Source organism: Arachis hypogaea, chromosome 19 (genome assembly GCF_003086295.3).
Source record: "Arachis hypogaea cultivar Tifrunner chromosome 19, arahy.Tifrunner.gnm2.J5K5, whole genome shotgun sequence".
In the NCBI taxonomy this organism is placed as follows: Eukaryota; Viridiplantae; Streptophyta; class Magnoliopsida; order Fabales; family Fabaceae; genus Arachis; species Arachis hypogaea.
The window spans coordinates 117953881-118025969 of record NC_092054.1 but is presented as its reverse complement, the minus strand read 5'-3'; the positions used below and the strand labels follow the sequence as shown (position 1 = coordinate 118025969).

The following is a 72089-nucleotide window of genomic DNA, read 5'->3' as shown; positions in this document are numbered from 1 at the left end:
AGAAACCCATTGAATTATTACTTGCTCCAGTTGTCGAATGGTTGTTTGAAATTTATTTACTGTTTCCTTTAGGCGAACCTCTGCTTCTCGGGTTGCCGGACTTGGACATGATACGAAGGAAAGTGGTAGTGATTGGGAGTGATTGGATTGGTACCGGGGTAAGGAAGGATCATATGGTGGCAAATGGTGAAGAGAAACTTGTGAGTGTGGTGGTTCGAGGTTATGTTAAAAGGATGGTTTGTATGCACGGGGTGGGGCTTGTTGGTAGTTACAAGGTTGTCCACCATATCTTTCAGCTGGGTATGTACGGTAGAATGGTCTTTGTCCAGGATATCTCGGAGGGTGTTGCTGCCTAAAGGGTTGATTAGATCCTCTTGGCTCCATCCATCCTTGATTTGTCCGACCTTGATGCATATTCCTGCTGTAACTTCTATTTCCTTCAACAAAGTTAGAACCAAACTCAAAGCGAGAGGGGTGAGAGTTTATGGTAGCAAATAAAGATAAAAAGGAAAAACAAAAATAAAGAAACAAGCAAAAGAAAAATATTTACAATAACCAATAATAAGGCACACGTTAGTAGTTTCCCGGCAACGGCGCCATTTTGATGAGAGAACTTTTGCGTGGTCTAGAAATTTGCGGATAAATCCTCGTTGCAAGTATAGTCTCTAAACCAACAAAAGTCCTTTCATACAAACGTTTTGGTTGTCACAAGTAACAAACCCTTAAAAATTGTTAACCGAGTATTCAAACCTCGGGTCGTCTTCTCAAGGAACTGCAAGGAAGTATGTTCTTATTATTGGCTATAAAGGTTGTAATCGGGGTTTAGAAGGTAATAAGCTAGTGATTTAAATGACAAGTAAAGTAAATGGCAATTAAAATAAATAAAACTGTAAAGCAAACTTCTGGCAAGGTAAGAGAAATTGGAAGTCCAACTTAGTTATCTCTCTCAACAATAATGAAAGTTAAATCTAAATTCCACTTAGTTAACCTTTACTAAAGTGAAGGAAAGTCAAGGGACTAATTAGTTTGACCTTCGAATCCTATTTATTTCCTAAGAAAAAGTTGGGATTATTGAAGTTCAGTTCAATTAGCAAGATAGGGATTATCAGTTATGTTGAGTTTGATAATGTTGAGTTACTGATTTCTTAACCAAGACCAAAAAGGGAAAAAGTAAAATTGCTGGAACAAAAATGTCCTTAGATGGAAAGCAATGGTAACACGAATTAAAGAGAAAGCAATCAATAACTGAAATACCTCAAATAATCATTAATTCAAATCATAACATGGAAAGGGTTCATAAGTCAAGTTGGCAACATTTATAGGTACGATTAAAGCATTAAAGTAAAAGTAGCATAGAAACATAAATTCAAGTAAATACTAAACCTGGATCGAGAGTCACTCTTACAAGCTAAGAGAAGTCCTAAATCCTAATCCTAATCCTAAAAGAGAGAGGAGAGAATCTCCCTCTCAAACTAAATCTAAATCATAGAAAGTGAAAATTGGCGAGCTCACCCTGAATGGATGCATTCCCCCACTTTATAGCCTCCAATCTGTACTTTCTAGGCCGAAAAATGGGTCAGAAATAGCCCAAAAATTGCCCCCTGCGTATTCTGGTACGTTCAGGTCGCGGACAAGTGACGCGGAGGCGTCGTCCACGCGGCCGCGCGGATTGAAGTTCGCAGATGCGACGCGTCCGCGTGGGTCACACGTTCGCATCGCCTAGCGTCAGGGCAACTATGGGATATTATATATCAAATCGAAGCCCCAGACGTTAGCTTTCCAACGCAACTGAAAACGTGTCATTTGGACCTCTGTAGCTAAAGTTATAGCCGTTTGAGTATGATGAGGTCAAGCTGGACAGCTTAGCAATTTCTCCAACTTCTTGTATTCTTTCCACTTTTGCATGCTTCCTTTCCATCCTCTGAGCCATTCCTGCCCTGTAATCTCTGAAATCACTTAACACACATATCAAGGCGTCTAATGGTGATAAGAGAGGATTAATATTAGCAATATAAAGGCCAAAGAAGCATGTTTTCAATCAAAGCACATAATTAGGAAGGCAAATGTAAAACCATGCAAATAGTATGAATAAGTGGGTAAAGAGTAGATAAAAACCACTCAAATGAGCACAAGATAAACCATGAAATAGAGGTTTATCAAGGATTCTTCCAACCAACTCAGTTTTCTACAGGATGCATTTCATGGGTTGATTGTTCCGTATTCTGATGGTGTGGGCTTGAAAATATGGTCGAAGCCGCAGGGAGGTAAGTATGAGGGCTGGGATGCGAAATTGTTACTCTGAGGTTGTAAAATTTGTTGTTCGTTCTCTCCCTGGCAATGGCACCAATAACTAGTGCACAATACCATGGTCCAAACATAACTTCACAACTTCGCACAACTAACTAGCAAGTGCACTGGGTCGTCCAAGTAATAAAACCTTACGTGAGTAAGGGTCGATCCCACGGAGATTGTTGGTATGAAGCAAGCTATGGTCACCTTGTAAATCTCAGTCAGACGGATATCAAATGGTTATAGTATTTTCGAATAATAATAATAAATAAACAAAAAATAAAGATAGAAATACTTATGTAATTCATTGGTGAGAATTTCAGATAAGTGTATAGAGATGCTTTCGTTCCTCTGAACCTCTACTTTCCTGCTGTCTTCATCCAATCCTTCCTACTCCTTTCTATGGCAAGCTTTCTGTAAGGGCATCACCGTTGTCAATGGCTACATCCCATCCTCTCTGTGAAAATGGTCCAAATGCTCTGTCACGGCATGGCTTATCATTTGGAGGTTCTCGATCATACTGGAATAGGATTTACTATCCTTTTGCGTCTGTCACTACGCCCAGCACTCGCGAGTTTGAAGTTTGTCACAGCCATCCCTTCCCAGATCCTACTCGGAATACCACAGACAAGGTTTAGACTTTCCAGATCTCAGGAATGGCCATCCATGGGTTCTAACTTATACCACGAAGATACTAATAACTCGGACTCGGTCCCCTGTATTAGATATCTAGATATACTCATTCTAGCTTGGTTGCATGTAGAACGGAAGTGTTTCTCAAGCATGCGTTCATAAGTGAGAATGATGATGAGCGTCACATAATCATCACATTCATCATGTTCTTGGGTGCGAATGGATATCTTAGAAGCGAAATAAGTTGAATTGAATAGAAAATAGTAGTACTTTGCATTAAATCATGAGGAACAGCAGAGCTCCACACCTTAATCTATGGACTGCAGAAACTCTACCATTTGAAAATACATAAGTGATAATGGTTCAGGCATGGCCGAATGGCCAGCCCCCATGAAAGTCTAAGATAGCACAAAACTGATCAAAGGTCCCCCTTATACAATAGTAAAAAGTCCTATTTATACTAAACTAGTTACTAGGGTTTACAGAAGTAAGTAATTGATGCATAAATCCACTTCCGGGGCCCACTTGGTGTGTGCTTGGGCTGAGCTTGAAGTTTACACGTGGAGAGGTCATTCTTGGAGTTGAACGCCAGTTTGTAACGTGTTTCTGGCGTTCAACTCTGGTTTGTGACGTGTTTCTGTCGTTTAACTCCAGACTGCATCGTAGAACTGGCGTTCAACGCCCTTTTGCGTCATCTAAACTCGGCCAAATTATGGACTATTATATATTTCTAGAAAGCCCTGGATGTCTACTTTCCAACGCAATTGGAAACGCGCCATTTTAAGTTTTGTAGCTCCAGAAAATCTACTTTGAGTGCAGGGAGGTCAGAATCCAACAGCATCAGCAGTCCTTCTTCTACCTCTGAATCTGATTTTTGCTCAAGTCCCTCAATTTCAGATAGAAAATACCTGAAATCACAGAAAAACACACAAACTCATAGTAAAGTCTAGAAATGTGAATTTAACATAAAAACTAATAAAAATATCCCTAAAAGTAATTAGATCCTACTAAAAACATACTAAAAACAATGCCAAAAAGCGTATAAATTATCCGCTCATCACAACACCAAACTTAAATTGTTGCTTGTCCCCAAGCAACTGAAAATCAAATAGGATAAAAAGAAGAGAATATACTATAAATTCCAAACTATCAATGAAACATAGCTCCAATCAGATTAGCGGGACTTGTAGCTTTTTGCCTCTTGAATAGTTTTGGCATCCCACTTTATCCATTGAAGTTCAGAATGATTGGCATCTATAGGAACTCAGAGTTCAGATAGTGTTATTGATTCTCCTAGTTCAGTATGTTGATTCTTGAACACAGCTACTTTATGAGTCTTGGCCGTGGCCCTAAGCACTTTGTTTTCCAGTATTACCACCGGATACATAAATGCCACAGACACATAACTGGGTGAACCTTTTCAGATTGTGACTCAGCTTTGCTAAAGTCCCCAATTAGAGGTGTCCAGGGTTCTTAAGCACACTCTGTTTTTGCTTTGGACATTGACTTTAACCGCTCAGTCTCAAGTTTTCACTTGACACCTTCACGCCACAAGCACATGGTTAGGGACAGCTTGGTTTAGCCGCTTAGGCCAGGATTTTATTCCTTTAGGCCCTACTATCCACTGATGCTCAAAGCCTTGGGATCCTTTTTATTTACCCTTACGTTTTGGTTTTAAGGGTTATTGGCTTTTTACTCTTGCCTTTTGGTTTTAAGAGCTTTTGGCTTTTTCAGCTTTTTTTTTGTTTTTCTTTCTATTTTTTTCGCCATTTTTTTTCTGCAAGCTTTGTATTCACTGCTTTTTCTTGCTTCAAGAATCATTTTTATGATTTTTCAGATTATCAAATAACATGTCTCTTTGTAATCATTCTTTCAAGAGCCAACATATTTAACATTCTTAAACAACAACTTCAAAAGACATATGCACTGTTCAAGCATTCATTCAGAAAACAAAAAGTATTGTCACCACATCAATATAATTAAACTAAGTTCAAGGATAAATTCGAAACTCATGTACTTCTTGTTCTTTTGAATTAAAACATTTTTATTTAAGAGAGGTGATGGATTCATAGGACATTCATAACTTTAAGACAAAGTTACTAAATACTAATGATCATGTAATAAGACACTAACATAGATAAGCACTTAACATAAAGAAAACGAAAAACAGAAAATTTGAGAACAAGGAATGAGTCCACCTTAGTGATGGTGGCGTTTTCTTCTTGAGGAACCAATGATGTCCTTGAGCTCTTCTATGTCTCTTCCTTGTCTTTGTTGCTCCTCCCTCATAGCTCTTTGATCTTCTCTAATTTCATGAAGGATGATGGAGTGCTCTTGATGTTCCACCCTTAGTTGTCCCATCTTAGAACTTAGTTCTCCTAGGGAGGTGTTGATTTGCTCCCAATAGTTCTGTGGAGGAAAGTGCATCCCTTGAGGTATCTCAGGGATCTCTTGATTTGCAGTCAAATGTTCTACCACTGAGCTATAGACCCTTGAGATCAATCTCTCCATCTCCTATGACTTGGAGGTGGAAGCTTTTGTCTTCTCTTTTCTCTTTCTAGAGGTTTCTCTGGCCTTAGGTGCCATTAATGGTTATGGAAAAACAAAAAAGCTATGCTTTTACCACACAAAACTTAGAATATTGCTCGCCCTCGAGCAAAAGAAGAAAGAATAGTAGAAGAAGAAGAAGATATGAAGGTGAGTTGATGGTTTGCATTTGAGTGGGTGGGTATAGGTGGGTTGTATGATGGTTTTAGGGGAGTAATGGATGTGAGTGGTGAAGGGTTCTTGGGAAAGGGTGATATAGAATTATGAGGAGGTAAGGTGAGTGGAGGTATGTGGGGATCCTGTGGGGTCCACAGATCCTGAGGTGTCAAGGATTTGCATCCCTGCACCAATTAGGCATGTAAAACACCTTTGCATGCAATTCTGGCGTTTAAACGCCGAACTGATGCTTGTTCTGGGCGTTCAACGCCCAGATGTAGCATGTTTCTGGCGTTGAACGCCAGTTCTATGCTTGTTTCTGGCGTTCAGAGCCAGCTTTCCTCAGTGTGCATTTCTGGCGTCTGAACACTAGGATGCTGCTTGTTTTGGGCGTTCAACACCAGATCCATGCTCTGTTCTGGCGTTGAACGCCAGCTAGATGCTCCTTACTGGCATTTAAACGCCAGTAAGTCCTTCCTCCAGGGTGTGATTTTTCTTCTGCTGTTTTTTATTCTGTTTTTAATTTTTGTATTTATTTTGTGACTCCACATGATCATGAACCTAATAAAACATGAAAGAACAATGAAAATAAAAATAAAATTAGATAAATAAAAATTGGGTTGCCTCCCAACAAGCGCTTCTTTAATGTCAATAGCTTGACAGTGGGCTCTCATGGAGCCACACAGGTGATCAGGTCAATTTTGTAGACTCCCAACACCAAACTTAGAGTTTGGATATGGGAGTTCAACACCAAACTTAGAGTTTGGCTGAGGCCTCCCAACACCAAACTTAGAGTTTGACTGAGGGGCTTTAGTTGACTCTGTACTGAGAGAAGCTTACTGTGCCTCTTTTCCATGTTTACAGAAGGATGTCCTTGAGTTTAAACACAAGGGAGTCCTCATTCAATTGAAGGACTAATTCACCTCTGTCTACATCAATCACAGCTCTTGCTATGGCTAGGAAGGGTCTCCCAAGAATGATGGATTCATCCTCATCCTTCCCAGTATCCAGGATTATGAAATCAGTAGGGATGTAAAGGCCTTCAACCTTTACTAACACGTCCTCTACTTGTCCATAAGCCTCTTTTCTTGAGTTGTCTGCCATCTCTAATGAGATTTTAGCAGCTTGCACCTCAAAGATTCCCAGTTTCTCCATTACAGAGAGTGGCATGATGTTTATTCCTGACCCAAGGTCACATAGAGCCTTCTCAAAGGTTATGGTGCCTATGGTACAAGGTATTAGGAACTTTCCAGGATCTTGTTTCTTCTGAGGTAATCTCAGTTGATCCAATGTATTTAGTTCATTGGTGAATAGGGGAGGTTCATCTCCCCAAGTCTCACTACCAAATAAATTAGCATTCAGCTTCATGATTGCACCAAGGAACTTGGCAACTTGCTCTTCAGTAACATCCTCATTCTCTTCTGAAGAGGAATACTCATCAGAGCTCATGAAGGACGTAAGGAGGTTTAATGGAATCTCTATGGTCTCTAGATGAGCCTCAGATTCCTTTGGTTCCTCAGAGGGAAACTCCTTATTGATCACTGGACGTCCCAGGAGGTCTTCCCCCTGGGGATTCACGTCCTCCCCTTCTCTTGTGGGTTCGGCCATGATGGTCAATTCAATGGCCTTACACTCTCCTTTTGGATTTTCTTCTGTATTGCTTGGGAGAGCACTAGGAGGGGTATCAGTGATCTTCTTACTCAGCTGGCCCACTTGTGCTTCCAAATTTCTAATGGAGGACCTTGTTTCATTCATGAAACTCACAGTGGCCTTAGATAGATCAGAGACTAAGTTTGCTAAATTAGAGGTACTTTGTTCAGAGTTCTCTGTCTGTTGCTGAGTGGATGATGGAAAAGGCTTGCTATTGCTAAACCTATTACTTCCACCATTATTAAAGCCTTGTTGAGGCTTTTGTTGATCCTTCCATGAGAGATTTGGGTGATTTCTCCATGAGGGGTTATAGGTGTTTCCATAGGGTTCACCCATGTAATTCACCTCTGCTATTGCAGGGTTCTCAGGATCATAAGCTTCTTTTTCAGAAGATGCCTCGTGAGTACTGTTGGATGCAACTTGCATTCCATTCAGACTCTGAGAAATCATATTGACTTGCTGAGTCAATATTTTATTTTGAGCCAATATGGCATTTAGAGTATCAATTTCAAGAACTCCCTTCTTCTGAGGCATCCCATTACTCACAGGATTCCTCTCAGAAGTGTACATGAACTGGTTATTAGTAACCATGTCAATGAGTTCTTGAGCTTCTACAGGCATTTTCTTAAGGTGAATGGATCCACCTGCAGAAGTATCCAATGACATCTTAGCTAATTCAGACAGACCATCATAGAATATATCTAGGATGGTCCATTCTGAAAGCATGTCAGAAGGACACTTTTTGGTCAGTTCCTTGTATCTCTCCCAAGCTTCATAGAGAGATTCACCTTCTTTTTGTCTGAAGGTTTGAACATCCAATTTAAGCTTACTCAGCTTTTGAGGAGGAAAGAACTTGGCTAAGAAAGCCTTGACCAGCTTATCCCAAGAGTTCAAGCTATCTTTAGGTTGAGAATCTAACCATATTCTAGCTCTGTCTCTCACAGCAAAAGGGAAAAGCATGAGCCTGTAGACTTCAGGATCTACTCCATTAGTCTTAACAGTATTACAGATCTGCAAGAATTCAGTTAAGAACTGAAAGGGATCTTCAGATGGAAGTCTATGAAACTTGCAGTTTTGTTGCATCAGAGAAACTAATTGAGGTTTAAGCTCAAAATTGTTTGCTCCAATGGTAGGAATGGAGATGCTTCTTCCATGTAAATTGGAATTAGGTGCAGTAAAGTCACCAAGCATCCTCCTTGCATTATTATTATTTTCGGCTGCCATCTCCTCTTCTTGTTCGAAAATTCCTGTAAGGTTGTCTCTAGATTGTTGTATTTTAGCTTCTCTTAGTTTCCTCTTCAGAGTCCTTTCAGGTTTAGGGTATGCTTCAACAAGAATGTTCTTGTCCTTGCTCCTGCTCATATGAAAGAGAGGGAAACAGAAAAATAATAATAGGGATCTTTTTTACCACAGTATAGAGGTTCCCTTGTTGTGAGTAGAAGAAAAGAAGAGTATAAGAGAAAAGAAAGGAGAATCCAAACAGAAGTGTGAGGAGAGTAGAGATATGAGATGAAGAGAAGTGTTAGTAGATGAATAAATAAATAGAAGAAGATGAGAGGTGAGAGGATTTTCGAAAATTAAAAATTAAAATTTAAAGTTAAATTTCAAAAATAGTTTTTGAAAAAGGTTAGTAATTTTCGAAAATTAGGAATGAAATAAAATTAAAATTAAAAATTAAAAACAATTAATTAATTAAAAAGAATTTTTGAAAAAGAGGGAGGTATTTTCGAAAATTAGAGAGGGAAGAGTAGTTAGGTGGTTTTGAAAAAGATAAGAAACAAACAAAAAGTCAATTAGTTAGTTGAAAAAGATTTGAAAATCAATTTTGAAAAGATAAGAAGATAAGAAGTTAGAAAAGATATTTTAAAATCAAACATTTTTGAAAAAGATATGTTTTAAAAAGATATGATAGAAAGATATTATTAAAATTAGTTTTGAAAAAGATTTGAATTTTAAAATCAAAATTAATGACTTGACTCACAAGTAATCACAAGATATGATAAGTCACCAAAAAAAAATCACAAGATATGATTCTAGAACTTAAAGTTTGAATCTTTCTTAACAAGTAACAAACTTGAAATTTTTGAATCAAAACATTAATTGTTGATGATATTTTCGAAAATATGATGTAAAATTAAGAAAAAGAATTTTAAAAAAATATTTTTAAAATTTTTGAAAATAAATAAGAAAAATGAAAAAGATATGATTTTTGAAAGAGATTTTGAAAAAGATAAGATTTTTAAATTGAAAATTTGATTTGACTCATAAGAAACAACTAAATTTTGAAAAATTTTGAAAAAGTCAACTCAAATTTTCGAAAATTTATGAGTGAAAAAGGGAAAGATATTTTTTTTGAATTTTGAATTTTTAATGATGAAAGAGAAAAACATGAAAATGATGCAATGCATGAAAATTTTGGATCTAAACATGTGATGCATGCAAGAACACCATGAATGTCAAGATGAACACCAAGAACACTTTGAATGTCAAGATGAACATCAAGAACTTATTTTTGAAAAATTTTCAAGAAAAGAAAACATGCAAGACACCAAACTTAGAAATTTTTCATGTATAGACACTATGAACGCAAGAATGCATATGAAAAACAAGAAGAGACACAAAACAAGAAAATATGAAGATCAAACAAGAAGACTGGCCAAGAACAACTTGAAGATCGTGAAGAACACTATGAATGCATGAATTTTCGAAAAATGCAAAGAATTTTTAGAAAAAATGCAATTGACACCAAACTTGAAATTGACTCAAGACTCAAACAAGAAACACAAAATATTTTTGATTTTTATGATTTTATGATTTTTTTTTGGATTTTTCAAAAATTAATGTGAAAAAGAAAATAAAAATTCCAAAATCTTTAAGAAGAATTCCAGGAATCTTTTGATATTAGCCCAAAGCTCCAATCAAAGGGTTGGACATGGCTTAATAGCCAGTTAGCTTTAGGATGGAATTACATGCATTGTGGTAATTAGTTGAAGACCAATCCCAAAGTAGTTTGAATATGGCTTTACAGCCAGATAGGATTCAACATATTACCATGAAACTCTAGAATTCATTCTTGAAAGTTTTGAAGCCATAGAATAATTTAAAATATTTTTTTCGAATATTAATTGGGAAAAATGAAAAAGAAGAAAATATTTTTGAAAATTTTTGAAAAATTTTTGAGAATAAAATAAGAAGAAAATTACCCAATCTGAGCAACACGATGAACCGTCAGTTGTCCAAACTCGAACAATCCCCGGCAACGGCGCCAAAAACTTGGTATGCGAAATTGTTACTCTGAGGTTGTAAAATTTGTTGTTCGTTCTCTCCCTGGCAATGGCGCCAATAACTGGTGCACAATACCATGGTCCAAACATAACTTCACAACTTCGCACAACTAACCAGCAAGTGCACTGGGTCGTCCAAGTAATAAAACCTTACGTGAGTAAGGGTCGATCCCACGAAGATTGTTGGTATGAAGCAAGCTATGGTCACCTTGTAAATCTCAGTCAGGCGGATATCAAATGGTTATAGTATTTTCGAATAATAATAATAATAAATAAACAGAAAATAAAGATAGAAATACTTATGTAATTTATTGGTGAGAATTTCAGATAAGTGTATAGAGATGCTTTCGTTCCTCTGAACCTCTGCTTTCCTGCTGTCTTCATCAATCCTGCCTACTCCTTTCCATGGCAAGCTTTCGGTAAGGGCATCACCGTTGTCAATGGCTACATCCCATCCTCTCTGTGAAAATGGTCCAAATGCTCTGTCACGGCATGGCTAATCATCTGGAGGTTCTCTATCATACTGGAATAGGATTTACTATCCTTTTGCGTCTGTCACTACCCCCAGCACTCGCGAGTTTGAAGTTCGTCACAGCCATCCCTTCCCAGATCCTACTCAGAATACCACAGACAAGGTTTAGACTTTCCGGATCTCAGGAATGGCCATCCATGGGTTCTAACTAATACCACGAAGATACTAATAACTCGGACTCGGTCCCCTGTATTAGATATCTAAGAGATACTCATTCTAGCTTGGTTGCATGTAGAACGGAAGTGTTTGTCAGGCACGCATTTATAAGTGAGAATGATGATGAGCGTCACATAATCATCACATTCATCATGTTCTTGGGTGCGAATAGATATCTTAGAAGCGGAATAAGTTGAATTGAATAGAAAATAGTAGTACTTTGCATTAAATCATGAGGAACAGCAGAGCTCCACACCTTAATCTATGGAGTGCAGAAACTCTACCGTTTGAAAATACATAAGTGATAATGGTCCAGGCATGGCCGAATGGCCAGCCCCCATGAAAGTCTAAGATAGCATAAAACTGATCAAAGGTCCCCCTTATACAATAGTAAAAAGTCTTATTTATACTAAACTAGTTACTAGGGTTTACAGAAGTAAGTAATTGATGCATAAATCCACTTCCGGGGCCCACTTGGTGTGTGCTTGGGCTGAGCTTGAAGTTTACACGTGGAGAGGTCATTCTTGGAGTTGAACGCCAGTTTGTAACGTGTTTCTGGCGTTCAACTCTGGTTTGTGACGTGTTTCTGTCGTTTAACTCCAGACTGCATCGTAGAACTGGCGTTCAACGCCCTTTTGCGTCATCTAAACTCGGCCAAATTATGGACTATTATATATTTCTAGAAAGCCCTGGATGTCTACTTTCCAACGCAATTGGAAACGCGCCATTTTGAGTTTTGTAGCTCCAGAAAATCTACTTTGAGTGCAGGGAGGTCAGAATCCAACAGCATCAGCAGTCCTTCTTCTACCTCTGAATTTGATTTTTGCTCAAGTCCCTCAATTTCAGCCAGAAAATACCTGAAATCACAGAAAAACACACAAACTCATAGTAAAGTCCAGAAATGTGAATTTAACATAAAAACTAATAAAAACATCCCTAAAAGTAACTAGATCCTAATAAAAACATACTAAAAACAATGCCAAAAAGCGTATAAATTATCCGCTCATCAAGGGCGTAAGCGAACTTTTCTATCTTTTAGTAGTTTAGTTCGGCCCCTTGTAAAGCCTTGATAATGAAGTAGATGAGTTGTTGTCCGTTGTCGTCTTCTCTGACTAGCGCTGATGCTATCGCCCGACTTCCAACGGTGAGGTATAGTATCAGCTCTTCTCCTTGTCGAGGTCGTGTTAGGATGGGTGGTTGCCCCAAGAATGTTTTAAAGTCTTGGAAGACTTGTTCGCATTTTGGGGTCCATTCAATCTTTTTTCCTTTCCTTAGTATTGCATAGAAAGGGAGAGATCTTAGTGCTGACCCGGCTAGAAACCTGGACAGAGCCGCGAGTCTTCCATTTAGGTATTGTACCTCTTTTATGCAGGTCGGGCTTTTCATGCTGAGTATGACTTGACATTTATCTGGGTTCGCCTCAATACCTCTCTGGATAAGCATGAACCCTAGGAATTTGCCAGCTTTATCGCAAAGGTATATTTTGTGGGGTTTAGCCTCATCCCATGCTTTCTTATGGTACCGAATACTTCGGTAAGGTCGGGCAGCAATGTTTCCTCTCTTTGGGTTTTTACTAGCATGTCGTCCACATAGAATTCTATTAGTTTTCCGATGTGGTTGGCAAATACTTTGTTCATTAACCTCTGGTATGTAGCCCCTGCATTCTTGAGTCCGAACAGCATTACTACGTAGTAGTAGTTTGCTTTCGGGGTTAGGAACGAGGTTTTCTCTTAGTCAGGTTGATGCATTGGGATCTGGTTGTACCCTGAGTAGGCATCCATGAAGGAAAGGTACTTGTATCCCGACGACGCGTTGACCAGGGTATTGATGTTCGAAAAGGGATAGGGGTCTTTTAGGCAGGCTTTATTGAAGTCGGTGTAATCCACGCACATCCGCCACTTTCCATTTGGATTTTTCACCAATACGATGTTGGCTAGCCATAATGGGTACTTAACCTCCCTTATGAACCCTGCCTCTAGCAAGGCTTGTACCTGTTCTTCTACGACTTGTGATCTCTCTGGGCCGAGCTTTCTACACTTTTGTTGTATTGGTCGAGATCCAGGTAAACCGCCAGTTTGTGGCACATTAAGCCGGGATCTATGCCGGGCATATCCGCAGCCTTTCATACGAAGAGATCAGAATTTTCCCTTAAGAGCTTTATTAGCAGCTCCTTCAGGTCTTCTTTTAGGTTTGTACCTATACTTGTTATTTTATCTTGCGTGTCTCTGATTTGGACCGCTTCGGTCTCGCCTTCTGGCTGAGGGCGCAGTTCTTCGCGAGCCCGAGCTCCTCCAAGTTCGATGGCATTGGCCTCTTTTCCTTGGGGATCGCCCTTTAGGTTTAGGCTTTCGTTATAGCATCGTCGCGCGAGCTTCTGGTCTCCTTTAGTGGTGGCTATTCCTTCTTTGGTAGGGAATTTCATACACAAGTGTGGTGTGGAGACTACTTCAGTGAGCTGGTTCACGGCTGTCTGGCCTATGAGGACGTTGTATGCGGAGTTCATGTCGACTACGATGTAGTCTATGCTTAGCGTTCTGGACCAGACTCGCTTCCCGAAGGTGGTGTGCATTGGGATGTATCCGAGGGGTTGGATTGGAGCGTCCCCTAGCCCGAATAGGCTGTTGGGATATGCTCTGAGCTTCTTTTCTTGTAGTCTGAGCTTGTCGAAGGCAAATTTGAATAGGATGTCGGCTGAGCTTCCCTGGTCAACCAGTGTTCGGTGGAGGTTAGCATTGGCTAGTATGATGGTAATGACTACGGGGTCATCATGCCCAGGGATGATGCCAGCGGCGTCTTCTTTGGTGAAGGATATGGTGGGGAGGTCGGGCGACCTATCCCCTTCTCTGACGTAGTATATCTCTTTAAGGTGTCTCTTGCGGGACGATTTGGAGATCCTGCCTCCTACCAATCCTCCGTTGATCATATGAACGTGTCTTTTCGGAGTGTGAGGGGGGCGCTCAGCTCGTCCACCCTCTTCATCCCTCCTTTTTTTTGGCTCGTCCGTCCGTTCTGTGGGCTAGGAATCGTTCTAGTCTTCCTTCTCGGGCTAGTTTTTCTATGACGTTTTTTAAGTCGTAGCATTTTGTTAGTGGGGTGTCCGTAGATTTTGTGGTATTTGCAGTATTTACAGTATTCAGTCCGACTTCCTCCCCTTTTGTGCTTAATTGGGCAGGGTGGTGGGATCTTCTCTGTGTTGCATATTTCCCTGTGGAGATCCACTAAGGATACCCGAAGAGGGGTGTAGTTGTGGTATTTCCTGGGCTTCTCTGTGGATTGGTCCTCCTTCTTTCTCGGCTCTTTGTCTTTGTCCCGAGAGGGGTAGGTGAACCCAGTTTTTGAGCTCTCCCCTAGCCGGGAGTTTTCCTCCATGTTGATGTATTTCTCCGCTCGTTCTTGTACTTTGTTCAGAGATGTGGGGTATTTCTTAGATATGGAGTGGCTGAAGGAATCTTCTCGTAGGCCGTTGATAAGTCCCATGATAGCTGCTTCTGTAGGGAGATTCTGTATGTCGAGGCATGCTTTATTGAATCTTTCCATATAATTTCGGAGGCTTTCCCGATCTCCCTGTTTGATCCCTAGCAGGCTTGGAGTATGTTTGGTTTTATCTTTTTGTATGGTTTTGTCTTTATTGAATCTTTCCATATAATGTCGAACCATTTTATGGCTGTTTTGGTGAGAGTGGTTGGGAAGGCCTAACAACGAGTTGCGTCCGAGGCATCCGTGAGATACATCCGACTCCTAAAGTTGGTGAGATGATGTTTTGTGCTCAATTTAAGTGATTTATTCAACCCTTCACCCACTTATTCATGTGAGATTGCATGGTTTTACTTTCCCTTCCTTATTATGTGATATATGTGAAAAACATGTTTCCTATGCTTTAAAAATAATTATTTTAAATTACCTTTTATTACCATTCGATGCCGTGATTTGCGTGTTGAGTATTTTCAGATCTCCTAAAGCAGGAATGATTTAAAGGATGGAAAGAAAACATACAAAAATGGAAGGAAATCACAAAATGGAGTTTTTGAAGAAACTGGCAGCGACGCGAACGAATGGACGACGCGGCCGCATGCCTAGCGTGAAAAGGCAGTGATGCGAACACGTGACTGACATGGACGCGCGCCTTGAGCAGAACACAGATGACGCGTACGCGTGACCGAAGCGAACGCGTGATAAGGGAAACTCCCAGATGACGCGACCGCGTGACCCACGCGGACGCGTGACAGACGCCACGCACCAGAAACTGCAGAAAACGCTCCCAACAATTTCTGAAACCCTTTTTGGCCCAGATCCAAGTACAGAAAGCACAGATTAGAGGTTATAAAGTGGGGGAATGCATCCATTCAGAAAAAGGCTTCAATTATTCACTTTTCACAATTTAGATGTAGTTTTTAGAGAGAGAGGTTCTCTCCTCTCTCTTAGGATTTAGGATTTAGGATTAGGATTCCTCTTAAAGGATTTAGGACTTTTATTATTTCAACTTACAATTTCTGCTCAATTACCAGGTTCAATGTTCCTTTTATTTACTTTCCCAATTTAATTTATGAACTTTTCCATGTTACATTTGATATCTTTATTAGTGCAACTTGAGGTATTTCAGAATTATGATTGCTTCCCTTTATTTATATAAATAATTTAGATTTTTCCTTTTTGGCTTTAATTGATCAATTGGAGATTCTTGAGTTATCAAACTCATCGTGATTGATAATTGTTATTTTTGCTAATTGAATTGGATTCCAATAACTCTAGTCCTTTCTTAGGAATTGGCTAGGACCTGAGGATCAAACTAATTAGTCCACTTTACTTTCTTTTGCTTTAGTGAAGGTTAACTAAGTGGGATTAAACTCAATTTTCATCACCATCGATAAGGATAACTAGGATAGGACTTCCGAATTTTCATACCTTGCCAAAAGTTTATTTTACAGTTATTTATTTATTTTACTTGTCGTTTCAATTACTTGTTCCTTACTTTCAAAACCCCCAATTTACAAAACTCATAACCAATAATAAGAACACCTCCCTGCAGTTCCTTGAGAAGACGACCCAAGGTTTAAATACTTCGATTATCAATTTTAAAGGGGTTTGTTACTTGTGACAACTAAAACGTTTGTGCGAAAGGATTTTCTGTTGGTTTAGAAGCTATATGTACAACGCGATCACATTTTTATATTTCTTTACCGATAGAAAAACTGTTCGTCAACCGTCTTGTTTCTCTTCGCAGATCCCGCTCGGCTTCTCGTTGTCGTTCGACCTCTTGTTCGAGATGTTTAAGGCGGTATTGCTGCTCACGGATGGCATCTAGGATTTGGGTATTCTGTGCTTGTTTTTCTTTCTTGGAGGGATTTGCTTCCTTTGGGGACGGTGGTGCGGCATCCGTGTTTTTTGTTGGTGTACTGATGAGCGGATAATTTATACGCTTTTGGCACTGTTTTTAGTATGTTTTCAATGTAATTTAGTTAGTTTTTATTATATTTCTATTATTTTTTAAAAAAATCACAATTCTAGACTTTACTATGAGTTTGTGTATTTTTCTATAATTTCAGGTATTTTCTGGCTGAAATTGAGGGAGCTGAGCAAAAATCTGATTCAGGCTGAAAAAGAACTGCTGATGTTGTTGGATTCTGACCTCCCTGCACTCGAAATGAATTTTTTGGAGCTACAAGAGTCCAAATGGCGCGCTCTCAATTGCGTTGGAAATTAGACATCCAGGGCTTTCAAGAAATATATAATAGTCCATACTTTGCTCAAGGATAGACGATGTAAACTGGCGTTCAACGCCAGTTCCATGTTGTAGTCTGGCGTCAAACGCCAGAAACAGGTTACAAATTGGAGTTGAACACCAGAAACAGGTTACAACCTGGCGTTCAACTCCAGAAACAGTCTAGGCACGTGAGAAGCTTAAGTCTCAGCCCCAGCACACACCAAGTGGGCCCCAGAAGTGGATTTCTGCACCATCTATCATAGTTTGTTCATTTTCTGTAAACCTAGGTTACTAGTTTAGTATATAAACAACTTTTAGAGGTCTATTTCATACCTCAGGACATTTTAGATCTGAATTTTATACTCTTTGATGGCATGAGTCTCTGAACTCCATTGTTGGGGGTGAGGAACTCTGCTGTGTTTCGATGAATTAATGCAACTATTTCTGTTTTCTATTCAAACACGCTTGTTTCTATCTAAGATGTTTATTCGCACTTCAATATGATGGATGTGATGATCCGTGACACTCATCGTCATCCTCAACCTATGAACGCGTGCCTGACAACCACCTCCGTTTTACCTTCGATTGAATGAATATCTCTTGGATTTCTTAATCAGAATCTTCGTGGTATAAGCTAGAATCCATTGGCAGAATTCTTGAGAATTCGAAAAGTCTAAACCTTGTCTGTGGTATTCCGAGTAGGATTCAGGGATTGAATGACTGTGACGAGCTTCAAACTCACAACGGCTGGGCGTAGTGACAGACGCAAAAGGATCAATGGATCCTATTCCAGCATGAGTGGGAACCGACAGATAATTAGCCGTGCGGTGACACCGCACTTGGGCCCTTTTAACTGAGAGGACGGATTGTAGCCATTGACAACGGTGATCCACCAACACATAGCTTGCCATAGGAGGAACCTTGCGTGCATGAAGAAGAAGACAGGGAGAAAGCAGAGATTCAGAAGACAAAGCATCTCCAAAACTCCAACATATTCTCCATTACTGCAGAACAAGTATTTCAATTCATGCTCTTTTACTTTTTCCAATTCAAACTGATAAATATAATTGAACTCCTGACTAAGATTTACAAGATAACCATAGATTGCTTCAAACCAACAATCTCCGTGGGATTCGACCCTTACTCACTTAAGGTATTACTTGGACGACCCAGTGCACTTGCTGGTTAGTGGTACGAGTTGTGAAAAGTGTGATTCACAATTTGTGCACCAAGTTTTTGGCACCGTTGCCGGGGATTGTTCGAGTTTGGACAACTGACGGTTTATTTTGTTGCTTAGATTAGGAAAAAATTTTCTTTTTGATTTAGAGTCTTCTATTATTGTTTTTGCTTGAAATTTTTTTTAAATCCCTATTTTCTCTTTTTAAATTTTTTTGAAATTTTTTTTAACTAATAATTGAGTTTTTCTGTTTGAGTTTAGTGTCATGTTTTAAGTTTGGTGTCAACTGCATATTTTTATTTCCCTTTAAATTTTCGAATTGCATGTTCTTTGTTCTTTCTTAATCTTCAAGTTGTTCTTGTTTATTTTCCTTGTTTGATCTTTAGTTTTTCTTGTTTTGTGATTTTTCTTGTTTTTCTTGTGCATTTTCAAATTATTAGCATCTAAAAAAAAGATTTATTTATACCTTGTTAAAACACTTTAAATTTATAGCTCAATTGGCTAGAGCGTGGTGCTTATGTTCTTGGTAATTGGCTATCCTCTTTTTAAAAACTTTTTCAAAAATAATTTTTCTTTGAATAAATCTTGTGCCAAACTTTAAGCTTGGCGTTTTCTTGTTGAATTTTCTTTAGTTTTCGAAAGTTTTATTTTGATCTTAAAATTTTTAAGTTTGGTGTTCCTTGGTGTTTCCCTCCAAAATTTTCGAAAATAAGGAGCATTAGATCTAAAAATTTTAAGTTTTATGTATTTTTATTGTTTTTCTCTTTCCTCATTGAATTCAAAAATATTTTTTCCTTTATTTTAATTGATTTTTCGAACTTTCCTTTTAAAAATTCAGATTTTATTTTAAAAATTTTTTATTTTATCTTATCTTAGTTTTAAAATTTCAAAATTCCAATCTTTTTCAAAAAAATCATATCTTTTTCAAAATCTTATCTTATCTTATTTCAAATTTCAAATTTCAACTTCCAAAATTCAAATTTCAAATTTCAAATTTCAATTTTTAAATCTTTTCAAAATTTAAATCTTTTTTCAAATCCTTATCTTAATATTGTTGACTTTTTCGAAAATTCAAAATTCAATTTTCAAATTTCAAATTTCAAATTTCAAATTTCAAATTTTAAAATTAATTTTCAAATTTAAAATTTAAATTTCAACACTTTTTAATTTAAATTCCTTATCTTCTCTTACCTAGCTTATCTTATCTTTTCTAATCTCAAATCTTAAAATCAAATCTTTTTCATATCTTTTCTTTTTTTTTATTTTATTTTCTTACAAGTATCTTTAACTTTAAGACATATCTTTTTCAAAACTTCCTAACCAATTTCTCTCTCTTCATTTTTTTTTGAAAATCCTCACCCACATTTTTTTTAAATCTTTTTAATTAATTTATTTTTCAATTTTCTTTTATTTCTTTTTCTTCTAATTTTCGAAAATATAGTAAATTTTTCAGTTATTTTATTTTATTTTATTTTATTTTAATTTCGGTTTTCAAAAAAAAAAATATTTGCAATCCGCATCATCTCCCTTTCTCCATCATGGACCTAAGTGGAAATGAACAGTCCAGAAGGACTCTGGGGTCATATGCTAATCCCACTACTGCTTCATATGGGAGCATTATCTGTATAACCTCCATTGGAGTCAGTAGCTTTGAGTTGAATCCTCAGCTCATTATCATGGTGCAGCAAAGTTGCCAGTATTCCGGTCTTCCACAGGAAGAACCTACAGAGTTTCTGGCACAATTTTTACAGATTGCTGATACAGTACATGATAAGGAAGTAGATCAGGATGTCTACAGATTATTACTGTTTCCATTTGCTGTAAAAGACCAAGCTAAGAGGTGGTTAAATAACCAACCTAAGGCTAGCATAAGGACATGGAAACAACTGTCAGAAAAATTCCTGAATTAATACTTCCCTCCAAAACGGATGACACAGCTAAGGCTAGACATCCAAGGCTTTAAACAAGGAGATAATGAATCTCTTTATGATGCCTGAGAGAGATACAGAGAGATGCTAAGAAAATGCCCCTCTGAAATATTTTCAGAATGGGTGCAGTTAGACATCTTCTATTATGGGCTTACAGAGAGAGCTCAAATTTCTCTAGATCACTCAGCTAGTGGATCTATACACATGAGAAAGACAATTGAAAAGGCTCAAGAGCTTATTGATACAGTTGCCAGAAACCAGCATCTGTACCTAAATAGTGAATCTTCCATGAAAGAAGAGGCTAAAACAGTAACTGTTGAACTCAGTCCTGCAGAACAAATTACTGAATTCAATCAGCAATTAGACTTTCTAACAAAACAGCTGGCCGAATTCAAGGAGATACTACAAGACACAAGAATGGCTAATATAAATATGGAGGTACAGTTGAAGCAAACAGAACAACAGTTATCAAAATAAATAACAGAAGAGTGCCAAGCAGTTCAATTAAGAAGTGAAAAATCATTAAATACCTCACTTTAAGGCAGCAGGAAGCCAAGAAAAGAACAAACTGCTATCCAAAATTCCTCTGAGGACAGTAAGAGCCCAGAGAGGAATAACTCTGGCGTTCAAACGCCAGAAACAGGCAAGGATTTGGCGTCAAACGCCCAATGGAAGCTCAGTTCTGGCGTTCAAACGCCAGGAACAAGTAAGGAGTTGGCATCCAACGCCACTCCAGCTTCTAACCCTGGCATTCAAATGCCAGTGAGGGATCAGACACTCACAAGTGCTGATAACAACCCCTCTAAAAAGGCTTCTCCAACCACCTCTGTAGGAAATAAACCTGCAGCAACAAAGGTTGAGGAATATAAAGCCAAGATACCTTATCCTCAAAAACTCCGCCAAGAGGAGCAGGATAAGCAATTTGCTCGCTTTGTATATTATCTCAGGACTCTTGAAATAAAGATTCCATTTGCAGAGGCACTTGAGCAAATACCTTCTTATGCCAAGTTCATGAAGGAGATCTTGAGTCATAAGAAGGATTGGAGAGAAACTGAATGAGTTCTCCTCACTGAAGAATGCAGTGCAGTCATTCTGAAAAGCTTTCCAGAAAAGCTTAAAGATCCCAGGAGCTTTCTGATACCATGCATATTAGAGGGTAATTGCACCAAGACAGCTTTATGTGATCTTGGGGCAAGCATCAACTTAATACCTGCATCCACTATCAGAAAACTTGGTTTAACTGAAGAAGTTAAACCAACCCGGATATGTCTCCAACTTGCTGATGGCTCCATTAAATACCCATCAGGCGTGATTGAAGACATGATTGTCAGGGTTGGGCCATTCGCCTTTCCTACTGACTTTGTAGTGCTGGAAATGGAAGAGCACAAAAGTGCTACTCTCATTCTAGGAAGACCTTTCCTAGTAACTGGACAAACTCTCATTGATGTCCAAAAGGGGGAAGTAACCCTGAGAGTCAATGAGGATGACTTTAAGTTGAATTCTGTCAAAGCCATGCAGCATCCAGACACACCAAAAGACTGCATGAAAGTTGATCTCATTGACTCTTTGGTAGAGGAGGTCAACATGGCTGAGAATCTCGAATCAGAGCTAGAAGACATCTTTAAAGATGTTCAGCCTGATTTGGAGGGTTCAGAGGAATTGAAAGAGCCTCTGAGACTTCCTCAGGAAGAGGAGAAACCTCCTAAACCCGAGCTCAAGCCATTACCACCATCCTTGAAATATGCATTTCTGGGAGAAGGTGACACTTTTCCAGTGATCATAAGCTCTGTTTTAAACCCACTGGAAGAGGAAGCACTAATTCAAGTGCTAAGGACACACAAGACATCTCTTGGGTGGTCCATAAGTGACCTTAAGGGCATAAGCCCAGCTAGATGCATGCACAAAATCCTATTGGAGGATGATGCTAAACCAGTGGTTCAACCACAGAGGCGGCTAAATCCAGCCATGAAGGAAGTGGTGCAGAAAGAGGTCACCAAATTACTGGAGACGGGGATTATTTATCCTATTTCTGATAGCCCCTGGGTGAGCCCTGTTCAAGTTGTTCCCAAGAAGGGAGGCATGACAGTGGTTCATAATGAAAAAAATGAACTGGTTCCTACAAGAACAGTTACAGGGTGGCGCATGTGTATTGACTACAGAAGGCTCAATACAACCACCAGAAAGGATCATTTTTCTTTACCATTCATAGACCAAATGCTAGAGAGACTAGCAGGTCATGAATATTACTGCTTTTTGGATGGCTATTCAGGTTACAACCAAATTGTAGTAGATCCTCAGGACCAAGAGAAAATAGCATCCACATGTCCCTCTGGAGTGTTTGCCTACAGAAGGATTCCTTTTGGTCTGTGCAATGCACCTGCAACCTTTCAGAGGTGCATGCTCTCTATCTTCTCTGATATGGTAGAGAAATTTCTGAAAGTCTTCATGGATGACTTTTCAGTATTTGGAGACTCATTCAGCTCCTGCTTTGACCATTTAGCACTTGTTCTGAAAAGATGCCAAGAGACCAACCTAGTTTTAAACTGGGAAAAATGTCACTTTTATGGTGACTGAAGGAATTGTCCTTGGGCATAAAATTTCAAACAAGGGAATAGAGGTGGATCAAGCTAAAGTGGAAGTAATTAAAAAATTACCACCACCTGCTAATGTTAAGGCAATCAGAAGCTTTCTAGGGCATGCAGGATTCTACAGGAGGTTTATAAAGGATTTTTCAAAATTTGCAAAACTCCTGAGCAATCTGCTAGCTGCTGACACGCCATTTGTATTTGACACAGAGTGTCTGCAGGCGTTTGAGACTCTGAAAGCTAAGCTGGTCACAGCACTAGTTATTTCTGCACTAGACTGGACTTTACCATTTGAACTAATGTGTGATGCCAGTGACCACGCCATTGGTGCAGTACTGGGGCAGAGGCATGACAAGCTTCTGCATGTCATTTATTATGCTAGCCGTATTTTAAATGATGCCCAGAAAAATTACACAACCACAGAAAAGGAATTACTTGCAGTGGTTTATGCCATTGACAAGTTTAGATCATACTTAGTAGGATCAAAAGTGATTGTGTACACTGACCATGTTGCTCTTAAATATCTACTCACAAAACAGGATTCAAAACCCAGGCTCATAAGATGGGTGTTGCTTCTGCAAGAGTTTGATATAGAAATAAGAGACAGAAAAGGGATAGAGAACCAAATGGCTGATCATCTGTCCCGGATAGAACCAGTAGAAGGGGAGTTTTCCCCCTCTATTGAGATCTCTGAGACCTTTCCGGATGAGCATTTGTTCGCCATTCAGGAAACACCATGGTTTATAGACATTGCAAACTATAAAGCTGCAAGGTTCATACCCAAGGAGTACAGCAGGCAACAAAAGAAAAAATTAATTACTGATGCAAAGTACTACTTGTGGGATGAACCCTATCTCTTTAAGAGATGTGCAGACGGAATAATCTATAGGTGTGTGCCTAGAGAAGAAGCACAGAGGATCTTATGGCATTGCCATGGATCACAATATGGAGGCCATTTCGGAGGTGAGCGAACGGCCACCAAGGTCCTCCAATGTGGCTTCTACTGGCCTACACTCTATAGGGATTCCCGAGAGTTTATACGTAACTGTGACAGTTGCCAAAGAGCTGGTAATCTACCTCATGGTTACGCCATGCCTCAACAAGGAATCTTGGAGATTGAGTTGTTTGATGTATGGGGAATTAACTTCATGGGACCTTTCCCATCTTCATACTCAAACACTTATATTCTGGTGGCAGTCGACTATGTATCAAAATGGGTAGAGGCCGTTGCCACACCCACCAATGATACTAAAACAGTGCTGAAGTTCCTCTAGAAACATATCTTCAGCATGTTTGGTGTCCCTAGAGTACTAATCAGTGATGGGGGCACTCACTTTTACAACAAACAGCTTTACTCTGCCATGGTCCGGTATGGGATTCGCCACAAGGTGGAGACTCCATATCATCCATAGACAAATGGGCAAGCTGAAGTTTCTAACAGAGAACTAAAAAGAATCTTGGAACGGACTGTAAGTACCCGTAGAAAGGATTGGGCAAGAAGCTTGGATGATGCTCTGTGGGCTTACAGAACAGCATTCAAGACTCCTATAGGGACCTCTCCATACCAGCTTGTGTATGGTAAGGCCTGTCATCTGCCCGTGGAACTGGAACATAAGGCCTACTGGGTAACCAGATTCCTAAACTTTGATGCCAAATTAGCTGGAGAAAAAAGATTGCTCCAGCTAAATGAGCTAGAGGAATTCAGATTCACTGCTTTCGAAAATGCCAAGCTTTACAAAGAGAAAGCAAAAAGATGGCATGACAGAAAGTTGTCATCTAGAGTCTTTGAACCAGGACAGAAAGTTCTGTTGTTTAACTCTAGGCTCAGGCTATTCCCCGGGAAACTGAAATCCCGGTGGAGGGGACCATATGTGATTACAAGTGTGTCACCATATGGCTATGTGGAGCTTCATGACATTGATTCTGATAAGAAGTTCGTTGTTAATGGACAGAGAATCAAGCATTATCTTGAAGGCAATGTTGAGCAAGAGTATTCAAGGCTGAGGCTAGATTAAAAGCTTAGCAAGGTCCAGCTAAAGACAAATAAAAAAGTGCTTATTGGGAGGCAACCCAATGTTATTTAACTATATCTCTTTATTTTCTATTACTATTTTATGTTTGCCTTAGGTTGATGATCATGTGAAGTCACAAAAACAACTGAAAAATCAAAAACAGAATGAAAAATAGCATTAAAAATAGCACACCCTGGAGGAGGAACAGTCTGGCGTTTAAACGCCAGAAACAAGCATCTGTCTGGCGTTTAACGCCAGAAACAGGCACCAAGCTGGCGTTTAACGCCAGAAGCAAGCATCTACCTGGCGTTAAACGCCAGAAACAAGCTACATTTGGGCGTTTAACGCCAGAAACAGGCAGTAGTCTGGCGTTAAATGCCAGGATTGCACAGCAAGGGCGTTTTACACGCCTAATTGGAGCAGGGATGTTAAGTCCTTAACCCACTGGATCTGTGGACCCCACAGGATCCCCACCTCTTCTTCTCTCCTTATTACACCTTTCCATAACACTCTTCCCCAAATTAACCTCCACCAATCACCTCCATTACTCCTCCAAAACCATCATACAACCAACCTACACCCACCCACTCAAATTCAAACCACTCACACCTCTCCATCTCATCTATTTTCTTCTTCTTCTACTACTTTCTTTCTTTTGCTCGAGGACGAGCAAACATTTTAAGTTTGGTGTGGAAAAAGCAATGCTTTTTTTTGTTTTTCCATAACCACTAATGCCTCAAGGGATGCACTTTCCTCCACAAAATTATTGGGAGCAAATCAACACTTCCCTAGGAGAATTAAGTTCCAACATGGGACAACTAAGGGTGGAGCACCAAGAGCACTCCATCATCCTCCATGAAACTAGAGAAGATCAAAGAGCTATGAGAGAGGAGCAACAAAGACAAGGAAGAGACATAGAGGAGCTCAAGAGCACCGTTGGTTCTTCAAGAAGAGGAAGACGCCACCCTCACTAAGGTGGACTCATTCCTTAATCTCCTTGTTCTTATTTTTCTATTTTTCATTTACTGTGCTTTATGTTTATGTTTGTATCTTGTTACATGATCATTAGTGTCTAAGTGTCTATGCCTTAAAGTTATGAATATCCTATGAATCCATCACCTTTCTTAAATAAAAAAATGTTTTAATTACAAAAGAACAAGAAGTACATGGTTTCAAATTCATCCTTGAAACTAGTTTAATTATTTTGATGTGGTGACAATACTTTTTGTTTTCTGAATGAATGCTTGAACAGTGCATATGTCTTTTGAATTTGATTGTTTAAGAATGTTAAATATGTTGGCTCTTGAAAGAATGATGAAAAGGAGACATGTTAATTGATAATCTGAAAAATCATAAACTTGATTCTTGAAGCAAGAAAAAGCAGTGAATACAGAAAGCTTGCGAAAAAAAATGGCAAAAAATAGAAAGAAAAAGAAAAAGCAAGCAGAAAAAGCCAAAAGCTCTTTAAACCAAAAGGCAAGAGCAAAAAGCCAATAGCCCTTAAAACCAAAAGGCAAGGGTAATAAAAAAGGGATTCAAGGCTTTGAACATCAGTGGATAGGAGGACCTAAAGGAATAAAATCCTGGCCTAAGCAGCTAAACCAAGCTGTCCCTGACCATGTGCTTGTGGCGTGAAGGTGTCAAGTGAAAACTTGAGACTGAGCGGTTAAAGTCAAGGTCCAAAGCAAAAGAAGAGTGTGCTTAAGAACCCTGGACACCTCTAATTGGGGACTTTAGCAAAGCTGAGTCACAATCTGAAAGGGTTCACCCAGTTATGTGTCTGTGGCATTTATGTATCCGGTGGTAATACTAGAAAACAAAGTGCTTAGGGCCACGGCCAAGACTCATAAAGTAGCTGTGTTCAAGAATCAACATACTGAACTAGGAGAATCAATAACACTATCTGAATTCTGAGTTCCTATAGATGCCAATCATTCTGAACCTCAATGGATAAAGCGAGATGCCAAAACTATTCAAGAGGCAAAAAGCTACAAGTCCCGCTCATCTTATTGGAGCTAAGTTTCATTGATATTTTGGAATTTATAGTATATTCTCTTCTTTTTATCCTATTTGAATTTCAGTTGCTTGGGGACAAGCAACAATTTAAGTTTGGTGTTGTGATGAGCGGATAATTTATACGCTTTTTGGCACTCTTTTTAGTATGTTTTCAATGTAATTTAGTTAGTTTTTATTATATTTCTATTAGTTTTTAAATAAAAATCACAATTCTGGACTTTACTATGAGTTTGTGTGTTTTTCTGTAATTTCAGGTATTTTCTGGCTGAAATTGAGGGAGCTGAGCAAAAATCTGATTCAGGCTAAAAAAGGATTGCTGATGCTATTGGATTCTGACCTCCCTGCACTCGAAATGGATTTTCTGGGGCTACAGGAGTCCAAATGGCACGCTCTCAATTACTTGGAAAGTAGACATCCAGGGCTTTCTCGCAATATATAATAGTTCATACTTTGCTCAAGGATAGATGACGTGAACTGGCGTTCAACACCAGTTACATATTGCAGTCTGGCGTCAACCGCCAGAAACAGGTTACAAATTGGAGTTGAACGCCAGAAACAGGTTACAACCTAGCGTTCAACTCCAGAAACAGCCTGTGCACATGAGAAGCTTAAGTCTCAGCCCCAGCACACACCAAGTGGGCCCCAGAAGTGGATTTCTGCACCATCTATCATAGTTTGTTCATTTTCTGTATACCTAGGTTACTAGTTTAGTATTTAAACAACTTTTAGAGGTCTATTTCGTACCTCAGGACATTTTAGATCTGAATTTTGTACTCTTTGACGGCATGAGTCTCTGAACTCCATTGTTGGGGGTGAGGAGCTCTGCTGTGTTTCGATGAATTAATGCAACTATTTCTGTTTTCTATTCAAACACCCTTGTTTCTATCTAAGATGTTTATTCGCACTTATGATGGATGTGATGATCCGTGACATTCATCATCATCCTCAACCTATGAACGCGTGCCTGACAACCACCTCCGTTCTACCTTCGATTGAATGAATATCTCTTGGATTTCTTAATCAGAATCTTCGTGGTATAAGCTAGAATCCATTGGCAGCATTCTTGAGAATCCGAAAAGTCTAAACCTTTTCTGTGGTATTCCGAGTAGGATTCAGGGATTGAATGACTGTGACGAGCTTCAAACTCACAACGGCTGGGCGTAGTGACAGACGCAAAAGGATCAATGGATCCTATTCCAGCATGAGTGGGAACCGACAGATGATTAGCCGTGCGGTGACAGCGCACTTGGACCCTTTTCACTGAGAGGACGGATTGTAGCCATTGACAACGGTGATCCACCAACACACATCTTGCCATAGGAGGAACCTTACGTGCATGAAGAAGAAGACAGGGAGAAAGCAGAGATTCAGAAGACAAAGCATCTCCAAAACTCCAACATATTCTCCATTACTACAGAACAAGTATTTCAATTCATGCTCTTTTACTTTTCGCAATTCAAACTGATAAATATAATTGACCTCCTGACTAAGATTTACAAGATAAACATAGATTGCTTCAAACCAACAATCTCCGTGGGATTCGACCCTTACTCACGTAAGGTATTACTTGGACGACCCAGTGCACTTGCTGGTTAGTGGTACGAGTTGTGAAAAGTGTTATTCACAATTCGTGCACCATGTACCGTCTTCCAATCCAGAGGCGTGGTCGTTGTGAGGAGGGTTGTTCGCCATGATGGTGGGATGACTTCCAGGCTCCCCGGCAACGGTGCCAATGTTCCGTGGGTTGCCTGAAACAGGGAGGTCAACCTCGGACGAGGTCTTCTGATTTGGTTAAGACTGCCGTGTCCGACTTGTTGGAGCGGGCAGAGCTGTTTGGTCCTTGGTCACGGCTGTGTGGTGGTACCTCCAAGAGACTCCGATGCTTAAGTTAGTACGGACTTTAGGCAGGTTTTTTGTAGAATTGGAGTATGAGTTATACCTGTGTGCTCTAGTGTATTTATAGTAGTGCTGGGTGACCTTCCTTAAGATAAGTTTGTTATCCTATCTTATCTTTTGTGGGTGAGATCATATCTTTGGTCAGCCGCCTTCTAGTGGGCGGTGGTTCTTTTACTTTGGGCCTCCTTGGGCCTCTTTGGAAATCTTCCGAACTCTTTGTGAAGAGGTCATTTTTATGGGCCAACCTTTAAAGAGGTCGGTCCCCTTTATCTTCGTCCAACCCAGACCTTGTAGCTCGGTCCAGGGTATGAACACTTTGAGTTATGCTTTTTGTTTGTTTTGGATTATTCTGGTCTTAAGACTGATTTTGGTGACCAGATAGTTATGAATTGTTGGGAAATGTTTGTTGTTTGATTTGTTTAATGGCTTTTTTGTTTAGTTGTTCGGCACGTTATGTAGTTTACCGAGTTTGTAGAGGCACCTTGTGCCACTTCGTTATTTATCAAAAAAGTTGATAGATAGAATGTTTAGTTTGTTGTTTGATGTTTGAGCTGATAAAGGTATACAAATAGTAAATGAACAATAGGAATTTAATGAACCTTTATTACAAGGGTGCAGGTAGGCAAGCCTCGTTAAAACCTCTCCAAGCAAAACTCTTTTTGGGAAAAATCTTGTGAGTAGGAAAAAGAGTACTTGCCTGGCCCTGACTTTTAACTGTAATATAGCTTTAAGGATGAGATATTCGATGTATTTGGCAGAGTATTACCGTCAAGTAATTGTAAACGACAGGCCCGATTGCCGAGTACGTCTATAACTCGGAAAGGGCCTTCCCAATTTGCTGCTAATTTTCCATGGTTTGAAGTCTTCTAGCTTGTTTTATTTTCGTCAACACCAAGTCATTGACTTGAAATGATCTTGGTTGAAGTCGTTTGTTGTACCGTCAAGATATATGCTACTGCATAGCTCAGTGACAAATTTCTGTCAAAACTTGGATTTCTTGAATTGTGTCTAGATTATGCTTCTGAGGTTCATCAAGACTTCTCAAGATTGGCAAGTTGTGTCTGGAGTGAGGACTGAGAGATTTCCATAGGGATCATTGCTTCAGAATCATATACTAAGAAAAAATGGTGTTTCTTTCGTTATTGAATACACAGTAGTATTGTTTTCCCATATTACTTCTGGGATTAATTCAGACCAAAGCCCCTTAGCATTGTTGAGCTTCTTTTGCAAGGCGTGTAAGATAACTTTCTTGGCGGCTTCTGCTAAGCCGTTTGTTTAAGTCGGTTGCTAGTTTTAGACCGACAATTAGAGCTTCGTATCCAGTTTGGTTGTTGCTAGCTTTGAATGACAATTGTAGAGATTGCTCCAAGACGAAGCCATTGCCATCATCAAGTATGACTCTGGCTCCGTACCCTTGAGGGTTGGAGCCTCCGTCCACAAAAAGGGTCCATTCCGTTGACTGATTTGTTGATCCTGGCTTGTAAACTTGGCTATAAAATTTGCGAGGTATTTTGACTTGATTGGACCTCTGTTCTGGTATCTGATATCAAACTTGGAGAGTTCCACCGATCATTTTATAAGTCGACTAGCCAGCTCTGGTTTGTATAGCACTTGTAACGAAGGTTGATCAGTTCTAATGTAGATGATATGACTTTGAAAGTACGGCCGAAGACGTTGAGCTGAAAAGATCAAGGCCAGGGCTAACTTCTCAATTTTTGGGTATCAAAGCTCAGCATTCTGTAGGGACTTACTAATGAAGTAAATTGGTTGTTGCATTTTCTGTCTTTCTGTAACAAGGACAAAACTTATTGCCCAGTCAGTAACAGATAAATATAGATAAAGATCTTCCTCTGAAAAGGGTTTTTGTAAAATCAGAGGTTTTGAAAGGGTGGTTTTTATCTCTAAAAAAGCTGTTTCACATTCATCAGTCCAAATAAAATTGTTTTTTTTTTTTAATGTTTGAAAAAAACAGAATGATTTAGAAGCTAGGCATGGTAAAATTCTTGACAGGGCAACAACTGTCCCTGTTAGACGCTGGACTTCTTTGAATGTTTGTGAATTAGCCATGTCTAATATAGCTCGACACTTCTCAGGATTAGCCTCTATTCCTCAGTTTGCAAGTAGGAATCTAAGGAATTTGCCTCCTTGTACTCCAAAAGCACACTTCTCTAGGTTTAACCGCATATTGTATCTTCGTATTTGATTAAAGATCTCCAAGAGGTCTTCAAGATGGTTGTTGCCGAGCTTTGTCTTTGCCACCATATCATCAATATAAACTTCTAAGTTTCTGCCGATTTGGTGTACGAACACTTTGTCCATGAGCCGTTGATATGTGGCACCTGCATTCTTAAGTCCAAAAGGCATAACCTTATAGCAGTAATTTCCATATGCAATAATGAATGCAGTTTTATTTTGTTCAGAGGGGGCATCAGAATCTGGTTATAACCAGAGTAGGCATCCATGAAACTTAAAGTTTTATAACCTGAAGCATTGTCTACTAGACAGTCAATTGAGGGTAGAGGGTAAACATCTTTTGGGCATGCCTTATTGAGATTTGTGAAATCAACACACATGTGCCATTTACCGTTGTATTTTTTTACCATTACCACATTTTCTAGCCATGTGGTGTGATGAGTGGAAAACGGTCCAACACAAAACTCTCCGGCAAGTGTACCGGGTCGCATCAAGTAATAATAACTCACATGAGTGAGGTCGATCCCACAGGGATTGAAGGATTGAGCAATTTTAGTTCAGTGGTTGATTTAGTCAAGCGAATCAAGTATTGGTTGTATGATTTGTGATTTGCAGAAGCTAAATTGCATGGAAAGTAAAGGGGAAGGGGAAATTTGCAGTAAATTAAAGAGCAGGAAAATAAAGGAGCTGAATCTTAAAGTGCAAGTAAATTAAATTGCAGAAACTTAGATTGCAAGTAATGTAAATAGCTGAAGCTTAAAGTGCAAGAGACGTAAATTGCTTGAATTGTAAAAGGGATTGGGAGTTGGGATTGCAGAAATTAAACAAGAACAACTAAATTGCATTAAACATAAAAGAGAAGATCTGAGTGCAGTGAAGTGGATCTTAACAGAAAAGTAAAATGACTTGAAGAATTTAAAAGCAGAGAAAGCAGTGCTTAATTTGCAGCAAAGTAAAAGAGGTTGAAGATCTCAGGGTGGAAGAGACTAGATAACAAGTCTAGATCTCAAATCCTTCCTTGATCCAACAAGAATAATTGCAAAAGAAATAAAGGAAAATAAAATTGCAGGAAGAGTAGAGGAATGAAGCAGTAAAGTAAACAGAAAGTGCAATTCAATTATGCAGAAAATTAAAACAAGATCTCAAGGTGAGATTGAAACAGAAGTTCTTCAATTCTTCACCCAAGATCCAAAGCAAGAAAATAAAAGAGTGCTCAAGCAAGAACCAAGAAGAAGAGAGATCAATTCCCCTTCTCAATTCTCCCAGGAAATTCAAAGTAAAAGCTCAAAAATAAAAATGACAATTAAAAGGAAAAATTCAAAGTAAAAAGTAGCTCCCCTAATTACATCAAACTAACTCCTATTTATACACTTTCTATTCTTGGATTTTGGAATTTGGGTGGGCTTTTGATTTGGTGAAGAAATGAATTAAATTGGATTTTTAATCCAATTCCTAGCCCAATTTGCACCTCCAGGGGAAAGCTCAGTTGGAAAATCCAACTTAGCTTTCAAGCATGCTCCATCCGTGTCAAGTGTGGTGTGCAAGCCTTCCTTGGTGTGCCAAAGTGTGAAAGTCCAACTGAGCTTTCCTTGTGTTGAGCTTTGTTGCGCCAATTTGGTGTTGCCCGTGTCATGATGCGCATGGTTTCCTTCTTGGTGCGCCAAAATGTGGGGAAGGATGGGAGAAGCAATGCTAAGTTGGAATTTCCAACTTAGCTTCCCTTGTAGCGCCTTTGCTTGTGGCCTCAAGGTCCCAGGTTCAACACTTGGTGGAGGAAGCCTTGGAGCTAATTTCCTTGGTTGAGTGGGTGCTCCTCCTTATGTTTCAAGGAATTCCCAAGTTCGAATCCTGGAGGAAGCATTTTAGTTCATTTCTTTGCAAGCTGAATGGCGCTCATCCCTTGTGTTTCAAAGAATTCCCAAGTTCGAATCCTAGAGGAAGCGTTTTGGCTTTTTTTTTCATGATTTTCCTTATGCTTAGCAATATAATGTAGCGCTCAGTTAAGTAAAGCAACTGAGCGCCTTTGCCTCCTTGGAGTAGCGCCTTCCTTTCATCCTTCAGGTGCAAGGTTCAAGCCTTGGTGAATGCTTTTTGGCCAATTTTTCTTGTTTTCCTTGCAAGGAGCGTTCCTTGCTTCCCTTGGGTCATGAGTTCGAAACTTGGTGGCTTCATTCCTTAGAATTTTGCTTTGAATTAATTTGGAGAGGTCCCGATAAAGTTAACTTAGTTAACTTAGCTTTGCACCAATTCCTTGCTTTCTTTAGTGCTAAGTTAACTATTTGAACTTAGCTTTGTAGCTTGCCTTCTCCTTCCATCCCTTGTGAAGCTCAGTTAGCTTTTTCAACTTAGCTTCCCTTTCTTCCTTGATGTTGGCCACGTTTTTGCTTCCCTTGGGCACGCTTGTGGCTTCCTTTGGGCACATTCCTTAGGCCACGCTTTTCTTATTTTCTTCTTTCTTCACCTACAAGCAATCAAAACAACCAATCAAAGTATCACTAAATTCACAAGGTTTATAAATCATTAAAATTCAATTAAATTTAGCTTAAACCTCATGATTTAACATCAATTACATGGTGGTTGATTGATTCAAAGAAGTCATGCATTTTTAATCCAAATTGCTTTCTTAGGATGCAAGAAAGTGCATAAAACCAAATGAAAATAAAGAAAAAGACTATTAAAAAGGGTATATGATGACTTGTCATCACAACACCAAACTTAAAACTTGCTTGTCCCCAAGCAAGCAGTAAAACATAAGGAAAATTACTAGAAGCAGAGAAGCGTATAAGCCTTTTATTAGAAGACATTGAATACTGGTAAATGGGATTTTTATGCATGGTATCTTAGGGATTTTTATTCTGGGGCTGAGACATCAACATTCCTTTGGATCCTTACTTGAATTACACAAAAAATGAGACTTGTTATTGCTTGGGATTTTTTTCTTGGCTGAGGCTTAATGCTATGTGGTAAGGCAACTTTTTAGAGTAAGCTTTCAGCCAACATTCCCGCCCCAGTTGGTTCAAGATGCTAGGTGTTGAAACACCCCTATGGGCTTACTTGCTCAAGCCTCTCCTTAGCACACACACATCACAGGCATTTAGCTTATTTTGTTCATCTCTGTTTGTTCTTTGGAAATTGATGCCCAGCACCTCTTTGGGTTACTAAATGCTTTGTCTCAAAGTAGCTCTTGATGGTGGACTTTCGGTTGGCAATCCCGGGTTAGTTAACCCAAGTTACCGGGTGATGAAGCACCCCTTAGAACCTAGTTATCCAAGCTTATCTTTGTACAAGAACATCACAGGCATTTATCCAAATTTGCAGCCATTGGTGCCCAGCCTTGTGTATTTCTTTTTGCTTCTTTCTTTTGCATTTTTTTCTTTTATTTTGGACCTTTTTCATTTGTCAAGTCTCATGAAATGTAACTCAAGTTCATATCACAAAGTCATGCCAGCATTCAGCCATATTTATAAATCACCTAATGAACCAGCACATACCACCACATAATCTTATTTTGTCTCATATCATACCAGACTTTTACTCTTTCTCTATTTCACAGTTATTTTTCTTTTATTCAAGCATGAGGAACAAAGCATATAATTCAAGTAAGATGAAAGTGAATCAAGCACTTAGACTAGTAAGCCATAACAGCATGAAAGCAAACAAACTCGCAGACAGTAAATGAGTCTAGAAAGATACTAATCAACAGGGGACATTTGCACTTTCAATTAACATATTTGAACTAGAATCAGTCAGAGAACAATACAACCTCTTGGAGTCTATTTGTTTCATCTGTGTCATCATTATTGTTGGGTTCCATGTCCTTCCTCTGTCCATGATGATGTACCTTTTCCTCCAAGAGATTGAATGACTCCCTACAAAAGATCTTGAAAGTTGCTTGTTCCCCAAGCACTTGAGAGGTAGTTAGCATGCATGTATGCTTGTGATTCTGTGAACCTAAGTTGGTGTGGGAACACCAAACTTAGTTCCTTGCCTACTTCTATATGTAGCAAAATAAATACATGCATGAAACATCAAGTACTTTTATTAAGGAAATAAACTATGGACTAGAAAACAAACTATGAACTAGAAAACAACTAAAAACTAGAAACAAGACAATTGTTAAGCAGTTTCTCTGATGGTTTGGGGCCGATACTGATCATGCTGAGGGTGCAATGTGTTCTTAATGAAATTTTTGGTGGAACACCAAACTTAGCTCTTTGCAATACTGAGAAATCTACTCAACTCTTTTATTAAATTAGCTATGAAGAGAAAATTACCTCAGGTTGGGTTGCCTCCCAACAAGCGCTTCTTTATTGTCACTAGCTTGACATGTTGTTCTTCACTTTCTTCCTCTTCTTCCAGTTGGTTAAGAGGAATGACCTCAAGGGGGGGAAAGTTTCAGCTGTTGTCCCCTTTCTTAGTCTCTTCTCAGCAAGCCTCCTTTTGTACATAGCTTGATTGAGCTTGCTTGCTAGTTCAGGGGAAGGATTGTTTGCAGTTGACCTTCTCTTGAATGTTGTCCTTTGTAGCTTGGTCACAATCCTCTTCTCGGTGCTTTTGTTAATTGCCTTCACTTCCTTGAGTCCAAGTTTTGGTGGTTGTGTGGTTGTTGGAGTGATTTCTTCATTAAGAGCTTCTTGCATTGGAGGTTCCATGGGCTTTTCCTCTTTGCACTTCTCTGCTTTAGTTGAGTGTGACTTCTCTTGAGTATCTTTCTCCATTTCTTCTTCATGATTTTCCACTAATTCCTTTGGGAGTGAAGTTTCAGGTTCCTCTATCACCTCAATTAGCTTCTGTGAATATGAAGCCACATGTTCAAACGCCTCCACAACCTCCTTTTCTATTGAAATTTTACTTGACACAAAGGCTTCCTCATCTTGCTTTTCCACTTCCTCACTCACAAATTGGTCTTCATCCTTACTGTTTGATGGTTCTAAGTTCCTCTTTGTTTGCTCTAAGGGCCCATTCATCTTCTTGAGGATGGTTTCTTTCCAGGATTGGGGTTGTGTGTATCTTTCCACAAGTTTTCTATGTATTTCAATGGCTTGGCATTGGCTTTCTAAGGGTTCTTTGGACCATTGAAGGTAATCCTCAACTGCTAATTCAAGAGATGAAGGTTGAGAGTAATTTTTGTGACGTAAATGTGTTGTGGTGAAGTTGTGTTGAGGGGTGTGGAATGAGTTGTGTGATTGATGGGATGACTTGTATGGATTTTGGAGGAAACTTCGTGTTGAGGCATAATCAAGTGATGAAGAACTTTTAAATGAGAAACTGGGACGTGAGGATGGATGCTCTTTCATTCCTTGGTGATACTCCCAGCCACCATTAGAATAATGACTTGAATTATTTTGTGGTGGTGGGAAGTATCCCATATGATTCTCTTGCTCATCTTGTGTCTCTGAAGCAAATCTCCATGAATTGGAGTGCTCAGGATCTGTAATTTGTTGGTGATATTCCCAGCCATCATTGGAAATTGGTGATGGTGGGTAACATCCCATAAAATTTTTTTTATCATAAGATGAGTTGAACTCCATTTGAATTTTGGAAAACACAACACCATTGAAAATTGAAATTACTCATATCAGAGATGAGAATTTCTTAGTGAGGCAAAAACTCAAACACCTTGGTTTCAATCTATAACAGAGAACAAAAATAAAGAAAATGCTTGATCTAGACCACCACCTCACTTAATCATTGTCAATCTAATCAATCCCCGGCAACGGCGCCAAAAACTTGATGAGTGGAAAACGATCCAACACAAAACTCTCCGGCAAGTGTACCGGGTCGCATCAAGTAATAATAACTCACATGAGTGAGGTCGATCCCACAGGGATTGAAGGATTGAGCAATTTTAGTTCAGTGGTTGATTTAGTCAAGCGAATCAAGTATTGGTTGTATGATTTGTGATTTGCAGAAGCTAAATTGCATGGAAAGTAAAGGGGAAGGGGAAATTTGCAGTAAATTAAAGAGCAGGAAAATAAAGGAGCTGAATCTTAAAGTGCAAGTAAATTAAATTGCAGAAACTTAGATTGCAAGTAATGTAAATAGCTGAAGCTTAAAGTGCAAGAGACGTAAATTGCTTGAATTGTAAAAGGGATTGGGAGTTGGGATTGCAGAAATTAAACAAGAACAACTAAATTGCATTAAACATAAAAGAGAAGATCTGAGTGCAGTGAAGTGGATCTTAACAGAAAAGTAAAATGACCTGAAGAATTTAAAAGCAGAGAAAGCAGTGCTTAATTTGCAGTAAAGTAAAAGAGGTTGAAGATCTCAGGGTGGAAGAGACTAGATAACAAGTCTAGATCTCAAATCCTTCCTTGATCCAACAAGAATAATTGCAAAAGAAATAAAGGAAAATAAAATTGCAGGAAGAGTAGAGGAATGAAGCAGTAAAGTAAACAGAAAGTGCAATTCAATTATGCAGAAAATTAAAACAAGATCTCAAGGTGAGATTGAAACAGAAGTTCTTCAATTCTTCACCCAAGATCCAAAGCAAGAAAATAAAAGAGTGCTCAAGCAAGAACCAAGAAGAAGAGAGATCAATTCCCCTTCTCAATTCTCCCAGGAAATTCAAAGTAAAAGCTCAAAAATAAAAATGACAATTAAAAGGAAAAATTCAAAGTAAAAAGTAGCTCCCCTAATTACATCAAACTAACTCCTATTTATACACTTTCTATTCTTGGATTTTGGAATTTGGGTGGGCTTTTGATTTGGTGAAGAAATGAATTAAATTGGATTTTTAATCCAATTCCTAGCCCAATTTGCACCTTCAGGGGAAAGCTCAGTTGGAAAATCCAACTTAGCTTTCAAGCATGCTCCATCCGTGTCAAGTGTGGTGTGCAAGCCTTCCTTGGTGTGCCAAAGTGTGAAAGTCCAACTGAGCTTTCCTTGTGTTGAGCTTTGTTGCGCCAATTTGGTGTTGCCCGTGTCATGATGCGCATGGTTTCCTTCTTGGTGCGCCAAAATGTGGGGAAGGATGGGAGAAGCAATGCTAAGTTGGAATTTCCAACTTAGCTTCCCTTGTAGCGCCTTTGCTTGTGGCCTCAAGGTCCCAGGTTCAACACTTGGTGGAGGAAGCCTTGGAGCTAATTTCCTTGGTTGAGTGGGTGCTCCTCCTTATGTTTCAAGGAATTCCCAAGTTCGAATCCTGGAGGAAGCATTTTAGTTCATTTCTTTGCAAGCTGAATGGCGCTCATCCCTTGTGTTTCAAAGAATTCCCAAGTTCGAATCCTAGAGGAAGCGTTTTGGCTTTTTTTTTCATGATTTTCCTTATGCTTAGCAATATAATGTAGCGCTCAGTTAAGTAAAGCAATTGAGCGCCTTTTCCTCCTTGGAGTAGCGCCTTCCTTTCATCCTTCAGGTGCAAGGTTCAAGCCTTGGTGAATGCTTTTTGGCCAATTTTTCTTGTTTTCCTTGCAAGGAGCGTTCCTTGCTTCCCTTGGGTCATGAGTTCGAAACTTGGTGGCTTCATTCCTTAAAATTTTGCTTTGAATTAATTTGGAGAGGTCCCGATAAAGTTAACTTAGTTAACTTAGCTTTGCACCAATTCCTTGCTTTCTTTAGTGCTAAGTTAACTATTTGAACTTAGCTTTGTAGCTTGCCTTCTCCTTCCATCCCTTGTGAAGCTCAGTTAGCTTTTTCAACTTAGCTTCCCTTTCTTCCTTGATGTTGGCCACGTTTTTGCTTCCCTTGGGCACGCTTGTGGCTTCCTTTGGGCACATTCCTTAGGCCACGCTTTTCTTATTTTCTTCTTTCTTCACCTACAAGCAATCAAAACAACCAATCAAAGTATCACTAAATTCACAAGGTTTATAAATCATTAAAATTCAATTAAATTTAGCTTAAACCTCATGATTTAACATCAATTACATGGTGGTTGATTGATTCAAAGAAGTCATGCATTTTTAATCCAAATTGCTTTCTTAGGATGCAAGAAAGTGCATAAAACCAAATGAAAATAAAGAAAAAGACTATTAAAAAGGGTATATGATGACTTGTCATCATGGTGAACCAAATCTCTTTGATGAATCCGGCGTTGATTAGTTTCTTAGTTTCTTCCAAGGATGTCTGCTTCTTTTCGTCACCCAAATTGCGTTTCTTCTAAGCTATATGTCAATTACCAAAGGATCAATCCCTGGCATATCAACAGGTGTCCATGCAAAGAGATCGCCATGTTGCTGCAAAAATCTCTAGAATGAGATTCTTTCCTCCGAGCTAAGAGTTGTACCTACATAAGTAAATTTGTCTGGGTTGTTATTGAAATATATTTTTTGTAAGTCCTCTATTGGTGTTGGCCGCTCAAGGAACTCGGCTCGTGGGTCGAGGTCGGCAAGTGCTGGGAGGTCGTTAAAGCTACTGACGTTATTCACTTGTGCTCCTATAGCTCGGCTTTGTTGTTTAAGACTGATATTGTAGCACTGATAAGCTTCACAATGGTCGCTGTGAATAGTAGTAATAAGGTCATCCTGCACAGAACACTTCACACAGAGATGAATTTTAGATACTATAGTGCCGAACTTGTTTAAAAATAGTCGGCCGAGTATTAGATTATAAGGACTGAAACAATCAACTACTAAATACTGGACATCAGAAGTTTTAGATAAGGGATGCTCACTCAGTGTGGTTTGTAACCACACAGATCCCAACACTGGGACACATTCACCTGAGAAGCCGACCAAGTCACCCGTGGAAGGTTGGAGTATGTTGTCACTTAATTTTATTTTTCGCAAAGTGGAATAAAATAGAACGTATGCACTGCTTCTAGGGTCTAGCAATATTTTGCGTACCAAAAGGTCTCCGAGCTGAATAGAGATTACCATTGGATCATCCAGATTAGAAGTTTTTGTATTAAGATCGGATGCCTGGAATGTCATTTGTGGGAAATGGGAAGATGTTTGGTCGTTATTGAGGTTGTCTTCTATCGACAACATAGCTCGGTACGAACGCTTCCGTGCCAAGCTTGTTGCTCCCCCACCTGCAAAACCTCTAGAAATACAGTTAATAACTCATCGCGGTTGATCAGAGTGGCTTGAAGTTGCTTTATCTTGGTCTCGGGAATGTTGCCTTGCCAAGGTGTTGTTAGCAGAGAATAGAGTACGCCTTGGTATATGGCCACTGATATGCTTGTCTAAATGACCTTGCTGAGCTAGTCGCTCTAGTAGGTCTTTAGCAATTACACATTCATCAGTGGTATGTCCATGCTTTTGGTGAAAAGTGAAATATTTTTATTTATCCACATTCTTTGCGTCCTGAATGGTGCCAACTTTTCTTTTATTTGTTTATTTATTTTTATTTTTCCCTTTTTATTTCTATTAGCTACTATGAATTCTCACCCCTCTCGCTTTGAGTTTGGTTCTAAATCTGTTGAAAGGAGTAGAAGCTATAACAAGAATATGCATCTAGGTCTAAGCAGTCAAAGATGGATGGAGCCAAGAGGATCTAATCAACCCTTTTGGCAACAACACCCTCCAAGATATCATGGACAAGGACCATTCTACAATACATACCAAGCTGATAGATATGGTGGACCTCCTGGTAGTTACCAACAAGCCTCACCCTGTGCTTATAAACCATCCTCTTGATGCACGGAAACTTGTCTCTCAACAATTTTCCCTTGGCAAGTATACCGAATTGTCGTCAAGTAAAAATTCACAATAGAGTGAGGTCGAATCCCACAGGGATTGATTGATCAAGCAACTTTAATCAGAGGAATGTTCTAGTTGAGCTACACAGAAATTGAGTTGATATTTGCAGAAACATAAATGGCGGGAAAGTAAATAACAGAAAGTGTAAATGCTGGAGATAAAGAGCAAAATATAAATGACGGAAAGTAAATTGCAGAATCTTAAATGGGGATTTAGGGAAATGAACATAAAAGTAAATGGCAGAAAGTAAAGAGAATGGGTAAGATCAGAAATGGGGAATTCATTGGGCTTAGGAGATGTTGTATTCTCCGGATCAAGTTCATTCTCATCTCTTCCTCAATCAATGCATTCATTGATCTCCTTGGCAATCTTAAGTGATTGGATTCCAATTCCTTGGCAACCCAATCTCTCAAATCTTGATCAATAGCCAATTTCTTGGTCTAATTACTCATGAGAAGAGATGAAGTATGGTCACTGATTATACCACATGTATTCCCAAATCAAAGTGTTGGTAGAATTATATGTCACTATATCCATCCAAACCCCGATTTGGTCCAACATGAGAAAGCATTTCTAGCATGATCTCTTCATTCCTCTTCCAAGGTCCGAAGAGATCCAAGTATGAATAGCTTCTTTTCCAAGACAACTACCCAATAGGATGAAGATTGAAAGCTTTCTAGTAAAATCAAGAGAAAAGAAAGAAGAAGAATAATGAAAACTATTATTGATCCATCAAATTACAACAGAGCTCCCTAACCCAATGAAAGGGGTTTAGTTGTTCATAGCTCTGGGAATGGAAAGCGTAAATGAAAAGTACATTTTGAAAACTTAAACTAGAAGTTGCAGAGAAAGTAAATATACAGAGTGTATTTCTCCAAAATGCCAAAAGCTCCTTATCTAGTTCAAAACTACTCCTATATATACTACTCTTGTGATCTTCTAGTTGGCTCTTCAAGTCTTGGATATGGGCCTTTGGATCTTTTAGTTGAAGCAGTTACAGTCTTCAGTGGGCTCAGCTTTGCTTGCAGAAAAAGTGTGAGTTAGGCATGGACGTTAGTTAGGACGTTAGTGGCGTTAACGTTAAGTGAAAATGTGGGTTCGAGAACGTTAGTGACGATCACCTTTTTCACTAACGTTCTAAGCCAAAAATGGTACACGTTAACTTCAACGTTAGTGGCACTAACGTGACCTCTAACGTTGCCTCTTGGTCCTTCGCAAACGTTATTGGCATTCACCTTTTCTAATAACGTTGCTTACTGCCCCTTTTCCCCACGTTAGAGTTCACGTTAGTATAACTAACGTGACCATTAACATGGGCTTGCCTTTCTTTCGAGAGCGTTAGTGAACGTTCCAAATGCCCCTCCTTCCCACGTTAGAGTTTACGTTAATTAGATTAGCATGGCCTCTAACGTGGTGGTGATTGCCATTCCCAATGTTAGTGACAAAGGTGAGTGTCACTAACGTTGGTCCATCAATTCTTCCTCCACGTTAGCTTCCACGTTAATGTAATTAACGTGGCAACTAACGTGGGAAATAGTGGCTTAATCCAACGTTAGTGACAAAGGTGAGTGTCACTAACGTTGGCAATTCCTTGTTCCTTCCACGTTAGAGTTCACGTTAATGTAATTAACGTGACTCTTAACGTGGCCAAGTGTGCCCCTTTTCCAACGTTGGTGGTATTTACTTTTACCACTAACGTTGGAGCTTCCTTTCTCCTCCACGTTAGCTTCCACGTTAATGTAATTAACGTGGCAACTAACGTGAGCTATTGGTATGCGAAATTGTGATCATCAACAATGGCGCCAAAGGACTTGGATCTCTCAAACGTGAATCACACTTTGTCACAATTCTGCACAACTAACCAGCAAGTGCACTGGGTCATCCAAGTAATACTTTACGTGAGTAAGGGTCGATCCCACGGAGACTGTCGGCTTGAAGCAAGCTATGGTCACCTTGTAAATCTCAGTCAGGTGAATTCAGATGGTGATGGAGAATTGATAATTAAAAGATGAATAAAACATAAAATAAAGATAGAGATACTTATGTAATTCTTTGGTTGGAATTTCAGATAAGCGTATGAAGATGCTTTGTTCCTCCTGAACCTCTGCTTTCCTATTGCCTTCTTCCAATCATTCATACTCCTTTCCATGGCAAGCTTTATGTTGGGCATCGCTGTTGTCAATGGCTACTTCCCGTCCTCTCAGTGAAAACGTTCCAAATGCACTGTCACCGCACGGCTAATCATCTGTCGGTTCTCGATCATGTTGGAATAGGATCCATTGATCCTTTTGAGTCTGTCACACGCCCAACAATCGCGAGTTTGAAGCTCGTCACAGTCATCCCTTCCCAGATCCTACTCAGAATACCACAGACAAGGTTTAGACGTTTCGGATCTCAGGAATGGCTGCCAATAATTCAAGCCTATACCACGAAGGTTCCAATCTTAGATTAGAAACCCAAGAGATACACATTCAAGCTTGTTTGCATGTAGAACGGAAGTGGTTGTCAGGCACGCGTTCATAGGTGAGAATGATGATGATTGTCACGGATCATCACATTCATCAGGTTGAAGTGCGAATGAATATCTTGGAGAAGAAATAGACTTGAGTTGAATAGAAAAACAATAGTACTTTGTATTAATTCATGAAGAACAGCAGAGCTCCACACCTTAATCTATGGTGTGTAGAAACTCCACCGTTGAAAATACATAAGAACAAGGTCTAGGCATGGCTGAATGGCCAGCCTCCCAAATGTGAAAAGGTCTATGAAAGTGTGTATATGATGATAATACAATAGTATAAGGTCCTATTTATAGAGAACTAGTAGCCTAGGGTTTACAGAAATCAGTAATTAATGCAGAAATCTTCTTCCGGGCCCACTTGGTGTGTGCTTGGGCTGAGCATTGAAGCTTCCATGTGTAGAGACTTTTCTTGGAGTTAAACGCCAGTTTTTGTGCCAGTTTGGGCATTTAACTCCAGCTTTTGTGCCAGTTCTGGAGTTAAACGCCAGAATTCTTGAGCTGACTTGGAACGCCTGTTTGGGCCTTCAAATCTCGGGCAAAGTATAAACTATTATATATTTCTGGAAAGCCCTGGATGTCTACTTTCCAACGCAATTGAGAGTGCGCCAATTGGGCTTCTGTAGCTCCAGAATATCCACTTAGAATGCAGGGAGGTCAGAATCCAACAGTATCTGCAGTCCCTTTTCAGCCTCTGAATCAGGTTTTTGCTCAGGTCCCTCAATTTCAGCCAGAAAATACCTAAAATCACAGAAAAACACACAAACTCATAGTAAAGTCCAGAAGAGTGAATTTTAAATAAAAACTAATAAAAATATAATAAAAACTAATTAAAATATACTAAAAACATACTAAAAACAATGCCAAAAGCGTATAAATTATCCGCTCATCACAACACCAAACTTAAATTGTTGCTTGTCCCCAAGCAACTGAAAATCAAATAGGATAAAAAGAAAAGAATATACAATGAATTCCAAAAACATCTATGAAGATCAGTATTAATTAGATGAGCGGGGCTTTTAGCTTTTTGCTTCTGAATAGTTTTGGCATCTCACTTTATTCCTTGAAGTTCAAAATGATTGGCATCTATAGGAACTCAGAATCCAGATAGTGTTATTGATTCTCCTAGTTAAGTATGTTGATTCTTGAACACAGCTACTTTATGAGTCTTGGCCGTGGCCCTAAGCACTTTGTTTTCCAGTTTTACCACCGGATACATAAATGCCACAGACACATAACTGGGTGAACCTTTTCAGATTGTGACTCAGCTTTGCTAGAGTCCTCAATTAGAGGTGTCCAGGGTTCTTAAACACACTCTTTTTGCTTTTGGACCACGACTTTAACCGCTCAGTCTCAAGTTTTTACTTGACACCTTCACGCCACAAGCACATGGTTAGGGACAGCTTGGTTTAGCCGCTTAGGCCAGGATTTTATTCCTGTGGGCCCTCCTATCCACTGATGCTCAAAGCCTTGGATCCTTTTTATCACCCTTGCCTTTTGGTTTAAAGGGGTATTGGCTTTTTCTGCTTGCTTTTCTCTTTTTTTTTTTGCATATATCCTTTTTTTTTTGGAAGCTTTTCACTGCTTTTTCTTGCTTCAAGAATCAATTTTATGATTTTTCAGATTATCAAATAATATTTCTCCTTTTCCATCATTCTTTCAAGAGCCAACAATTTTAACATTCATAAACAATCAATTCAAAAATATGCACTGTTCAAGCATTCATTCAGAAGAACAATAGTATTGCCACCACATCAAAATAATTAAACTGTTTTAAAATTTGAAATTCATGCACTTCTTTTTCTTTTTCAATTAAAAATATTTTTCATTTAAGAAAGGTGATGGATTCATTTTCATAGCTTTAAGGCATAGAAACTTAGACACTAATGATCATGTAATAAAGACACAAACATAAATAAACATAAAGCATAAAAATTCGAAAAACAGAAAATAAAGAACAAGGAAATTAAAGAACGGGTCCACCTTAGTGATGGCGGCTTATTCTTCCTCGTGAAGATCTTATGGAATGCTTGAGCTCCTCAATGTCTCTTCCTTGCCTTTGTTGCTCCTCTCTCATGGTTCTTTGGTCTTCCCTAATTTCATAGAGGAGGATGGAATGCTCTTGGTGCTCCACCCTTAGTTGTCCCATATTGGAACTTAATTCTCCTAGGGAGGTGTTGATTTGCTCCCAACAGTTTTGTGGAGGAAAATGCATCCCTTGAGGTATCTCAGGGATTTCATGATGAGGAGTTTCCTCATGCTCTTGTCCATGAGTGGGATCTCTTGTTTGCTCCATCCTTTTCTTAGTGATGGGCTTGTCCTCATCAATGAGGATGTCTTCCTCTATGTCAATTCCAGCTGAATTGCAGAGGTGACAAATGAGATGAAGGAAGGCTAACCTTGCTGCAGTAGAGGACTTGTCCGCCACCTTGTAGAGTTCTTGGGATATAACCTCATGAACTTCTACTTCCTCTCTAATCATGATGCTATGAATCATGATAGCCCGGTCTATAGTAACTTCAGACCGGTTGCTAGTGGGAATGATTGAGCATTGGATGAACTCTAACCATCCTCTAGCCACGGGCTTGAGGTCATGCCTTCTTAGTTGAACCGGCTTCCCTCTTGAATCTCTCTTCCATTGAGCGCCCTCTTCACAGATGTCCATGAGGACTTGGTCCAACCTTTGATCAAAGTTGACCCTTCTAGTGTATGGGTGTGCATCTCCTTGCATCATGGGCAAGTTGAATGCCAACCTTACATTTTCCGGACTAAAATCTAAGTATTTCCCTTGGACCATTGTAAGCCAATTCTTGGGGTCCGGGTTCACACTTTGATCATGGTTCTTGGTGATCTATGCATTGGCATAGAACTCTTGAACCATTAAGATTCTGACTTGTTGAATGGGGTTGGTGAGAACTTCCCAACCTCTTCTTCGGATCTCGTGTCGGATCTCCAGATATTCGCCCTTTTTGAGCTTAAAAGGGACCTCGAGGATCACCTTCTTCTTGGCCACAACTTCATAGAAGTGGTCTTGATGCACCCTTGAGAGGAATCTCTCCATCTCCCATGACTCGGAGGTGGAAGATTTTGCCTTCCCTTTCCTCTTTCTAGAGGTTTCTCCGGTCTTTGGTGCCATAAATGGTTATGGAAAAACAAAAAGCAATGCTTTTACCACACCAAACTTAGAAGGTTTTCTCGTCCTTGAGCAAAAAAAGAAAGAAGAGAGTAGAAGAAGAAGAAATAGAGGAGATGGATGGGGCTTTGTGTTTCGGCCAAGGGGGAGAAGTAGTGGTTAGGTTGTGTGAAAATGAAGGAGTGAAGATGGGTTTATATAAAAGTGGAGGGGGGGTATGATTCGGCCATTATGGGTGGGTTTGGGTGGAAAAGTGGTTTGAATTTGAATGGTGAGATAGGTGGGGTTTTATGAAGGATGGATGTGAGTGGTGAAGAGAATGGTGGGATTTGATAGGTGAGGGGTTTTTGGGGAAGAGGTATTGAGGTGATTGGTGAATGGGTGAAGAAGAGAGAGAGAGGTGGGGTAGGTGGGGATCCTGTGGGGTCTACAGTTCCTGAGGTGTCAAGGATTTCTCATCCCTGCACCATGTGGCGTGTAAAACGCCCCTTGCTGCCAATCCTGGTGTTAAACGCCAGGCTGCTGCCCATTTCTGGTGTTTAACGCCAGCTTCTTGCCCATTCCTGGTGTTAAACGCCAGTCTGGTGCCCATTTCTGGCGTTAAACGCCCAGAATGGTGCCAGACTGGGCGTTTAACGCCCATTCTGCTACCCTTACTGGCATTTAAACGCCAGTAAGTTTCTCCTCCAGGGTGTTCTATTTTTCATTCTGTTTTTGCTTTTTTTCAATTGTTTTTGTGACTTCACATGATCATCAACCTATAGAAAATATAAAATAACAAAAGAAAATAGAAATTTAACATAGATAAGTAAAAATTGGGTTGCCTCCCAACAAGCGCTTCTTTAATGTCAATAGCTTGACAGTGGCTCTCATGGAGCCTCACAGATGTTCAGAGCAATGTTGGAACCTCCCAACACCAAACTTAGAGTTTGAATGTTGGGGTTTAATACCAAACTTAAAGTTTGGTTGTGGCCTCCCAACACCAAACTTAGAGTTTGACTGTGGGGGCTCTGTTTGACTCTGTATTAAGAGAAGCTCTTCATGCTTCCTCTCCATGGTGACAGAGGGATATCCTTGAGCTTTAAACACAAGGGAGTCTCCATTCACTTGAATGATCAATTCTCCTCTGTCAACATCAATCACAGCTTTTGCTGTGGCTAGGAAGGGTCTGCCAAGAATGATGGATTCATCCATACACTTCCCAGTCTCTAGGATTATAAAATCAGCAGGGATGTAATGGCCTTCAACTTTTACCAAGACATCCTCTACAAGTCTATAAGCCTGTTTTTTTGAATTGTCTGCCATCTCCAGTGAAATTCTTGCAGCTTGTACCACAATGATCCCTAGCTTCTCCATTACAGAGAGAGGCATGAGGTTTATGCTTGACCCTAGGTCACACAAAGCCTTCTCAAAGGTCATGGTGCCTATGGTACAAGAGATTGAGAATTTTCCAGGGTCTTGTCTCTTCAGAGGTAATTTCTTCCTAGTCAAGTCATCCAGTTCTTTGATGAGCAATGGAGGTTCATCCTCCCAAGTCTCATTACCAAACAACTTGGCATTTAGCTTCATGATTGCTCCAAGGTACTTAGCAACTTGCTCTTCAGTAACATCTTCATCCTCTTCAGAGGAGGAATACTCATCAGAGCTCATGAATGGCAGAAGTAGATTCAATGGAATCTCTATGGTCTCAGTGTGAGCCTCAGATTCCCATGGTTCCTCTTTAGGAAACTCCATGAAGGTCAGTGGACGTCCATTGAGGTCTTCCTCAGTGGAGATCACTGCCTCTTCCTCCTCTCCAGGTTCGGCCGTGTGGGTTGTGGTTATTGCCTTGCACTCTCTTTTTGGATTCTCTTCTGTATTGCTTGGGAGAGTACTAGGAGGGAGTTCAATAATTTTCTTACTCAGCTGACCCACTTGTGCCTCCAAATTTCTAATGGAGGACCTTGTTTCAGTCATGAAACTTTGAGTGATTTTGATTATATCAGAGATAATGGTTGCTAAGTCAGAGTGGCTTTGCTTAGAATTCTCTGTCTGTTGCTGAGAAGATGATGGAAAAGGCTTGCTATTGCTAAACCTGTTTCTTCCACCATTATTGTTGTTGAAACCTTGTTGAGGTCTCTGTTGATCCTTCCATGAGAGATTTGGATGATTTCTCCATGAAGGGTTATAGGTGTTTCCATAGGGTTCTCCCATGTAATTCACCTCTTCCATTGCTGGGTTCTCAGGATCATAAGCTTCTTCTTCAGAGGAAGCTTCCTTAGTACTGCTTGTTGCTGCTTGCATTCCAGACAGACTCTGAGAAATCATATTGACTTGTTGGGTCAATATTTTATTCTGAGCCAATATGGCGTTCAGAGTATCAATCTCAATAACTCCTTTCTTCTGAGCTATCCCATTATTCACAGGATTCCTTTCAGAAGTGTACATGAATTGGTTATTTACAACCATTTCAATGAGTTCCTGAGCTTCTGCAGGCGTCTTCTTCAGATGAAGAGATCCTCCAGCAGAGCTATCCAATGACATCTTGGATAGTTCAGACAGACCATAATAGAAAATACCTATGATGCTCCATTCAAAAAGCATGTCAGAAGGACATCTTCTGATCAATTGCTTGTATCTTTCCCAAGCTTCATAGAGGGATTCACCTTCCTTCTGTCTGAAGGTTTGGACTTCCACTCTAAGCTTGCTCAATTTTTGAGGTGGAAAGAACTTTGCCAAGAAGGCATTAACTAGCTTTTCCCAAGAGTTCAGGCTTTCTTTAGGTTGTGAATCCAACCATGTCCTAGCTCTATCTCTTACAGCAAAAGGAAAAAGCATAAGTCTGTAGACTTCAGGGTCAACCCCATTGGTCTTGACAATGTCACAGATTTACAAGAATTTAGCTAAGAACTGATGAGGATCTTCCAATGGAAGTCCATGAAACTTGCAATTCTGTTGCATTAAAGAAACTAATTGAGGCTTAAGCTCAAAGTTGTTTGCTCCAATGGCAGGGATTGAGATGCTTCTCCCATAGAAGTCGGGAGTAGGTGCAGTAAAGTCACCAAGCACCTTCCTTGCATTGTTGGCATTGTTGTTTTCGGCTGCCATGGTTTCTTCTTCTTTGAAAAGCTCTGTTAGGCCCTCTAAAGGGAACTATTCTTTAGCTTCTCTTAGCTTCTCTTCAAGGTCCTTTCAGGTTCAGGATCAGCTTGAACAAGTATGTCTTTATCTTTGCTTCTGCTCATATGAAAGAGAAGAGAACAAGAACGTAGGGGAATCCTCTATGTCACAGTATAGAGATTCTTTGAGGTGTCAGAGGAAAAGAAGAATAGAAGGAGGAGGTAGATGGAAGAGAATTCGAACATATAAAGAAGGAGGGAGTTCGAATTGTACCTTGAGGAGGGGTGTTAGTCCTTTAAATAGAAGGATGTGAGAATAGGGGAAGAATTTTCAAAAATAAAGTAAAAGATTTTGAAATAATTAAAAGAAATTTTGAAAATTTGATTAATGATTTTCGAAAACTAAAATTGGGAAAGAAGTTAAGTGATTTTTGAAAAAGATTTTGAAATTAGAAATCAAAAAGATATGATCGAGAGTTAATTTTGAAAAAGATGTGATTGAGAAGATATGATTGAGAAGATATGATTAAAGATCAATTTAGAAAAAGAAAGTCTTTTAAAATTAAAGTTGATTACTTGACTAATAAGAAATTAAAAGATATGATTCTAAAATTTAAAGTTTGATCCTTTCTTAATAGGCAAGTAGCAACTTGAAAATTTTGAAGTAAATCTTTAATTATAACAAGGATTTTCAAAAATTAAAAAAAATGGAAAGAAATTGATTTTGAAGAGATATGATTGAAAAGATATGATTTGAAAAAGATTTGATTTTGAAAAATTATGAAGATTTGAAAAAAAATTTGAATTAAAAACAAAATCTTTCCTCTTGTGTCCTTCTGGCGTTAAACGCCCAGAATGGCATCCATTCTGGCGTTTAACGCCCAGAATGCTACCTTTTTGGGCGTTAGACGCCCAGCCTGGTACCCTGGCTGGCGTTTAAATGCCAGTTTTCCTTCTTCACTGGGCGTTTTGAACGCCCAGCTTTTTCTGTTTGATTCCTCCGCTTAATGTTCTGAATCTTCAATTCTCTGTATTATTGACTTGAAAAGACATAGTTTTGAAAATAATTTTGAAATTTTGACAACAATAAAAAATGCAACTAAGATCAAATAAACAATGCATGCAGGACACCAAACCTAAAAATTTTCATATAGGAGACACTAACAAATTGAGAATGCATATGAGAAACAACAAAACACACAAAACAAGATAATTTAAAGATTAGAGCAATAAAATCATCAAGAACAACTTGAAGATCAATGAAGAACAATATGTATAAATTCGAAAAATGCAAGAAGAAGAAAGTCATGCAATTGACACCAAACTTAAAAATTGATACTAGACTCAAACAAGAAACATAAAATATTTTTGGTTTTTATGGTTTTATAAATTTTTTTGTGATTTTCGAAACTTATATGGAAAAGAAAATAAAGAGAATTAAAACTTTTAATAAGAATTCCAGGAATCATGCAATGTTAGTCTAAAGCTTCAGTCTAAAAAGATTAGACATGGTTGGCCAAGCTTCAGCAAGACATTACATTCAGCAGCTAAATTGATGAGAATCAATCAGCTTTTGTGATGATAAGAACATCATCTTGAAACTCTAGAATTCATTCTTAAAAATTCTAAAAAATAAAAAGAAAAGTACCTAATCGATCTAAGCAACAAGATGAACCGTCAGTTGTCCAAACTCGAACAATCCCCGGCAACGGTGCCAAAAACTTGGTATGCGAAATTGTGATCATCAACAATGGCGCCAAAGGACTTGGAGCTCTCAAACATGAATCACACTTTGTCACAATTCCGCACAACTAACCAGCAAGTGCACTGGGTCGTCCAAGTAATACTTTACGTCAGTAAGGGTCGATCCCACGGAGACTGTCGGCTTGAAGCAAGCTATGGTCACCTTGTAAATCTCAGTCAGGTGAATTCAGATGGTGATGGAGAATTGATAATTAAAAGATGAATAAAACATAAAATAAAGATAGAGATACTTATGTAATTCTTTGGTTGGAATTTCAGATAAGCGTATGAAGATGCTTTGTTCCTCCTGAACCTCTGCTTTCCTATTGCCTTCTTCTAATCATTCATACTCCTTTCCATGGCAAGCTTTATGTTGGGCATCACCGTTATCAATGGCTACTTCCCGTCCTCTCAGTGAAAACGTTCCAAATGTGCTGTCACCGCACGGCTAATCATCTGTCGGTTCTCGATCATGTTGAAATAGGATCCATTGATCCTTTTGCATCTGTCACACGCCCAACAATCGCAAGTTTGAAGCTCGTCACAGTCATCCCTTCCCAGATCCTACTCAGAATACCACAGACAAGGTTTAAACGTTCCGGATCTCAGGAATGGCCGCCAATAATTCGAGCCTATACCACGAAGGTTCCAATCTTAGATTAGAATCCCAAGAGATACACATTCAAGCTTGTTTGCATGTAGAACAGAAGTGGTTGTCAGGCACGCGTTCATAAGTGAGAATGATGATGATTGTCATGGATCATCACATTCATCAGGTTGAAGTGCGAATGAATATCTTGGAGAAGAAATAGACTTGAGTTGAATAGAAAAACAATAGTACTTTGTATTAATTCATGAAGAACAGCAGAGCTCCACACCTTAATATATGGTGTGTAGAAACTCCACCGTTGAAAATACATAAGAACAAGGTCTAGGCATGGCCGAATGGCCAGCCTCCCAAACGTGAAAAGGTCTATGAAAGTGTGTATATGATGATAACAATAGTATAAGGTCCTATTTATAGAGAACTAGTAGCCTAGGGTTTACAGAAATCAGTAATTAATGCAGAAATCTTCTTCCGGGCCCACTTGGTGTGTGCTTGGGCTGAGCATTGAAGCTTCCATGTGTAGAGACTTTTCTTGGAGTTAAACGCCAGTTTTTGTGCCAGTTTGGGCGTTTAACTCCAGCTTTTGTGCCAGTTCTGGAGTTAAACGCCAGAATTCTTGAGCTGACTTGGAACGCCTGTTTGGGCCATCAAATCTCAGGCAAAGTATGGACTATTATATATTTCTGGAAAGCCCAGGATGTCTACTTTCTAACGCAATTGAGAGTGCGCCAATTAGGTTTCTGTAGCTCCAGAAAATCCACTTAGAATGCAGGAAGGTCAGAATCCAACAGCATCTGCAGTCCTTTTTCAGCCTCTGAATCAGATTTTTGCTCAGGTCCCTCAATTTCAGCCAGAAAATACCTGAAATCACAGAAAAATACACAAACTCATAGTAAAGTCCAGAAGAGTGAATTTTAAATAAAAAATAATAAAAATATAATAAAAGCTAATTAAAATATACTAAAAACATACTAAAAACAATGCCAAAAAGCGTATAAATTATCCGCTCATCAGCTATAATGGCTTTCGAAGGCGTTATTGGCGATCACTTTTCTCATTAACGTTGTAAGCTAGCTCCCATTCCACGTTAGTGGTCACGTTAGTTAGACTAACGTGGCTACTAACATGGTTCTTCCTTGCTTTCTTTGTCCTGAAATCAAGCAATTAAAGTGCATCAAAGCTCTATTCCAAGTCATGAGATCATGCATTATCTAATTTGTCATTCAATTCATGCATAATTCTCATAAAATCATGTAAAGTTCACAATGTTTGCTTGAATCAAGATGTAAGTGAATATCTACCCAAAACTTGCTTATTCACTAAGAAAATGCATGAAATTACCCTAAAACAGTAAAGAAAAGGTCAGTGAAACTGGCCAAAATGCCCTGGCATCACAACACCAAACTTAAAGCTTGCTTGTCCCTAAGCAAGTACTGAAACATAAGAATGATGAAAGAACAAGAGACATAAGTTCTTATTAAAGAAGTAAAGCTCTTGATTTATGGGGTTTCATGCATAGCAACTTAGGTTCATTCCTTTACTGGTTTCCAGGTCCTTATCATGCTTTTGAATACTTGCTTGATTGCATCCTATGAGATCCTTATTCTTTGATCCTCCCCCTTTTTTTTTTCAGGGTTTATTGCATCGTTAGGCTAAGTGCTCTGTGAGGGGGCAACTCTTTAAAATAAGCTTTCAGCCAACACTCCCGAACCAGTTGGTTCAAGGTGCTAGGTGTTGAAACACCCCTAAGAATTTACTCCCTCAAGTCTCTCTCCCCTATACATACACACCACAGGCACATGGTTTGTTATTTTCTTTCCTTGAGGTCTTGGTGTCCAGCACCTCTTTGGGTTACTAAATGTTCTGTAGCAAGGTTGCTCTTGATAGTGGATTTTCAGTTGATAATCCCGGGTTAGTTAATCCAAGTTACCAAGTGATGAAGCACTCCTAAGAACTTATTCATCCAAGCAGATCCTTGGTACAGGATCATCACAGACACATCCCTCAAGATTTAAACCCTTGGTGCCTAGCCTTATTTCTTATTACTTTTCTTTCTTTTTCAACTCTTATTGTTCTTTTTCTTTTTCTTATTAGGATCTTGTTATTTGGTTAATCTCATAGAATGTGCTTCAAGCATGTTCTTCAGTACACATAAGTGCCCTCATACCTTATAGGTGATCCAACTTAGCTAATCTATTATCCCACCACCAACCTTGAGGACTTATTTCATCATATGAACTCTACTCTAGTTTCTTTCATAACATTCTCTTTCATTAAATTCAAAGGGCAAGCATACAAGTAAGTAGGATGAAAATGAAACAGGCAACTTGGACTAGCACACATAGACTTAATAACTGAAGATGCTAAAAATAGAATCGAAAATTCCTAAGCTACTATGGAAGCATGTTCTATTTTATAAATGATTTTCCTTATTTAGATTTGAAAAAGATAAAACGAAGAGGGAACTCCACCACCTTTTATTCACGGGGCTGTGCATGCTCTCTCTTGTTTGTCCTCTTTGTGTCCACTTGTGTTTCCTCGTATCCGTGTCATTCTGGCTCTTTTCCAATCTTCAAGTGCTTTCCTTACTGATTCTTGACTCCTTTCAACTTTTTCTCTTTCTTCTCGCGCTAAGTCATCCTTCACTTCTTCATATCTTATGATTCCCGGATGCAATATAGGCAGTTGTCTGACTAAGTATCCGAGCCTGGCTTGAGTGTTCACATGATGTCCAGTCTCACTCATGTAAACTCCTTCTGAGAATGCCCTGTATTCGTCAAAGAGTTCTGCCTGTTCTATTTGTTTCCGATGCATCTCATGTATGTGTGCACCTTGATGTGCTTGGATATTGATTAGCTTTTGGATGGCTTCTTGTTGTTGATCTTGCCTTTGTTCCAACCTGTGGAAGGATTCACCCCATTGTTTCCCTTGTTCCAGTTGCTGCTCCATCATTTGCTTTTGCCACTCCTCCTGTTGATTCATCCATCTGGAGAATGATTCTTCTTGGCGGTTCATCATTTGTAGTTGAAGCTCTTTCTGTGTCCCTTGATTCTCCACGTATTGTCTAGATAAGCCATCAATGGCTTCCTGTAATTGGTGCATGTCCAAAGTGGCTGGGGCTTGCTCCCCTAGGTTTTGTCCTTCTACCACTTGATGGGCTGTTCTCTTTCTTAGCCTTCATTGAGGTAGGGGAGATGCAGCAGCATGCATACATCGAACAGTAATAGGGATGCCAGCTTTTATCCATTCGGGGTTCTCATCTTCGAACACCACCCCAGCTCTGTCACACAGATGGAAGATAGTACTGGGGTAGCCTAACTTTCCTCCAGAATCGCTTTTCTCGGCCATCTTCCTAATGCCTTGGGCTATGAGTTCATGAACCTTGATCTCTCCCCCTTTAGGTATACATTGCACCATTGTTGCTCTCTTAAGATTCACCTCTGAGTTATTCCCGGCGGGGAGGATGGATCTCCTTAAAATTTCGAACCACCCCTTTGCTTCAAGGGTAAGGTCCCCTCTCTTGATGAACTTGGGCTTCCTCTGGGGATCTTGTACCCAATCAGCTCCTTGCACGCAAATATCTTACACAATCTGGTCATAATTGGGACTACTATCTATTCTGGATTGATAGCTTTCCTCTGCAAATGGTATGCTTCTTAGTTTTAACGCCCTCATAATGCTCATGGGACTAAAATCCACTATTGCTCCTCTTACAAAACTTATATAGGACTCATCTGCCTTATCATACCAGACTGCATTTGCATAAAACTCTCTTACAAGGGTTGCATTTACTTTGGTGACCGGATCAGTAAGGAGCTCCCATATTCTTTTTTCCACTTTCTCTGAAATTTCGGTGCACTCAGTTTTCTTGACTTGAAAGCCTAGCTCATATATGATCTCCTTATCAGCCATTCACCCAAATTGAAGTTCATGGTGAAAGGTTCTAAACTTCTTTTCATCAAAAGGACATTGCTCCATAGGCTCCTTCCCCTTTCTTCTTTTAGAGCTGGATGAGGCCATGAGTGACTTCCGAATTTAAATTTGTAGAAGTATGGATGATTGGTGAGAGTGTCTTTGATGGGGTAAGAGGTGTTGGGTTCCGAAAGTGAGAAGTACAAAGAATGAGAATTGGAATGTGAAGGGGGTACGGAATAGGAACCACTTATATAGAAAAGTGGTGAGTAAATGAAAGGTGTGGATTGATGGTGTAGGCTTATGATGAACGGATGGGGTTTAGCATGGGATGAGCACAAGGATCATCAACTTTATGATGGGATTGGTTCGAATTCCAAGGGTGTTGTTCTTCCAATGTTGCATGGCAACATTTCCCAATGCATTCCCCTTGAAGACATGTGTATAGTCCCCATTTTTGAAGTGGCCGAACCCTCCTTCTTCAATTGTCCCATCTTCCAATTCTTCCTTTCATTTCTCCTACAAGAAAAAAAAAGAATATAGTTAATAAATTTTGGATAGTGGCGTCAAAAAAAAAAATAAAGGAAGATGGGATAACTACTTTTTAAATTTTTTTTGTTTTAACTAACTAAGTGCTATTCATGAATGAAAACCAACTGACTAATTAACTGTCTATGTATGCAATATTGGTGACACCAAACTTAGTTTGTAGCCATGTGGTGTAGAAAGATTTGTTCAAGATTCTAAGAGTAACATGATATGAATTGCATTCATGTTCTCTTAGTGTGCCTTGAACACCAAACTTGTTCTTCACTATATGTTGCATAAAAGGATTCATTCAAGTATATGTCAAACTTGATTTGGAATTCATGAGCCTTGCATTATTAACTACTTTAAAAGCATATAAAACATGGGTTGCCTCCCATGAAGCACTTCTTTAGCGTCACTAGCTTGACTTTCTGCCTTTGTCAGGGTGGTTGGTAATGCTTCAAATCTTCCCCCTCGCAGTGAATCTATCTCCATTGGCTTCATTAAGGATCTCCACATGTTCTAAGGAGAGAATTCTGCTGATGGTGAAAACTTTAGGCATCTGAGATGGGATGGTGGGGAGATGAGGTAGGATAGCTGGGAGATAAGCTGAGATCACTTTATCCCCTGGAGAGAAATCCTCTGTAGGAATCTTCTTGTTCCTCCATCTCCTTGGTGCCTTCTTCTTTATTTCTTTTGATGTTGCCCTGCTCTTTGTGGCCTCTTTTTCCAAGGAGATTTTGTTGCTGGTCTCATATGACTCTGGTGATTTTGGTTCCTCTTGGATTTCCTTTAGCTGTTGCACCTTCTGACTATTTTGCTTACCAACCAAAGGGATTCCCAGGTGTACCATTTGTGTTTCAATGCTTGTTTCTTCCACCAGTGCCTTGTCGTGCTCTTCCCTTGGTTCCTTGTTTCCTTAATCTGGTTCTTGTGGGGGTTTGAAGACATTAAATGCGAGTTATTCATCATGTATCCTCAGTATTAGCTCTCCTCGCTCCACATCTATAAGCGCTCTGGCTGTAGCTAGGAATGGTCTTCCCAATATGATTGGGTGAAGGTGACTCTCTTCCATTTCCAATATGACAAAGTCTGTGGGAAGGAAGTAATTCCCAACCTTCACCAACACGTTTTCAACCACTCCTACCGCTTGTTTTTGAGTTTTGTCAGCCAGCCTGATGACTACGTCTGTGGGCATTAGCTCATTGATCTTCAACTTCTTCATAAGGGATAAAGGCATTAAGTTGATGCTTGCTCCCAGGTCACAGAGTCCTTTATCAAACATTGTTTCTCCTATGGCATAAGGGATGTGAAAACTCCCTGGATCCTTCCTTTTTCTAGGCAACTCTGGTTGAATGAGAGCACTGCACTCCTTATTCATCACTATTGTTTGCCCTCCTTTGAGTGAGCTTTTCCTGGTCAGCAACTCTTTCATGCACTTAATGTATGAGGGCATTTGTTGGAGAGCTTTGATAAATGGTATGTTTACATGGAGAGATGCAAACATATCAAGGAACTTTGAGTATATTCTCTTTTCTACACCACCCTTGAGTCTTTGGGGAAAAGGTGCATAGAGTTTCAGCATCTCCTGTGTAATTTTGGTTTCTTGGTGACCCTCTTCCTGCTTCTCTGCTGAAGTATCTCCAGAGTGTTCGAAGGGTTTGTTCAGCTCTTCCTCAGTCCTCCTATCACTTATAGTGACCATCTTGCATTCTTCCCATCTTACTTTCTTTGCTTCACCTCTCGGGTTTTTCTCTGTGTCACTTGGGAAGCTGTCAATAGGTTTGGGAATCTTCTCAGAGAGGTATCCCACTTGAAATTCTAGCTTCTTAATGGTGTCTCCCTGGTTTTTGATATTGGCTCGCACCTCCTCCTTGAACACCTTATTATCTTAGATTTCCTTACATATGCCTTCAAGTAGAGTCTCAATCCTTGAGAGTCTATCTTCGGATGATGGTGAGTTGAGATTGGAGGGATAAGAAAGGCCATTTTGGTTTTGATATGGATGTTGAGAGGTGTTGTTAGGTGGGTGCTGATATGATCTCTGTGTGGAATGTTGGTGAGCTGTATTGTTGTTGGGGTTGTAACGTCTCTGATCTTGTTGATTTCCCCACCCAAAGTTTGGGTGGTTCCTCCAACCAGGATTATAAGTTTTGGAGTATGGATCATGAGTCTGCCTAGGTGAGTTCCCAATGTAGTTGGCTTGTTCCTGATCATCCCCTGCCTTTGCATTCACTCCTTCTTGAGCTACTGATGAGGTAGTGATTGCTGCTACTTGGTTCCTTTCCATCTTCTTGATAAGGTCAGCCAGCTGCTTGGTGATCATCTTGTTTTGAGCCAGCAGTGCATCCACATTATTTAGCTCCATCACTCCTCTAGTGTTGGCTCTTTCAGAAGCATAGAAGTAGTCATTCTCAGCTACAGTCTCAATGACATCTATGGCTTCTTCAATGGTCTTCTTCTTGTTCAGAGACCCCCCAGATGAGTGGTCTACTGCCTTCTTTGATTCATAAGAAAGACCTTCATAGAAAATGTGTAACTGCACCCATTCATTGAACATATCTGGCGGGCACCTCCTTGTCAAGTCCTTAAACCTCTCCCATGCTTCAGAGAGAGTTTCACCATCTTGTTGCCTGAAGGTTTGTACCTCAGCTCTCAACCTGTTGATTCTTTGAGGAGGATAGAATCTCGCCAAGAATTTGTTCACCACATCTTCCCAGGTTGTTAAACTCTCCTTCGGGAAAGACTCCAGCCATTTAGATGCTTTGTCCTTGAGTGAAAAGGGGAACAAAAGCAATCTATAGGTGTCAGGATGAACACCATTAGACTTCACAGTATCACATATCCTCAGGAAGGTGGTTAGATGTTGATTGGGGTCTTCTTGGACACTTCCTCCGAATGAACAGTTGTTCTGAACAAGGGTGATGAGCTGTGGCTTTAGTTCAAAGTTATTGGCCTGTATGGTTGGCTTTTGGATGCTACTTCCACAATTTCCTGGGTTTGGATTAATATAAGAGCCTAGAACTCTTCTCTCTTGTCCAGCATGATGCACTGGACCTTCTCTGCCATGGTTGTGAGCCTCTTCTTCATGATGGTTCTCCATATTCTCATCCATGTCTAGTTCAAAGTACTCTTCCTCTTCTTCAGCACCAACGACTCTCTTTCCTCTTGCTTCCCTCCTTAATCTAAGGAAGGTCCTCTCAGGTTCCGAATCAAAGGAAGTTGAAGCCCCACTTCTTCTACCTGTCATACAACCAACAAGGAAAAAGCAAGAAGGAGAAAATAAATGCAGAAAGTATTCTTGTCAGAAATGTTGTTAGTGTGAGTGATGCAATATATCAAACAGTTAGTGGGTTAGTGAATTGAATTGTAACAAGTAAGAGAACACCACAAATGGGTAAGGGATAAAGGAAAGAAATAAACTAAAACTGAAAGTAAATCACTCAAACAGAAATTAAATCAAACAAAAGAAAAATGCTCAATCTAGTTATCCACCAATTTAATCATTGTTGATGCAAAATCAATCCCCAGCAACGGCGCCATAAACTTGATGCACGGAAACTTGTCTCTCAACAATTTTCCCTCGGCAAGTATACCGAATTGTCGTCAAGTAAAAACTCACAATAGAGTGAGGTCGAATCCCACAGGGATTGATTGGTCAAGAAACTTTAATTAGAGGAATGTTCTAGTTGAGCTACACAGAAATTGAGTTGATATTTGCAGAAACATAAATGGCGGAAAAGTAAATAACAGAAAGTGTAAATGCTGGAGATAAAGAGCAAAATGTAAATAACGGAAAGTAATTGCAAAATCTTAAATGGGGATTTGGGGAAATGAACATAAAAGTAAATGGCAGAAAGTAAAGAGAATGGGTAAGATCAGAAATGGGGAATTCATTGGGCTCAGGAGATGTTGTATTCTCCGGATCAAGTTCATTCTCATCTCTTCCTCAATCAATGCATTCATTGATCTCCTTGGCAATCTTAAGTGATTGGATTCCAATCCCTTGGCAACCCAATCTCTCAAATCTTGATCAATAGCCAATTCCTTGGTCTAATTGCTCATGAGAAGAGATGAAGTATGGTCACTGATTATACCACATGTATTCCCAAATCAAAGTGTTGGTAGGATTATATGTCACCATATCCATCCAAACCCCAATTTGGTCCAACATGAGAAAGCATTTCTAGCATGATCTCTTCATTCCTCTTCCAAGGTCCGAAGAGATCCAAGTATGAATAGCTTCTTTTCTAAGACAACTACCCAATAGGATGAAGATTGAAAGCTTTCTAGTAAAATCAAGAAAAAAGAAAGAAAAAGAATAATGAAAACTATTATTGATCCATCAAATTACAACAGAGCTCCCTAACCCAATGAAAGGGGTTTAGTTGTTCATAGCCCTGGGAATAGAAAGCGTAAATGAAAAGTACATTTTGAAAACTCAAACTAGAAGTTGCAGAGAAAGTAAATATACAGAGTGTAATTCTCCAAAATGCCAAAAGCTCCTTATCTGGTTCAAAACTACTCCTATATATACTACTCTTGTGATCTTCTAGTTGGCTCTTCAAGTCTTGGATATGGGCCTTTGGATCTTTTAGTTGAAGCAGTTACAGTCTTCAGTGGGCTCAGCTTTGCTTGCAGAAAAAGTGTGAGTTAGGCATGGACGTTAGTTAGGACGTTAGTGGCGTTAACGTTAAGTGAAAATGTGGGTTCGAGAGCGTTAGTGACGATCACCTTTTTCACTAACATTCCAAGCCAAAAATGGTCCACGTTAACTTCAACGTTAGTGGCACTAACGTGACCACTAACGTTGCCTCTTGGTCCTTCACAAACGTTATTGGCATTCACCTTTTCCAATAACGTTGCTTACTGCCTCTTTTCCCCACGTTAGAGTTCACGTTAGTATAACTAACGTGACCATTAACGTGGGCTTGCCTTTCTTTCCAGAGCGTTAGTGACACTTACCTTTGTCACTAACGCTCCAAACGCCCCTCCTTCCCACGTTAGAGTTTACGTAAATTAGATTAACGTGGCCTCTAACATGGTGGTGATTGCCATTCCCAACGTTAGTGACAAAGGTGAGTGTCACTAACGTTGGTCCATCAATTCTTCCTCCACGTTAATGTAATTAACGTGGCAACTAACGTGGGCAATAGTGGCTTAATCCAACGTTAGTGACAAAGGTGAGTGTCACTAACGTTGGCAATTCCTTGTTCCTTCCACGTTTGAGTTCACGTTAATGTAATTAACGTGACTCTTAACGTGGCCAAGTGTGCCCCTTTTCCAACGTTAGTGGTATTCACTTTTACCACTAACGTTGGAGCTTTCTTTCTCCTCCACGTTAATGTAATTAACGTGGCAACTAACGTGAGCTATAATGGCTTTCGAAGGCGTTATTGGCGATCACTTTTCTCATTAACGTTGCAAGCTAGCTCCCATTCCACATTAGTAGTCACGTTAATTAGACTAACGTGGCTACTAACGTGGTTCTTCCTTACTTCCTTTGTCCTGAAATCAAGCAATTAAAGTGCATCAAAGCTCTATTCCAAGTCATGAGATCATGCATTATCTAATTTGTCATTCAATTCATGCATAATTCTCATAAAATCATGTAAAGTTCACAATGTTTGCTTGAATCAAGATGTAAGTGAATATCTACCCAAAACTTGCTTATTCACTAAGAAAATGCATGAAACTACCCTAAAACAGTAAAGAAAACGTTAGTGAAACTGGCCAAAATGCCCTAGCATCACCTCTCAACATAACTTCGAACCACCACACTCACAAGCTCCTTTTCACCATTCACCACCGTATGATCCTTATTTACCCCAATTCCAATCCAATTACTCCCAAACACCACCACTTCCCTATGTACTATGTCCATATCCATCACCTCAAGAATCACAGGCTCGCCTCAAGGAAACAGTAGATCAACTTCATACAACCCTTCATCAGCTGGAGCAAGCAATAAATCAATTATCTTCCAGACGTTTAGACACTCAAGGAACTCCAATAACTTCATGTGGAGATTCTAATGACAAACATAGCATGAAGGAGACACTAGAAACCCCAGTGGGCAGTAAGGAGCATAACTTTGTTCTGGAACAATTGGAGGAAGCTCAAATTATCCAAGAAGAAGAAGTACTGATTGAAGATTTAGGAGATGCTGAACCTCCATGGGAATCCAGATTTGTGGAAAATTCCATCAAAGACATTACAATTGATGCTAAGAAGGATAGTGCACAACCCCCAAAGCAGGTATTTTACGAAGAACTAGACGGAATAACCCAAGACGCAAGTTTCCTTAATGATGATAATCACAAGTCAAGTTCTCTTAGTAATGAACTTGCATCTGCAAGTGAATTCTTTGAGCTAGAAGAATCTTCCCCGAATGAATACGAAGATGATGTTGAGGTAGATTTCTCTCAACCTCCAACGTATGACTTAAGTGACGAGGAAGACATAGAAGACTTTGATCAGGACACAGTTGCAGTTGAAAAATTTTGCAAAGAAGTGGAAGAATTCACAGAAGAATACCAGGGAGTAGAGCTTACAGAACCACTGGAAACACCTATCCCAAGGCCATTACCACCTAATACAAGCTTCAAGTGGGTACAATCCTTAACCTTTATCCTTACTTTTCCACTTGAATATGGTTTGCTTGAAACAGATGGCCAGCTTAGAGCTCTCTGCGGCTTTAAGAGTAAAAGGGAAATGGCTCGTACTTAGAGCTGGTGTACAAGGTTCAATAAGGTTCCACGCTTCAATTCGAAGTGCAAAGATTGGTATCAAGTTCAAGTGAATGGGTCTCGAAAGACGTTTGGTCATCTTGGTGAGAATACAATTTCTAAACCGCCCGGATCGAAGAATATAGATCAAGACAACGGCGGATTTAAAAGCAAAGCTTGGGATCCTGGAATCTATTCTGACATTCGTCACCCCGGGAGCCTGAGAACATGTTTGAAGCTGCTCAAAGGCTTTACATGCCTAGTTTGGGACCCTGGAAGCTGTTGGCATTCCAAACATTGATGGAGATTTCTGGATGAATTTAAGCATAAGCCACCATAACAGGAAGCTCACCCAATGTCCAACTTAAGAACTTTAACTAAAAGTGCTAGGTGGGAGACAACCCACTATGGTATGGTCGTTTCTTTTTCAATTTTATTTCGTGTTGTTTGTTTTTATATTATATTATTTTCATTGAACTTGAATATTATTCATTCGCATTGCATACTGCATAATTGCATAATTGCATAAAAAAATTCAAAAAAAAAAAATTTCCGACGCGACCGCGTTGCTAACGCGTTCGCGTCAGTTGCGAAAAACACCTCCCACGCGTCCGCGTCAATCACGCGAATGCGTGATCTGGAAATCGGCGTAAAAATCCAACGCCCATAAATCTGGGCTGGAATCATGCGGCTGGTGTGCGTTTAGCACAAGACGGCCCACGCGTTCGCGTCCCTCATGCGAACGCGTCACTCGCGAAACACCCATCCCACGCGAAAGCGTGAGTGACGCGTCCGCGTCGCGTGGATAGCATGGCACCCTAAATGGAGATAGAGAGTTTCGCTGAAATGACGCTGGAATTATGCGTTTAGCACATTTTACAGTGACGCGGTCGCGTGAGGCATTCATCTTTTACCCATTCCTTGCGATCGCGTCAACCACGCGACCGCGTCAACCCCATTTCACCCTAGCCACGCGATCGCGTGCCCCACGCGTTCGCGTGGATTCAAATTCATTAACCCCCAGTCACGCGAAACCCTACCCCATCGCGCCTCTATCCTCTTCCCCCCAACCCCCCTCTGCTCCCTCTCTGCTCCCCACCAAAACACCACCACCCCCAACCACCTCCGACCGCCGCACCACCCCCAACCACCCAGACCCACCGCGACGACCACCCCCCTCCTTCTTCCTCCCCTCTCCTTCTTCCTTCTTTTCTTCCCTCCACCACCGCGGCCAGCCACAACCACGACCGCCACTAGCGCCTCCTCCCACCACCACCACCCTCACTCCCTTCCTTCTTCCCACCCCCTCCACCATTAAACCCAACCCAAACACCCCCTGCCACTGAACAGCTGCCCACCGCTGCGCCAACCGCCCTTCACCACCGCGCCACCCTGTTCCACCACAGCATCGCCGTGCCCCCTCCCAGCACCACCACTTTCCCACCGCCATCTCTCTAATCCCTACCTAAGTTCATAAGCATACCAGGTTCCGCCGCACGCCACTTTTCTTTCATTCGTAGTTAGTTGCATATTTTACAGTTTATGTTCAAAATTAGGCTAGTTAAAGATGCATGTTTGTAGTGGATTCTAGGTGGTTAGGTAACTAGGATGTGGTTAGTGGATTTAGGCCTAATAATTGCACCGTACTTGTTGCTTGTTTTACCTATTCTGCAATTTTGGTCTGGCTGTGATATTTATACTGTTCATGCTGCTGTTACACCGCTCTTTCATGTTCTTATTACTTATGTCTATTTGCAGCTTTATTTTAATTTATATGAACTGTTCTGCTTGCTGTTTATTACCCGAAAATATCCAATTTTATCCGAAATACTGCCCAAAATTTCAGAAGAACTACAGCAGTACACCTCCGATCAGATCAAACAGAGAGGCTAGTTCTTCTTGGAAAGAAACATGACAGAGGTCAATGCTTCCTGGGTAAGAGAGTTTTACTGCAACTATTTTAAGACTTCCCTGGATGCAGTGCACCTCAGAGGGAAACAGATATTGGTCACTGAGGAAGCCATTGAGGATATTCTGTAGCTTCAGCCTAAGTCAGATCAGCCTGACGATTACCAAAAGGCTGAAGAGGATATGCGTTTTTTGAGATTTGACTGGGATGCTGTCAAGCAGAGGATAGCCCTTGATTCTACTGTCCCATGGGTCATGGGAAAGAACACAACAATGCCTAAGGGAATCAAGCTAATGTATCTGAATGATAAGGCTCGGCTCTGGCACCAGATCCTGAGCAACTTTGTTATGCCAAGCACTCATGAGACAGAGCTGCCTGCTGCTATGATCACCCTCCTCTGGTGTGTGATAGAGGGTAAAGACCTATATCTTCCACGATTCATCCGGTATTACATGGCCAGGGTTCATGTCAGAGGCACTCTCCCTTTCCCATATCTGATTACGCAGCTCGGCCGTCGAGCTGACGTGCCTTGGGAGCTGGCTAATGAGAAGCCACCTGCTGCAGACTGCAAGAAGATCATTCTCCACAACAGAAAATTTCAGACTTTAGGCCACAGACCTCCATTCCTTACCGCTTCTGGTGAGGCAGCCACATCTTCAGCTACCCCTTCTTCTTCCACTGCTGCACTAGCCCCACCCACTATACCTCCGCCTGCCTCAGAGCCCGTTTACCACCTCGTGCACCACTTATTTCATCAGCTGGACCAGATAGAGTACCGCAACCAGCACCGATATGAGAGATCTGAGCGTCGCAACAAGCAACGCTATGAGCACCTCAAGTTGATGATCCGATCTGGCGGCGACATCCCCTCCGAGCCCGACACACCATCAGAGCCATCCGAGGAGGAGGCGGACGAGCATGAGGATGAGACACATGCACAGAGAGAGGCTGAGCAGGCAGGACCAGAGCAGGCTGCGCCACAGCAGAAGAAGCCTCACCAGATTCAGGCCACAGACCCAGAGATCCCTCTCCAGTCAGCACCTCCACTACAGCAGACAGATCCTCCTACCCTCATCCAGTCTGCAGATCCTCAGGCCACCTCAGAGACTCCAGCAGCCCATCCTTCCAATGATGACACTCCTTCACACCCAGCTTGAGTGAGCATCGAGGATGATGCTTTATTTTAAGTATAGGGAGGTCGCCATCCCTGGCGTATTTTTTTTTGGTGAACCACTACAGACTCTTTTTATCTTATTTTGTTTATTTTTCTGTATTTTTATCTTTATTTTTATTTTTATTTTTCAAGTAATTATACATTGTTCTTTTACTATATTTTTACTTTATTTTCGCATTTTATACTTTAGTTTATATTTTAGCCATTTAGTTTGGTTTGCAATTCTAAACCTATTAGTTATAGAATATGTGGATTAATTAGTATAGTTTACCCTTTCAGCATATGATAGTTTGGTTTAATTGAAAATAAAAGGAAGTAAACTAGAGACTTTAGTAAATTAAAATAATCTACACACCTTGTATATATAGCATTACATGTTAGTTAGTTAACAACATTTCATCAAGGAACAACACTAAGATTTTAAGGGCCACCCTAAGAATTACATTGAAAATAATGGGAACTCTTATTTTCTACTTGCATGACATGTATAAATGATATATGATCTTTGAGCTGGAGAACACTGGTGCGCAGAAATTGTGATTACACTTTGATTATATAAAATTCATTGCTCTTTCTTTCCCTGGTAATGGCGCCAAAAACATGATGCCAATACCATGGTTCACAACTTCGCACAACTAACCAGCAAGTGCACTGGGTCGTCCAAGTAATACCTTACGTGAGTAAGGGTCGAATCCCACAGAGATTGTTGGTATGAAGCAAGCTATGGTCACCTTGTAAATCTCAGTCAGGCAGATATAAATTGATAATGGTGTTTTCGAATAATAATTAAATAAACATAAAATAAAGGATAGAAACACTTATGTAAATCATTGGTGAGAATTTCAGATAAGCAAATAGAGATGCTTTCGTTCCTCTGAACCTCTGCTTTCCTGCTATCTTCATCAAATCAGTCTTACTTCTTTCCATGGCTGGCTTTATGTGATACATCACCATTGTCAATGGCTACTTTCGGTCTTCTCTCGGGAAAAAGATCCAAATGCCTTGTCACGGCACGGCTAATTGTCTGGAGGCATCACCCTTGTCAATGGTTTCATCTTATCCTCTCAGTGAAAATGGTCAACGCACCCTGTCACGGCACGGCTATTCATCTGTCGGTTCTCGATCATGCTGGAATAGGATTTACTATCCTTTTGCGTCTGTCACTACGCCCAGCAATCGCGAGTTTGGAGCTCGTCACAGTCATTCAATCATTGAATCCTACTCAAAATACCACAGACAAGGTTTAGACTTTCCGGATTCTCTTGAATGCCGCCATCATTCTAGCTTATACCACGAAGATTCCGATTAAGAGATCTAAGAGATACTCATTCAATCTAATGTAGAACGGAAGTGGTTGTCAGGCACGCGTTCATAGGGAATGATGATGATTGTCACGTTCATCACATTCAGGTTGAAGTGCGAATGAATATCTTAGAAGCGAAATAAGATGAGTTGAATAGAAAACAGTAGTACTTTGCATTAATCTTTGAGGAACAGCAGAGCTCCACACCTTAATCTATGGAGTGTAGAAACTCTACCGTTAAAATTACATAAGTGAAAGGTCCAGGCATGGCCGAATGGCCAGCCCCCTAAAACGTGATCACAGGATCAGAATACAATCCAGGATGACTAATACAATAGTAAAAAGTCCTATTTATAATAAACTAGTCACTAGGGTTTACAGAAGTAAGTAATTGATGCATAAATCCACTTCCGGGGCCCACTTGGTGTGTGCTTGGGCTGAGCTTTAACTTTCCACGTGCAGAGGCCATTTGTGGAGTTGAACGCCAGTTTTTGATCCATTTCTGGCGTTCAACTCTGGTTTTTGATCCCTTTCTGGCGCTGAACTCCAGAATTGGGCAAAGAGCTGGCGTTGAACGCCTGTTTGCGTCATCTAATCTTTGGCAAAGTATGGACTATTATACATTTCTGGAAAGCCCTGGATGTCTACTTTCCAACGAAATTAAAATCGGGCCATTTCGAGTTCTGTAACTCCAGAAAATATACTTTGAGTGCAGGGAGGTCAGAATCCAACAGCATCAGCAGTCCTTCTTCAACCTCTGAATCTGATTTTTGCTCAAGTCCCTCAATTTCAGCCAGAAAATACCTGAAATCACAGAAAAACACACAAACTCATAGTAGAGTCCAGAAATGTGAATTTAACATAAAAACTAATGAAAACATCCCTAAAAGTAACTAGATTCTACTAAAAACATACTAAAAACAATGCCAAAAAGCGTATAAATTATCCGCTCATCACAACACCAAACTTAAATTGTTGCTTGTCCCCAAGCAACTGAAAATCAATTAGGATAAAAAGAAGAGAATATACTATAAATTCCAAACTATCAATGAAACATAGCTTCAATCATATGAGCGGGACTTATAGCTTTTTGCCTCTTGAATAGTTTTGGCATCTCACTTTATCCATTGAAGTTCAGAATGATTGGCATCTATAGGAACTCAAAGTTCAGATAGTGTTATTGATTCTCCTAGTTCAGTATGATGATTCTTGAACACAGCTTCTTTATGAGTCTTGGCCGTGGCCCTAAGTACTTTGTTTTCCAGTATTACCACCGGATACATAAATGCCACAGACACATAATTGGGTGAACCTTTTCAGATTGTGACTCAGCTTTGCTAAAGTCCCCAATTAGAGGTGTCCAGGGTTCTTAAGCACACTCTTCTTTTGCTTTGGACCTTGACTTTAACCGCTCATTCTCAAGTTTTCACTTGACACCTACACGCCACAAGCACATAGTTAGGGACAGCTTGGTTTAGCCGCTTAGACCAGGATTTTATTCCTTTAGGCCCTCCTATCCACTGATGCTCAAAACCTTGGGATCCTTTTTATTTACCCTTGCCTTTTGGTTTTAAGGGTTATTGGCTTTTTGCTCTTGCCTCTTGGTTTTAAGAGCTTTTGGCTTTTTCTGCTTGCTGTTTCTTTCTATTTTTTTTTCTTTCGCCTATTTTTTTTTTTTTTGCAAGCTTTGTTCTTTGCTGCTTTTTCTTGCTTCGAGAATCATTTTTATGATTTTTCAGATTATCAAATAACATGTCTCCTTGTCATCATTCTTTCAAGAGCCAACATATTTAACATTCTTAAACAACAACTTCAAAAGACATATGCACTGTTCAAGCATTCATTCAGAAAACACGAAGCATTGTCACCACATCAATATAATTAAGCTAAGTTCAAGGATGAATTCGAAACTCATGTACTTCTTGTCTTTTGAATTAAAACATTTTTCATTTAAGAGAGGTGATGGATTCATAGGACATTTATAACTTTAAGACATAGTTACTAACTACTAATGATCATGTAATGAAGACACAAACATAGATAAGCACATAACATAGAAAACGAAAAATAGAAGAAATAAGAACAAGGAATGAATCCACCTTAGTGATGGTGGCGTTTCCTTCTTGAGGAACAAATAATGTCCTTGAGCTCTTCTATGTTTCTTCCTTGCCTTTGTTGCTCCTCCTTCATTGCTTTTAGATCTTCTCTGATTTCATGAAGGATGATGGAGTGCTCTTGATGTTCCACCCTTAGTTGCTTCCAATAATTGTGTGGAAGAAAATGTATCCCCTGAGGTATCTCAGGGATCTCTTGATTTGCAGTCAAATGTTCTACCACTGAGCTATAGACCCTTGATGGAAGCTTTTGTCTTCCCTTTCCTCTTTCTAGAGGTTTCTCTGGCCTTAGGTGCCATCAATGGTTATAGAAAAAACAAAAAAGCTATGCTTTTACCACACCAAACTTAGAATGTTGCTCGCCCTCGAGCAAAAGAAAAAAGAATAGAAGAAGAAGAAGAAGATATGGAGGAGATGGATGGATGTGTGTATTCGGCCATATGGGTGGGATTGGGTGGGAGAGAGATGTTGAATTTTGAAGGTAGTGGGTATATAGATGTGAGTGGTAAATGGAAAACAGAAGGGATGATCATGAATGGGAAGAGAGATGATGAGGTAGGTGGGGATCCTGTGGGGTCCACAGATCCTGAGATGATTCTGTGGGGTCCACAGATCCTGAGATGATCCTGTGGGGTCCACAGATCCTGAGGTGTCAAGGCATTTACATCCCTGCACCAATTTAGGCATGTAAAATGCCCTTGCACACAACTCTGGGCGTTCAGCGCCAGGTTGGTGCCCATTTTGGGCGTTCAACGCCCATTTGTTGCCATTTCTGGCGTTGAACGCCTGAACCATGCTTGTTCTGGGCGTTCAGCGCCAGGATGCTGCCCATTTTGGGGGTTCAGTGCAAGAACCATGCTCTGTTTTGGTGTTGAACGCCAGGCAGATGCTTCCTCCAGGGTGTGATTTTTCTTCTGCTGTTTTTGATTCCGTTTTCAATTTTTATATTTATTTTGTGACTCCACATGATCATGAACCTATAAAGACATATAACTAAGAAAAATATAGTTAGATAAAAATTGGGTTGCCTCCCAACAAGCGCTTCTTTAATGTCAATAGCTTGACAGTGGGCTCTCATGGAGCCTCACAGATGTTCAGAGCATTGTTGAGACTCTCCAACACCAAACTTAGAGTTTGGATATGGGAGTTCAACACCAAACTTAGAGTTTGGTTGTGGCCTCCCAACACCAAACTTAGAGTTTGACTGTGGGGGCTTTGTTTGACTCTGCTTTAAGAGAAACTTTTTATGCTTCCTCTCCATGGGTGCAGAGAGAGATCCTTGAGTTGTAAACACAAGTTTGTCCTCATTCAATTGAAGGATTAGTTTTCCTCTGTCCACATCAATCACAGCTCTTGCTGTGGCTAGGAAAGGTCTTCCTAGGATGATGGATTCATCCTCTTCCTTTCCAGTGTCCAGGACTATGAAATCAGCAGGGATGTAAAGGCCTTCAACCTTTACTAACACATCCTCTACTTGTCCATAAGCCTCTTTTCTTGAATTGTCTGCCATCTCTAATGATATTTTAGCAGCTTGCACCCCATAGATTCCCAGTTTTTCTATTACAGAGAGGGGCATGAGGTTTATTCCTGAACCAAGGTCACACAGAGCCTTAAAGATCATGGTGCCTATGGTACAAGGTATTATGAACTTTCCAGGATCCTGTCTCTTCTAAGGCAATGTCAGTTGATCCAGATCACTTAGTTCATTGGTGAACAAGGGAGGTTCATCTTCCCAAGTTTCAATGCCAAATAATTTGGCATTCAGCTTCATGATTGCACCAAGAAACTTGGCAGTTTGCTCCTCAGTAACATCCTCATTCTCTTCAGAAGAGGAATACTCATCAGAGCTCATGAAGGGCATAAGGAGGTTCAATGGAATCTCTATAGTCTCTAGATGAGCCTCAGAGTCCTTTGGTTCCTCAGAGGGAAGCTCCTTATTGATCACTGGACGTCCCAGGAGGTCTTCCTCCTTGGGATTCACGTCCTCCTCTCCCTTATTGGGTTCGGCCATTTTGGTTATGTTAATGGCCTTGCACTCTCCTTTTGGATTTTCTTCTGTATTGCTTGGGAGAGTGCTAGGAGGGATTTCAGTGATCCTTTTACTCAGCTGGCCTACTTGTGCTTCCAAATTTCTAATGGAAGACCTTGTTTCATTCATGAAACTTACAGTGGCCTTGGACAGATCAGAGACTAAGTTTGCTAAGCTAGATGGATTCTGCTCAGAATTCTCTGTCTGTTGCTGAGTGGATGATGGAAAAGACTTGCTATTGCTAAACCTGTTTCTTCCACCATTATTAAAGCCTTGTTGAGGCTTTTGATCCTTCCATGAGAAATTTGGATGATTTCTCCATGATGAGTTATAGGTGTTTCCATAAGGTTCACCTAAGTAATTCACTTCTGCTATTGCAGGGTTCTCAGGATCATAAGTTTTTCTTCATAAGAAGCCTCTTGAGTACTGTTGGATGCAGCTTGCACTCCATTCAGACTCTGAGAGATCATATTGACTTGCTGAGTCAATATTTTGTTCTGAGCCAATATGGCATTCAGAGTATCAATTTCAAGAACTCCCTTCCTCATAGGTGTCCCATTATTCACAGGATTCCTTTCAGAGGTGTACATGAACTGGTTATTTGCAACCATGTCAATGAGTTCTTGAGCTTCTGCAGGCGTTTTCTTCAGGTGAATGGATCCACCTGCAGAGGTATCCAATGACATCTTAGATAACTCAGATAGACCATCATAGAATATATCCAGGATGGTCCATTCTGAAAGCATGTCAGAAGGACACTTTTTGGTCAACTGTTTGTATCTTTCCCAAGCTTCATAGAGGGATTCACCTTCTTTCTGTTTGAAGGTCTGAACATCCACTCTAAGCTTGCTCAGCTTTTGAGGAGGAAAGAACTTGGCTAAAAAAGCCGTGACCAGC

The 72089-nt window shown here is 39.9% G+C and overlaps 3 non-coding genes across 3 annotated transcripts; all 3 read left to right on the top strand.

Moving 5' to 3' along the window:
• Positions 1-7995: 7995 nt before the first annotated feature.
• On the top strand, positions 7996-8103 carry LOC112780979 (small nucleolar RNA R71). The gene has a single exon (XR_003191781.1). It is a non-coding gene; the product is annotated as a small nucleolar RNA R71 (small nucleolar RNA).
• Positions 8104-48624: 40521 nt separating this feature from the next.
• Positions 48625-48732, top strand: LOC112780563 (small nucleolar RNA R71). Its single transcript, XR_003191390.1, has one exon. It is a non-coding gene; the product is annotated as a small nucleolar RNA R71 (small nucleolar RNA).
• A 23200-nt stretch (positions 48733-71932) lies between these two features.
• On the top strand, positions 71933-72040 carry LOC112780962 (small nucleolar RNA R71). Its single transcript, XR_003191765.1, has one exon. It is a non-coding gene; the product is annotated as a small nucleolar RNA R71 (small nucleolar RNA).
• The last annotated feature ends 49 nt before the right edge of the window (positions 72041-72089 follow it).